The sequence below is a fragment of the Lissotriton vulgaris genome, chromosome 10, assembly GCF_964263255.1.
Source record: "Lissotriton vulgaris chromosome 10, aLisVul1.2, whole genome shotgun sequence".
In the NCBI taxonomy this organism is placed as follows: domain Eukaryota; kingdom Metazoa; phylum Chordata; class Amphibia; order Caudata; family Salamandridae; genus Lissotriton; species Lissotriton vulgaris.
This window is the reverse complement of record NC_141698.1, coordinates 980,446,711-980,518,799: the sequence shown is the minus strand read 5'-3', so window position 1 is coordinate 980,518,799 and position 72,089 is coordinate 980,446,711. Positions and strand designations below refer to the sequence as shown.

General features: G+C 44.0%; 3 protein-coding genes and 1 pseudogene across 3 annotated transcripts; 2 read left to right on the top strand and 2 right to left on the bottom strand.

The window, feature by feature from the left end:
- The first annotated feature begins 41,667 nt into the window (after positions 1-41,667).
- Positions 41,668-43,207, top strand: LOC147689104 (uncharacterized). Its single transcript, XM_086939865.1, has 3 exons — positions 41,668-42,153; positions 42,264-42,488; positions 42,584-43,207. The coding sequence occupies exons 1-3, from the start codon at positions 41,668-41,670 to the stop codon at positions 43,205-43,207; spliced, it is 1,335 nt and encodes a 444-aa protein (XP_086795991.1).
- Positions 43,208-45,801: 2,594 nt separating this feature from the next.
- On the top strand, positions 45,802-47,773 carry LOC147689103 (uncharacterized protein F54H12.2-like). Its single transcript, XM_086939864.1, has 2 exons — positions 45,802-46,954; positions 47,736-47,773. The coding sequence occupies exons 1-2, from the start codon at positions 45,802-45,804 to the stop codon at positions 47,771-47,773; spliced, it is 1,191 nt and encodes a 396-aa protein (XP_086795990.1).
- A 4,495-nt stretch (positions 47,774-52,268) lies between these two features.
- Positions 52,269-53,721, bottom strand: LOC147689102 (uncharacterized; annotated as a pseudogene).
- Positions 53,722-54,066: 345 nt separating this feature from the next.
- On the bottom strand, positions 54,067-56,208 carry LOC147689101 (uncharacterized). Its single transcript, XM_086940009.1, has 4 exons — positions 56,163-56,208; positions 55,959-56,057; positions 55,664-55,804; positions 54,067-55,460 (listed from the first exon to the last, which is right to left on the bottom strand). Exons 1-4 carry the CDS (start codon positions 56,179-56,181, stop codon positions 54,067-54,069), a joined length of 1,653 nt encoding a protein of 550 aa, XP_086796135.1. The 5' UTR covers positions 56,182-56,208.
- Between the last annotated feature and the right edge of the window lie 15,881 nt (positions 56,209-72,089).

Below are 72,089 nucleotides of genomic sequence, written 5' to 3'. Positions count from 1 at the left end.
GCACAGTGGGCTCAGGAAAAGAAAATTCCTTGGATGTCTAAAGATTTATAGGAGTATGTCACCACTATAGATGGTAGTAAGCTGAAGTCTGGCCCCATTACACATGCTACTATAGACATAACATTAATCATTCAAGAATACTCTCCCCTCAGTTTCCAGCTATATTAGTGTTACCCTGGTTATGTCAACATAGTTCACTTATTAATTGGAAGGAGATGACTCTTGCTTTTAACTACGATTACTGTAAAGAACATCTTCTTCCTGACACGATCTGTCCTGAGATGGTTGGTGCTATCACCAGTATTGAGGAACCTGAGTTACCTCTCATTTATCAGGATCTCAAGGAAGTATTTGATAGTGAAAAAGCCACTAGCCTCCCACCTCAAAGGTCCTTTGCTTGTAGGATAGACCTATTGCCTGGAGCTTGTATACCCTGCAGTAGGGTGTACTCCTTAATGGAGAAGGAGCATCTATATTTAAGGGGATACTTGGATGAAATGCTACATTTAGGTTTTATCCACTCCTCCAGGTCACCAGCTTCCTCTTCTCTCTTTTTTATACCAAAGAGAGAGAAAGGTCTTAGGGGCTTTATAGATTATAGGACATTAAATGCCGTTACTGTTAAGAATAAGTATGCCCTACCATTGATATCCTCCCTCTTTGATCACATAAAAGAAGTCCAAGTGTTCACCAAGCTGGATTTAAGAGGAGCCTACCATCTCATCAGCGAATCTGCCTTTGGTGTCTCCTAGGTTGAGGTGTTCAAGGCCCTCCTGTAGGTGCAGTCCTGTGCTGGTTTGTTGACCTGACTTACTATTTCCCTGTATTGGTTTGCCCCAGTGTGAAGTTTGGGCAGAGACATCGTCGTCGGAGGAGGAGACTATTAGGTGTAGGTTTAGATCACCAGTTAGGATAATGTCTGCTGTTTCCCCTTCGCTGATGCATGCCTTGAGGTAATCTACCATTTGCCGGGCCTCTTTAATTTTTCTTTTTGGATGTATGTATGCATGGATAAGTATTGTGTCTACAGCTGTATTCTGTGGTTTTGCAGACTGTTTAGGTAAAAGGTAGGAAATGTATTTTTATGTTTTGCACGTCCTTGTAGTAAAAAAAGCACCTACATTTGTTTTTAACTACTGTGAGAATGCCTTATTACACTTATAAGCTGTAATTTCTGATTGAGAAGTAGTAGCTCTGTCATGTTTTCTATGTAAATGTAAATGTACAGGAATTTATATAGCGCAAATCACCAACCGGTCTCTAAGCGCTTGCTTAGGGAACCCGTCCTGGTATTCCCCTGTGAGATAACCCCGGCAGGGTATCCACAAGGTGAAAGCCAGGCATCCCGCCGCGAGGGGCTGTTGTGGAGATTAAGCAAGCTATTGCCCAGAGTCGCAGAGTGTGAACCCGTGAATCGAGTAGGCACCGGAGCGAGAATTGTCGAGTCAATGGACATTTTAGGACTCAAGACCCCGCCGAGCCGGGAATTGAACCCTGGTCCCAGGCTGACCTCTGCTTCCAGGTCTGCCTCCTCTAACCAGTGAGCCACACTTCTCCAATGGCAATGATAAATCCTCTTTACTGGTAAGTTTGATTTATTATTACTATTTTAGAAATGCCACTTTTAGAAAGCTGCCATTTCTCTGCACTTAAAGTTCAGTGTGTCCTAGACTTTCTCCAAAACACATCTGGGGTGGGCGTCAGTTCCATCTAGACAGCAAAACACAAAGGAAGGTTAGGGGTGTCTGAGTGCCCATCTGCATACTGATGGCTCCTCCTGGGCAGAATGGGAGTGAGAAGCTGACACTGATTACCCCCTGTAGATAGTCTGGAGCCAGAGCTGGGAAGAAAGGATCTTTGTGCACTTCAAAGACCCTTCTTTGGAGTCACCCCCACTTCAAAGGCACAACTACTATACTCTCATCTAAGAAACCTAGGGTTCATACCAATTCCCTATGCCGACGACACACAATTGGTTCTCTCTTTTGACAATAATAACACAAATATTCAGGACACCTTCTCTGAGGGCATGAAAACCATCACTGATTGGATGAGTAACAACTTCATTCAGGTAAATGCTGAGAAAACAGAGATTATGTCATTCAAAGAAGCAGTAACTAGGTGGCCACCTAACTGGTAGCCAGGAGGACTGGGCCCATACCCGTCCCTAAAACAAGTGGTAAAGAACCTAGGGGTCCAAATTGACCAGCTTGGAAGAGCATGCCACATCAACCACCAGGGCCTGCTTCCATGTACTCAGCCTTCTTCGCAAAGTTGTCCCTCTACTCCCATTATCCACTTGAAAAACCCTGATACACGTACTGGTCTTAAGCTGTCTAGACTGCTGCAATGTTCTGTTAATCTCAGCCAAGGAATCTTCCTTAAACAGACTGCAGGTAGTCCAGAATACGACAGCCCGCTTAGTGACCAATGACCCCGCCCCCCAGAACAGCTTCACTTTACCTTACTCAGGAAACTGCACTGGCCCCCCATTCGCAAAAGAATAGACTTCAAGATTTGCTGCATGGTGTTCAAATCCCTGAACAATATAGGACCAAGATACACATCGGACAAGCTGGTCAGATATACTCCCTCTAGGACCCTCCGCTCAGGGTCCAAAGATCTCCTCCGCATTCCTCGGATAAAACAAGCAAGACTAGGGGGTAAATCCTTTTCGTATCTGGCTCCATCAATATGGAAACATCTGCCTATCCACCTACGTCTCTGTACCAACTACCTATCCTTCAGGAAGCTGCTAAAAACCTCACTGTTCTGATCTTTCCCACTTGGTTGCCTCAGGATGTTGCAGCGCAGAGATACCCCGGTTGGGGTGATTCATGTGCTCTATAAATGATATAAATAAATAAATAAATAACTAAACTATTTTTAGTACCTGTTGTTATGTTATGTTATTTTAATTTTATATTATGCCTGAATCTCCTCAACAGGGTATCTCTGTGCTGCAGGAGCACACAACAACGGAACCAAAACAGCAGAGTAAAAATAGGAAGGTTTTCAATAATTTCTTATATTTGGTGTATTTAGAGCATATGCAAATATGAAAATGTAAACTATTCCAGTACGCAGGGGTCAAGTAAGAGAAAGATCTGCCTTGACACCTTAAACACTGAATGCAGGAAATAGTAAGTAGCTCTTTGGCCTGGGATCACAGATTCCAGACAAGGAGATATCAGTTAAGCTTCTGGAGCTTCTGGTGTAAGTATCTTTGTCTTTTCCCCACTAGAGCTCTTTGGGCAGGGCAGCAGATCTTCAATATATTTCTCTTTCTGACTGGTAGCCAGTGTAATACTCTCATGTGGTGCTACAAGGACGGTCACTCTGCTGGACTGCTGCTCTGTAAACACTGATTTTCTGCTGTGCTGCCCTGCTGCCTGCTTCCCTCTGTCCCCGCTGAGGAGGAACTCGCCCCTGTTTGAACCTAGCGTAATCTCTAAGGGCTTGTGGGCTTGCCTCCGGTTTCTGAGACTCAGGGATGTCAAAGTCTCATCGCCTGCTCCTGTTCCTGGTCCATTGGAAGTGGACCCAGGTGGTTTCTCCAGTCGAACCGACGCATCTCCTGTCTACGCGTAGCAAAGCAATGCACAGTCGCTGCTGCAGGAGCAGAATCAGCACATCGCACTCAGAACTAATGCATCGCTTTAAAGAACCCACGCATTGCAATAAAACGCATTGCCATCACTGCAGTGTGGGAAGATTGACGTATCTCTCGACTGTGTGGAGAAAGCCAACACATCGTCTATGCAACCAACGCCTTTAGGCTCAGTGTTTCATCTTTGAAACTAATGCATCTCCACCACTACGTGAAGAAAATAGGATCATCACTGCAACTGCAGGTTCGATACTGACACATCGCTCAGCTGCACCCAGCATCGCACTGTTCCTACAAGGATCGGGGAAATTTGTTCAGCAGGCCTTGCGTGGCTCTTGTATCTAGCCCATGCTCTATCAGGGTTGTCCTGAACTCTTGACTTTGCCCCGTCCAGCGTAACCAGATAGCTGACATAGGAGCTTATTTCTTCTATGCGCTATTTTTACATTTAATCTTTAAAAATTCATATCTCGACTTCTACATATTGGATGTTTGTCATTATGGTCTTGTTTATTGGTACACATCATATCTATTTGTCTATTCTGGTGTACAGACTTTCTGTGGTATTTATATTGTGTTACTATGTGTTGTGTTGCACAAATACTTACATATTGCCTCCTAAGTTAAGCCTGCATGCTTTGTGACAAGCTGCCAGAGGGTTAGCACAGGTTAACCTATGTTGAGCAACTGACTTAACCTGAGTAGGATTGTGGTCCCTACTTGGACATGTGCCATATATCTGCCACCTAGAGACTGAATTTCTAACACATAGGATGAATAAAATGTGTTTTAGTGTGGTCTAATGAATGTGGAAATTTCATGGCATGTGGGGATGGAAGTGTGGCTGCAACCAATGGGACAGCTTGTAAAGGTAGGTGAACCCCCACACTTGCATGTGCATGGGAATTCGGAAACCACTTTAGGTTTTTTTAAACTTTTAAATGGAGATACATGCAGTCCTGCTAAAAGGAGGAGTAGGTGTGGTTCCATGGTTGGATACTGACTGTTTCCTAGCGAGGCTCCTCAGCTACATATAGGAGGGTGCTAGGTATCTGGGAGGTGCAGAGTGCTAATCCAAAACACACAGAAAGTTGCTCATATACAATTAAATTGACCATTTTACCATTTACACAACATCTGCGGACCACTCCTGAAAACCTACATCAGTAGTAGATTTACTGGAGTACTATCATGTGTAACATTTTCCATCAAGTGGGTAATTCTGTACGTGTCATGTGTAGTAAATGTGTATTTAACAGTGCAACTGTCAAAATATTTCCCCTATAGAGATGCTCCTTCTCATACATTCCTATGTCATCATCTGATCATCCAAAACATCCTCATTTAAGGGAAGGCACTGCTCTGCGGTCTCATATACCAAGTCCCTTCAACACCCTTTACTGGCACCGAAAGTTGCACAGTTTCGCAGTCCCTCCAGAGTCTTCATCACAATGCCGGTAATAAGCATTTGATTTTACCATTATCCCTCGGTTTAGTGTACTAAAGTATGTTGCATTAGCACATTTAGAGTCAGACAAATGGGAGTGACTGGTAGGACTAGACAGAGAAGCCTATTTTTGTAAGGTAGTCCACCCCCGCAGTTTAATGCAAGCACTCATGTGCTAACAGAAGTGTTCAATGACACAACCAATGGCATTACGTGAGAGATACATATTCCACTGAGTTTAGCCAAGACATGAAGGGCAAAGTCTCAAGCCAATGGCTGAACAAAGCTGATTATAGATAGCCAATGATTTAAAGGAAAGGACCTAGAGCCCACTCAATGTATATTTTTAGCAATAGGTTTGGTTTTCGAGTTAGAACCCTGACCTAAAAAGCATGTTTAGGTGCCTGGGAAGTGAAGCAAAGTGTCTCAATTGGCAGAGGGACCAATATGTATTTATTTATTTTATTTATTTAATGCATTTTTATAAAGCGCAGACTTTACCCGAAGGTGTCAGAGCACTGTACAAGAGAACCAGTTACGTTACATGAGAGAACTGTTACAGGAATAGAACAAACAAAAATAGCATGCCATAGAGTCAAAGCGACGCAGACAAAAGGCACACAATCTCAAGCACAGCAAGCATAGACTGTACAAGCAAAAATATGAATATAGTTGACACATTTTACAATGACTAAAGAACTTACTGGCAAAAAATAGCAGGCCATAGAATCAAAACAACGCAGGCAAAAAGAAAACAATATCAAACGCAGCAAGCACAGAATGTACAAACAAAAATTTATATATATATATATGACAAATTTACAATGACTAAAGAACTTCCTGGTGGGGTCTGAGAAGAAGGGAATTAGTTCTGAAAGTGTCTTTGGAATAAAAGAGATTTGAGTTCCGCTTTGAAGATCTGGATAGAGGTGATGGCACGGAGCGAAGGAAGAAGCGAGTTCAAGATTCTCACCTCATTACCTGAGAACGATTGTGCCATCAATTTTTCCCTTTTGAAGGAGGGGCACTCAAGAAGGAACTTTTCCGCATTCCGAGAAGGTCTTGAGCCTCCATACAATTTCAGTTTATTCGCCAGATAGCGAGGGGAGAAAGAGTGCAAAGCTTTGTGGGTGATGCACGCCGTTTTGTAGATAGCTCTAGCCTCGATGGGAAGCCATCAGAGAGAAGACAGGATAGGTGTGATGTGGTCACGTCATTTGGACCTTGAAATGAAGCGAGCTGCTGAATGGAAAACGGATTTGGGGGGGGAGAGGTGAGATTTGGGAAGGCCAGTCAGAAGAGAATTACAATATTCCAGTCTAGAGAGAACTAGCGATTAGAGCAAGGTTTTTAGGTCATTCTCCGGGAAGAACCGACGAATCCCCCATATAAGGCACAGCTGATAACGTGCGCTCTTGGCCATGGAATTGATGTGTGAGATTAGGTTGAGTCTTTTGTCGAATATGACACCTAAGGATTTAGCGCAACCCACAATGATGGGTTTACTGTTGAGTAGATCCAACTGATCCATCCAGGATTGAACAGGAGTCGGGGAGAGAGAGCTAGATAAGAGGAGGAATTCCGTTTTGGAGGGAAGACACCTTGAGGTACATTTGGGTGTCATCCGTATAGAGATGTTAAAGGATTCCAGATTTGCTTAGGAGGTCCCTAATGGTTCCAGATAGAGATTAAACAGAGTGGGCGCAAGGATAGAACCTTGAGGGACGCCTTGGCCAACCACCACTGGAGACGAGAGACTGTTCTCAATCTTGATCATTTGGGATCTGAGGAAAGAGGCAAACCATTTGAGTACAATGCCTTCCACGCCCATTCTCTGTTGAAGAATGTTAAGGAGGGTGTTGTGATTAACAGTATCAAAAGCTGCAGAGAGGTCAAGAAGAATCAGAAGGCACGATTCCCCAGAATCGAGAATATGCAGCGCATCATCGATCACTTGCAGCAGTGCTGTTTCAGTGCTGCAATTTTGAATAAAGCCCGACTGGAACATGTTGAGGAGATTATTGTTCATAATGTGTTGGGAAAGTTGTTTTGCAACGCATTTTTCTGTGATCTTTGAAAGAAAAGGGAGATTGCTGATTGGGCGGAAGTTATTAAGGTCTTTTGCATCTGCAGAGGGTTTTTTTAGAAGGGGGGTAACCTGTCCTGTTTTGAGGACAACTGGGAGGGATCCTTGACTGAGGAAGAGATTGACTAGCCTGGTCCAGTAGGAGAGACTGTTAGTATAGAAATCAATGACGATGCCACTGGGTATGGGGTCAGAAGAATGGTTGGAGGGTTTGGTTTCGCGGATGCATTTGAGGAGATCATCCTCCGAGATGGCGGCACAGTTCTGCCAAGTGACAAAGGATTTTCGCTCCTCGATAGGGGTGGGGTGGGTGACCTGTTCCACCAGAGATTTTACCTTTTGATCGAAGAATATAGCAAACTCAGTTGTTTTCTTTGCAGCATCCCCAGGCTTGATGGTTTGGGGAGATCAGATCAGCACAGCTGACATACTTGTAGCAGCTTCACACCCTCTCCCCCTCCCCCAACACTAGATAGCAGATCAACTAAAAAAACGAATGGAACGCTACTACCCTCTAAAATAACATTACAAAACATTTGAACTTTTTTCTTCGTCTTCAGTCTGTGGGGTGGGACCCCCAAAGGGGCCATGGAGGCCTGGAAAGGGGGATGTGCATTCCCCAGCTTCACTTGTGCCTGAAATCAAAAACGATTGATTTTGTTTTGGAGAAAGACAGCAGTCCTGCAACAACTAATTTAGATCCTTATCAGCTGAAGTTTCATCAATTGAGTGTTTTGTGGTGTGAAAAGCTTTTGTACAAGGGCGCCTGCTTGCCTGAATGGAGTGCTAATGTGCCTTTCAGTTAATCGGCAAGTGTAAAGATGGCTTGAGAGCAGGTTCTGGCTCAAATTGTTCTAATAACTCCAAGCTTTGTTATGGCAAAGATCTGCTTTTTTGAGTGGTAGTGCAAAAAGTTAACAAAAGAGTTAACAACTGGGCTGTGAAGTGCTTGCTTTTAATTTTAACTGAATTTACACAGCCCATAGTACACCTAAAGAGATGTTGATGGGACGTTTATGTAAAAAAAATGCATTGTTTATGCACTGGTATTACTAAAATCTACATTTTGGAAGGACTATTTTATTGTAAAACTATTTGCACGTTTTACAGCACTCTAGCTTGCACTGTGTGTAGTGCAAATATAAAATAAAGATTTACATATTCAGAGTGCTGAATCTCATAGGCTGTGACTTCGTAGCACTAAAAATACACGTCACTATTCTCCACTGCACCAATCAAGATTTAATTCTGTGGCTCCCTGGTTACACATAGCACTCTGTAGTGCATTAACTAATAGAGGTTTCATAATGTACTACAGTGCATTTCCCACTGAGTTACAACTTTTTAAATGTATTTTTCATTCCACTGCTCATTATTTTGTATGGAGATACCTGTTGGTGAAAGACCTAAAAAACGTCCAGAATATTTTGGGGCTTATTTATGAGAGGCTTGCCTTGCCAGAGCATCACTTTTTTTGACGCTCCGGTGGTGCAAGCGTCTCAACCATACCTATGAGGCAGTGTAAAGTCACCTTGCATGGCCTCACAGATATGGAGTAAGACACAGCAGCGCAAGTCACTGCATTGCCTTCCTCTGCGTCAAGGAGGTATTCCATGAGCTTTACGTGGGGTTCCCATGCAACACCCATGGAGTTTGATGCTGCTCTATATTTACAAAATCAAGTAAACCCGGGGCAGCTCCAAAAGTAGACGCCTTCCCAGCAGAGGCGTAACAAGGAAGGAGAATTTTTTTCATTCCTCCTCATTCTTTCCTCTTTCCATGTGTGCTGCATTCTGCAGCTCACATGGAAGAAAACACCTCTCGGGATTGTTTTTGTGTAGAAATGTGCCCCCTCCTGTGCAAAAACAATCCTACTTATGTTGGTGCTATGAAGCAATTTGTGCGACAACGCAAGGGATAAGGACAGGAAAGCACCGTATTTCATAAATACAGTGCCTTCCAGTCCTTTCACATTGGCATAGGGCAGAGTAGCAAGAAGACTTTCAGCGCTGCCCTACGCCAATTACTCATAAATGAGGCCCTTTATTTTTAGCTACACCCCCACGCTCACTCACCTTTGGTTTGCTAAACTCAGTTTAATATTATTTCCCCATCGTAAAAATGGTTTGCTGTGGGAATTTGGGGTGTTTATGGTTGTTGATAGTTGTCGAGGATTAAGAGTACCAGGTTCTACAAGGGGGTCCTTATGTCTAAAAATGTTTGAAAAGGGAGTCTCGGTGTCAAAACGTTTGAAGATCTCTGCCCTAGAGTGTCTGGATGATGGTCATTAATTAAATAAGTTTAAAATGAAATCTGAACACTAGTAGATTTGAAGTGACATACAGTTATTTGCAAACAAACACTATCATTTATTAACACCTACCCCAACTTCTAACACCAAACACCGAGCAGTCTGAACAAATCAATAGGAATTCCTAGTTAAATGCACTTTTTAAAAAAATAAAAGATTTTCTGGGTAAGTTCACCATGTCTCATGTGAATAGCCAGACTCATTTGTTACAAGTAACATTATGTAGTGAGGTATGACAAAGGGGAAAACATCCTATATATTCTTTAAAGATATCAAAACCGAGTATTGGCAGTAAATCAATTCCCATACAAGCACATCTCTTAATTTCCCCTTGAAACATATTCATCAGAACTTTGATTGTGCTTTTATGCATGATACGCCTGTGCAATACATCTCAATGGAAATTGTGTTGGCTCTTAGACTTGTCCTCCCAATGAATAGTAAAATCCACTTATGTTTTTGGGCATGTACACAGTGAACATGTATTACTTAGCTTCACATACAATTGTAGATTATTTACATATTTTTTGGTCATTCTCAAATCCTGCATGTGGATCGGAGAGTCTACCTAAAGCAAATCCCCAAAAATTGTATATTGGGAGTACTTAGAAGCCATGCCTGCATGGAAGAGGCATTGGTGATTAGAAGGAAGGGCTTCGTAGAAAAAACACGTAGGCCCTCATTACAAATTAGTCTAAACACTTGAGGTATTTGCCACTGATGGTTTAAATGCCTCTTATTTCGAGGTTTAAACTTGCATATGAGGCATTACATGCGGCATCAGTATTTTGCACAGTTAATTCTGCATGTTTTGTTGTATTTTTACGGGCTATTTTCCCTCAATTCATGGCCTTAGGTTTGACCTGCCGGATTTTATTAGCAGGGAAAAATTGTGAAAGTGTAACTCGAGATTCTGGTCCCTTGAACAGGGAGCTGAATTAAGCCATGTACTTGTAATCAGGGGCTTATAGTATACACATATATGATTGTTTTTCATGTGAACCATACACGTTTCCCTGCTTTAGCACACACACCACCAAATACTTGAAACCCCATCCAGACAAATATATATTAATTTCTTAGCAGATAATTCTAGGTCTGTTCAAATGAAGAAACTTAAAGGATACACCATGCGAGCTGGACATATTATTGTTCAGCTGGGGACCAGAAATGTAGTTTTAAGTGTTAACAAAATCAATCACTCGCGGCAAGCGTGTTCTCAACACAGACCGGGAGCTTGCTTTTTCAGCGATCCTGCTTCATATTCAAGGTCAGAAAGACGTGTCTTTCGAATGCTCTCGTTTTTTGCCAAGCAGGGCTTCTGCTCGCCCAGCACAGTCTCGCGGGGATTGGATTTTTCGCCTGTCATTAATTGTGCAGCTTTTCTACCTGCTGCTGCTATGTCGGGTAAATGTTTGTGAATTCATCCACCCATGATATTTGGTTTTGCAAATGTGTTTTTCTCTGAGCATTTTTGTAGGAATCAAGAGGATTGAGGATGAATGGAGTTGAGATGTGCAGAGCTCTTCGCTTTCACATCTCTGTTGTTTTTTTTTTAATGTGTTGAGTTAGGATAGTGCTCTGCCCGCGCACTATGGCAGCTGAACCTTGTGAGGCTTTCACAAATATTGCATAGCATGGTTTATAAGTGGTGCTGTTGGAAAGACTGGCAATAGCTGCCCAGCAGAGATTAATGCCCGGGTCGAGTTATATGAACTGCCCAGGTGGCACTAATTTGCACCCTTGTGCTTTTAAGCACAGTTTACAGTGTTTAACGGTGTGCTGTTTGCAGCATTTATTTTTGAGACAACAAAAATCAATGGGGCCTGTTTATGAGCGGTTCGTGTGGCCTGTGCACCATATAACGTGGTCCATGTGCGACACAAACCTTAAGTTAGATTTATGAAGCCATCTTTGCATGGCCCTGAGGGGCTCCATAAATCTGCAATAAAGCAATGCAGCGCACATCTCTGCTTTGCCCTATTCTGCACCTGGGAGGCATTCCATGAGTGTTGCATGGGTGTTCCAATGCAATTCCCATGGTTTTTTACCTATTCCCAGATTTACCGGAACTGGTAGACCTGGGAATGCATAAAAAATATACACATTCCCAGAAAAGGCCTAATGAGGAGCAATATCTTTAATTCTCCTCGTTACCTCCTTTTTCTATGTGTGTTGTAATTTGCAGGAAACATGGAAAGAGGAAATAGCCTCTTAGGATTGTTTTGGTGCTGAAAAGTGCCCCTTCCTACTAAAAAACAATCCTGCATGCAACGCAGACACCCTTGCACCCCCTGCGTCGGTGCTAAGCTGCCAAAAGGGCACCGCGGTACAAAAGGGCACCAGCATGGGGAAAAACAGGAGTGATTTTAGCCTTAAAAACAGCACATTCCCTCCCTTTCCCTGTCATGCAGGGCAGCGCAGCAAGGTAACTTGCTGTGTTGCGTGACTTTTTCATAAATAGGCCCCACTGTTTGCTTTTTGTTCAAAAATATAAAGTGTAAACGTTCTTTATTTTCTGCCACAAAAAAGCACTGACCACCATACAAAATGAAGCAAAATAACATACTTTTAGTCAATGCTTAATATTGAAAAAAACGTGCAGATGGCCAAAATTGTTCCTAGCAGCCTGCCCCGCACCTCTCCACTGGTGCCTCATACTTCCACGACTGGTGTTACCCACTCTCTCACAGGGAACCCCCACTGCCTGCATGAACAATGCTCAGAGCTTTATTGTGGCACATGCAGAAAGCAAGTCTGACATTCTTAAGGGGGGTTCAGGTCACCCAAGCCCTGAGAAAATATTTAAAACAATAATGTGAAATGATGCATTTTACAGGCTGAGTAGAGACAGGTAGGAGATTTAAGCAGGTGCAAAGAGAGACTTGAGTGGGAGAAAGGATAGTTTCAAGGAGAGATGAGGACCACTGAACATGGATTGGGCAGAGGGACAATGGTGGTCTGCAGGACATGTAGTGGCAGTACCATAGGTTGGCCCTCACTAACAAAAATAGGATAGCCTTATCAGGCGCAAAAATCAAAGTGTTTTTTATACATTTGCCATACTGTAATGGAATTAAGTGGCTTCTCATAAGATAATTTATTGCTTCACTAGAATTAAAGCTTTAGCAAACATTTTCAATTTTTTATGATTGAATCACAAAACCGACTATCCTGTGAACAATCATATTTTATTTGTTTAAAATAAATACAGTAATGTGTTTGCAAGGGTGGCTGGCAGTGCTTAATTTGTAAAATATTAGGACCAGGTGCTCAATTTTGTTTAGGAGGCCGCACCCACTTCCCCTGGCTCCACCCACTTCCTCCACTGGCCCCACTCACTTACTCTATTGTATCCACCCTCATCCTCAACTGGCACTGCTGAAAGCCTGATGTAATACCCGATCTAAATTTCCTCAATGGAGCCTTCCTCAAGTAAAGTTTTTATAGATGGTGCCCCACCCACTGTCCCTGAGAAAATGTTGAAAACATTGGATGCAGAAGTGCATTTAAAGCACTATTTTGGAATAAATTGGCTTAAAAGACGAATACAACTTCTGCAACGTAACATAGTGATTAGGGTTGACTTTACTAATAACAATGTATTTTTTACCCAAACAAATCCTTTTTAGTAGAATTAGGATAGTCAGAGACTGGGGAAAAATATGACTTTCAAACCTGTACCATGCTGTTTGCATCTAGCGCTTTGATAGTAGTAAATTTTTCACTGTGCTAGATAATGATTGTAACTTATGAAGTGGGAATAACAAAAGGATCTCTGTTACAAAAGCAGCAACCTACTGAGCATTGCACATGAAATACTGTTCTATCATTTGATGGAACACATTCTTTTCAGCAGGCATAATATATATAACACCTGAGAATGAACCATACCTGTAGGGATTAAATGGTGTCAGTAACAAACAAGTGTGTCTCTTGTACTCAGATCCGTTATTTATCACGTGCCTTGAAGCGACATTTACCTGATTTCTATTCCCTTTTTTGGCAAGCACCAGTTAGAAACACAGATATGGTCAGGGCTTTAAGTGAGGGGGAAACTGGGGGTGCTCTAAAAGGGGGGGCAAACCTCTTAAAGGGGTATGGCCTGCACAAGTAGGGGCATGGTCTAAATCAAGATAACTAGCATTGTGTGCCTAAGAAAATCCCCACCAATTATCCTACCTTCGGAAAACACTCTCTTGAAAGGATTTCCCTTCCTCCTTCAACGCCGCTCACCTAGCATGACATTTCCACTTCTCAGTAGTGAGCAAAATGAGCATGCCCACATCAATGTGCATGCTCTCACTGCAGTTCAATGAAATAAAAATGAAAACGGGCTACATTTGCGAGACCCAAAAATAGAGCCCAATAGAGACCCATTTCGAGGCCCCCTAAAATTACTGCTGGAGCTCAGACCCGGCCCACTTAAAGCCCTGCATCCATCCATCCAAAGCACTGCGCTATCCAACCATCTTTCAATCTATCCATACATTCCTACCTACACACATACACACATCTTTCCCTGCACCTATCCTAAGCATCTATCAGCCCACCCACCTATCCTAAGTACTGGTCCATTCATCCATTCATACTTCCATCCATCCATCCATCCACCCATCCATTCCAACCTATATACGTACATACATCTTTCCCTGCACCTTTCCTAAGCATCTATCAGCCCACCCGCCTATCCTAACTACTGGTCCATTCATCCATTCATCCTTCCATCAATCCATCCATCCACCCATCCATTCACGCAGCCATCAATCCATTCATTCATTCATTCATTCATTCATTCATTCATTCACTCATTCATTCATCCATCCATCCATACATACATACATACGTACATGTGCTCCTGGACCTATCCTAAGCATCTATCAGCCCACCGCCTATCCTAAGCACTGTCCATTCAATCCATCCATAAGCCATCCAAACATACATCTATCTGTCCCAGAACCTATCCTAATCATCTATCATCCCACCCACCTATCCTAAGTACTGGTCCATGCAGCCATTTATCCTTCCATCCATCCATCCATACATTCATCCATTCATCCATCTAACTATCCATTTATCCATCTGGCCGTCCATCCACTCGCCCTTTAATCACCTATCCGACCTTCTTTTTGTGCGCCCTCCGCCCCGATCCTAAATACCCCGTATTATACTCATCAAAGAAATTGGCAACAAATACAAATGTGATAATGAGTATGTTCCTTAAACAAGCTACATAAAATCATATGGGATCAAGACAGTGGCATATCATTAGCCCCACATCCCATGCATCCCCCTTGGTGCCCGGGGCCCTAAGCTCTAGGGGGTTCTTTCCGGCACTGCCCTGAGTGATCCTGGCTGGTTCCGGGGGTTGTGGGGTCCCCGTCGATCTGCTTTGCAAGGGGTTCTGTAAAAGGTACTTCAATAAAGAACACCAAGGCTCAAATCAGAGTAAATGAAGGTTTTTTAAGTTCAAAATAAGTTTATTAGGGGGAATATAAATCTCAATACAAAATAACAATACATAGTCACATGAATCAATTGTTGAATACAAAGACAAAATAGTTGTATATATAATTAAAGTTGGTCTATCTAAAAGAGAAGGATTAATGAAAATATATAAATAAATCAGTAAAAAAAAGCTGGGAGATTACAATTTGCATAATACGAAAATTCAAAATGAACTTATATATAAATGCACAATGAAAAGAAAGTCATGGAGGTTTGGAAACTTTTTGTTATTCGGAAGTTAAAATAGAGTAATTTTTAGCACTAGCTTCAATGAAGGTTTAATGAGTAGATCGGTAGCAGAGATCCCATCTACATCAAGACACAAATCCAACTGCTTGTCTTTCCATCCTAGCAACCACCCCACATTCCAACTCCCTTTGTCATTACATGAAAACCAATGCACTGCATCATAACCTAGATACAGAGCACCACATTACCTCCCTCCCAACATCTCATAAATAATGAAAGAAAAGGAACATGACTGTAATCAGTAAGATAAACAAAAGCATGGTCAGAGTGGTATCTTTTTTTAACATTGTGGTCTATAGATGATCCCATGTGCAACACATGTTTCAGGGACCTCCTCTCCACTGGGCTGGTATCTGGCAAAACTATTCAAGTTTCAAACTCTGTGATCACAGGGTTTCACAGCATTTCTAAAAACCTTAACGACCTTGAAAGGTTAACTGAACTTGGAGTATTTTTTCCATCCCTCTTGCGTGACCTAGGTTTACCCTGTCTCCTACATTCACTGCTGACTTGTTTACTGCCATTCTCTCATCATACCTCCTTTTCCTTTTCTTCACTCTCTCTCCACCCCTCCGTACTTCCAACACAGTTAGCCACAACTGACCTTTTAGCAGTAACCCATGTGGGTGTCACCTCAGTATTCGCAACTCTTCCCTTGAATAACTGGAAAGGAACCACACCTGTTGGGGAATGTGGTGTTAGGTGTTAAATCTGTATTTGCACACCTTTTTCCTCATTGCAATCTCCCAGTTCAATCCAGACACTGCAGTCTGCTGTAAGGTTTCCTTCAGTACTTGTACAACTCTCTCAACCACACCATTGATCTCTGGGTGTTACAATGCCACCTTTTATTGTTTAATCCTTCTAGTTCTCAGAAACTCCTCAACAACACCAGAGGTGAATTGCACTCCGTTGTCTCAGAGCAGTGAAGTGGAAAAGCCCTCTCTCTCACAGAGTTCTTTCAAAAAATCAATGACTACACCTGATTAAATTGAATTTACCACCTTGATTTCCAGCCAGTGTAAACATGCAAAAGACATACCAACACATAACAGTGCTGGGACTTCAACCTCACTGGCCCTAAAATGTCCACAGCCATGTCCAAACATTGACCACTAGCTTATTCCCTCACTACCATTGGCTGTATCCTGCACTTTTAACTCTGTCACTACATGAGCACTCTACACAATTCCAAACTTCTCTTTCTATGCTCATGTGCATGGCCCACCATCAATAAACTTCCCAAACTCTACCTTTTGTATCGCAATGCACATATGGCTCGCATGAGCATTGCCCAGTAACTATTCCATAATGTTTATGGAGGAACTAATTTGCTGCCCTGCATAAGAAGATCATCCACCACAGCCAAATAAATTCTAACTTGCCAATACCCTTTAAATTCATCATCACAATCTTTCTTCTTATACCAGTGACTTGAAATCATTGCCATGACCTTTTGTAACACATCATCATTTATCAAACTCTCTCTCCAGTCTTCCTCAGAAATCAACCCTTCGGTGTTCAAACAAACATTGACCTCTTCATCAAAATCTTCATCTCCAAACTAATCGCCTTCCTCAGAAACCTCACGCTCAGCATCCCCTAATCTGGATAGACAGTCAGCCAACATTTTATTGCCCCCAGTCAAATAGAGATCAACAAATCAAATTAATTTAAGGCGACCACCCATTTCCATATCCAGTGTGAAAGTCTAAATCCTTCTTAATAAACATTTCCTTCAGAGGCATTTGATCTGTGAAGATATCAAACCTTATCCCTCAAAGAAATGTTCTTAATTTGCGCACTGCCCAGAAAATGCCCAGAGCTTCCTTCGCCACAACTGAATAGTTACACTCAACACCTCTCATAGGCCTGGCAATAAATAAAATTGTTTTCTCTTTCCCATCCACATTCTGCATTAGTACAGACTCTTACCCCTTTGAGCTGGCATCAGTAATTATGTATGACTTCTTTGTTGGATCAAAACCTCAGACATTAGGTGCCTCACTTATACTTTTATACACACAAAAACTCGGTGTCGCAGCCTTGACACCACACAAATTCTCTACATTTCTTGAGTAGGTCCTTCATACAGCAGGTTTTCTCTGCAACATTTGGGAACATTTATTAGAAAACTCAGCCATTCCAAGACATTCCACCAATACTTCTTTATTTTGAAGGACACGAAGATTACAAATACTTTCTACCAAGACAGCCTTTCGTTTGATTCTAGAAGCAGATGGTCTAGTGATTTCTATTGCACAATCACAACTCTTCCAAGCGACAGCAACCATCACTATTTACAACAACGGTACTATTCTCACTCAGTCCACGGACCCTAGTCTAAACCTATTCGATAACATATTTCCCATTATTAAAGAGCATGTCTCCAATCCACCTATTCCTGCCCAAGTGACCCCCACTCCTAGCACCCAAGACACCACAACGCCAACCCATTATCCCACCCTCCCATCCCCTACCCCCTTGCCTTCTAGGTGCTCAGAGCCTCACACCTCCCTCAAACCTTCTACCCCACCCTACAACAGACGTTTCCTCTCTTCACCTAATCCTTACATACTCCCAACTTACACTACTGTAACAGCAAACTCACTCCTTATTCAATCTGGTAGGTCCCCCGGAACGACCATATCCCCTCCCACCCCTAGTCCCCCCTCCTCCATCACCATCCCTCCCCCTTCCACCCCTAGGCCCCCTCCTCCACCATCATTCCCCCTACCTTGGCACTGCCTCATAGCGACACATCCTTACCCCACCCCAGTATTGTAGTCACTCACACACCCACTATAAAAGTCGCTCTCCCTCCGTTTCCAGTCAGAGGTCACTCCCCTTCTAACAGCCCTCCCACCCTTACTCTCCCTTCCCCTGCGCCTTCCCTATTCCATTTGTCCACCTCGAACTCTGAACCCCCCCATTCCAGCCAACCCCCCTGTGCTCACCAGGTGGCGCATACAATTTGTCCCCACCACGGCCACACTACGAACATCCCACCCCCCTAATCCACCCTTAGAACATATCTCACCTCCTATTACTCCTACTACGCCCCCTCTACTACCATACACTCCCATTACCCAGTTAGGTTCAGCTGCAACTCCCCTACTCACACACACTACACCCTCTTCTACGTTTTCACCAAATCTTACACCAGAGCATACTACACCCATGGACACACCTTTCACACCTCCTCTACCACCACCAACCACTCCAACTACCCATACATCCATGCCAAATACATACCCAACACTCTACTCATCACATCCCCTTACTCTTCCCACACCTTTCTTCAGATCTCACACCGAACCGAGCCAAATCTCCCCAACTCATACCACGGTCTACCACCCCCACCACTACTGTTCCAAACACCACTTTGGACAAGATTATGTCCACCCTTCTCCAAATTAAAGAGGATCTACATACTTTCAAAGAGTTGTTTTCGAATCAACCCAGGCACCCCTCACCCCCAGTACCCTCTCATCTAGCAAGCCCCTCACCCATCCTACAATCTCACACAAACATAACCCTCCTCACTGGACCTCAATTCCTGCCCGCAATTCTGAAACCCGCCCTCTGCAAAGCATCAATCCACTTTCGGGGTACAACATACGCTCCCTCCTACACTCTTATGGTCCCGCTCCCACGACCCACATAGCCACCACACACCTTCCCATCCCTACTATCCACCCCAACCCGCAAAGGTACCCCACACAAAACAATAGAGGTACCGTTTCCAATAATCTTTAAAAAGTCACCCTCACTCTGGACCTCTCCTTATCCCTCGTCACCCCGCGGCTCAAATGTTATGTTATGTTATTTATTCTTTTGTATAGCGCAACGGTTACTCAAAAAGAGTGTCCCGGCGCTTTAGGTAAGGAGAACTGATTCGCAATAACATAACACAATAAAAAAAAGAGTACAGAACAAACAAGTAAAAACAGTTCTCCTTACCTAAAGCGCCGGGACACTCTTTTTGAGTAACCGTTGCGCTATACAAAAGAATAAATAACATAACATAACAAATGCACACTTCTAAACTGTAGATCTGCCCCTAGACACGCATCTGACATAGTCAACCACATTATCGCACTTGACTTTGACCTGACCATATTCACCGAAACCTGTTTAACAGAATCTTCCTCCCCACTCAGTGACATTCTAGTACCCCCATAACTATCACATCATCAGATTGGACAGGACTGGCAAGACAGGGGTGGAATCGCATGTATTCACTGGAGCAACCTCTCAGTAATTAGAGCCATTTCTCCTATATTCTCCTCTTGTGAACACATCTGCCTCGACGTCAACAGCGAGGGCAATCCAGTATGATCTCTGCAAATTATCTACCACCCACCAGGGGACAACCTCACCTTCATTGAACACCTCATGGACATGATCACAATGAACTCTGGTCGACAAAACACACAAATATTCCTTGGTGATTTCAACCTTCATTGGAACGATGACAACAACCCTGAGGTCGATAGTCTCAAAAACTTCCTCAGCGCTCTAGACCTCACCCAAATCTGCAACAGCCATACTCATGTCAAAGGCTCTATCCTGGATCTAATCATCTCCAAAGGAGACTCCACCCAACTCGACTCAATCCAACCCTGTGACTGGTCTGACCACCACATTATCATATTCTTCATCAATGAAAATGTGTAACTCAACCCAGTTCAATCCACCAAATTCAAGGTCTGGAAAAGAGACCTGAAGAAACTCAATCCCAACTCATTACCTTCTCCCACTTCCAATCTTCTCCTACCCCCTACCGGCGCCTCCGACGTTCAGGTTCTCACCGACCACTACCTCAAGTCGATGACCACGATAGTCAACGAAGTTCCCACCCTTCAGTTAAAGATAGTCTCCTCTAAAAACTCAAAACCATTGTACGGCGGGCTGCTTAACGAAGATAGACGAGCTATGAGACTGGCGGAAGGCAATTGGAGACCAGCCCCTTCGGCTATGCACCTTAAAACACTAAAGAAAAAGAGAAATGCTTACTTTAGCAAAATCAAATGCTCGAAAGCAGATTTCTTTAGCCACCAACTTGACCAAGCAAAAAAAAACAGCCAAAAAAATTGTTTGAGTTAATCAAAACTCAATCCAAGCAAGAACCTCAACGACTACGTAACACAACTAGCACTCTACCATCCTGTGAAGAATTCTCTACTTTCTTTAACCTAAAGACAGATAACATCAGGAAAGATCTCCTCACTGATCTAAGCCTATACTCCAGCCCCCTCAGCAAAACACCCATTGAACTAAAAAACAAGGCTACATGGTTGTCCTTTGATACTTACATGGAAGAATCTATAGGCAAAATTCTCAGTACCTTGAAGCCCTCCAATCACCTCACTGACCCTCTACCTGCAAACGCTGTAAAGGACTTTATCCCATTGCTTCTCCTGCTTTAGACCAAAATCATTAACACCTTACTTCAACAAGGATGCATCCCGGACTCCCTCAAAGTGGGACAAGTATCGCCCATACTAAAGAAACCCCCAGCAGACCCTACCGAACTAAACAATTATCGCACTATCTCCAATTTCCTTACCTTGGCCAAATTGTTAGAAAAATGTGTACACCTCCAACTGACAAAACAAATCGAGCACTTTGACCTCCTCAACTCACACCAATCAAGCTTCCGAGCAGGCCACAGCACGGAATCAGCCATGACACACATAATCGATGACTCCCTTCAAATTCTTGATCAGAACAGTACTTGCCTCCTCATCCTACTCGACCTCTCATCAGCCTTCCACACGTCAAACATGAGAACTTACTCGATCTGTTGAATATCAGAATGGGTCTATCAGGGACAGTACTCAAGTGGTTTACCTCATTTCTTCATAACCGAACTCAGAAATTCAAGATTAACAACACTATGCCCACACCCATTCCAGTAACACTAGGTGTCCCACAAGGATCCTCCCTATCCCCAACATTGTTCAATCTAGTCATGGAACCACTCACCACACTACTTCAAGCATCCAATGTGCAATTTCACATGTACGCAGACGATACCCAACTCTACCTTAAAATACAAACCCCTACAAAGACATCAAACTACTCAACACAACGCTTAGGAACACACAGACATGGCTGGCCGAGAATCATCTCAAACTTAACGCTCCAAAAACGTAATTCCTCCTAATAGCACCTCCTGCCAAAGTCCCCATCGCTCAAGTTTGGCTTAAACATCTCACTGCACTCAACGTTCAACCTATCATCGTGGATTCAGCAAAATCTTTAGGCATAACCCTCGACTGCAGTCTCAATATGCAACATCATGTCAACAATGCAACGAAGGGAGCTAATTTCCAAATCAATACCTTGAGGAAGTTGAAACCCTTCCTCCCAGCCAATGACTTCAGGACCGCAGTCCAAGCCCTAGTTATCCCTCCGGTATATTATGGAAGTGTCGCCCTCTGTGGCCTCCCCATATTGACAACCGCACCCCTAAGAGCCTCTATTAATGCTGCAGCGAGACTCATCACTGGATCCAAAAAAACGCTCACACATCTCTCCTGACTTAAAATCCTTGAATTGGCTGCCATACGAAGCTAGAATACACCTGAAAATTGCGTGCATGACACACAAGGCTATACACCACAACTCGCCCAGTTACCTCGCTCAGAAATTGACAATTTCGGGTGGCTCAAGAGCCACAAGAAGCGCAGAAAATCTTCTTTTGAAACCACAAAGATTCCACAAGAAAAAAACATATAAACGCTCCTTCTCAGGGATGGCACCCAGGATATGGAATGCCCTTCCTCCAGAAACCAGACTTATCTCCTCCACGGCATCCTTCAAAAAAGAAGTAAAATCAATCCTCTTGGCTAAATGCACATGAATATAGACTGAGGAAATCCTGAGACTCGTTATTTTTCCTTATAATACAAATGACTGGCCTGACCACCTATGCACCTTTGTTACCTTGCATTGTGCTCTATTGATAACCTTCTGTGCACAAAACACCTTGTTAAGTATTCTTTTGTCTTTATATCCCATATTTGTGTAAAGCACTCTGATATCTGTGGAGATCTTGTTCGCGCTCTATAAAATTTTCAAAATAAAATAAAAATAAATAAATAACTGTTCCCAAATATTCAATCTCTCGAAAAATCGACCTGCATGTATCAGCTCTGAGTGTAAGACCAGCTTCACACAACTTTGATAAAATTCTCCTCAGCCTACCATCATATTCCTGCACATAAACATCAAATATCAGCAATTCATCCTGACAAACTTTGCCACCCTCATCTGTCCTCAGAATGCGCTCCATCGTCCTATGAAACACAGAGGCTACTGAGATGAGACCTAAGGGCATTCTCATAAACGTTAAGGCGCCAAAGGTTGTGATGAATGCTGTCAGATCTTGGGACAGCTAATGCAACTTTACCTGTTGGTAGGGCAAAGTTAAGTCCAAAGACAAAAAGTGCTTCACCACTTCAGAGAACACAACATTTCACTGATGTTATGTAGCAGAACTGTTTTGTTGAGTTGTGTTAAGTCAACACAGAGCCTGGCCTCTCTGTTGGCTTTCTGAGCCATAACAACCGGAGATAAACACTCTGTGGCCTCAGCTTCCTGTATGACACCAATCTCAATAAGTTTATTTAATTCCACTCGTATTCTTTGCTTCACCAGCAGTGGAAGATGACTAACCCTAGCCACTTTGGGTGAGATATTGGGTTACAGCTTTATAAGGTGGACATTGATTTTAAGACAACCCAGTTTGTTGACAAACACTTTGGGACATTCTCTAATCCAAATTTCACTCACTCCACACACAGACCTGACCATTGGCATCTCCTTCAGACAAACAGAGGGACTTTCATTGGGATCTTGATATACATGTAAATCCTGTTGGTGATACCAGCTAATTAGCGAGTCACCATTCATGGAAACATATACCATTCCTTGGACAATTCTTGCTTTGAAATCAACTTTCCCCAGAAATAACCCAACAGATTTATGGGTTCACCCTGTACCTGTTTGGTTTATGACGTCAGGTTTCAATATCGTCACTCTGCTTGAAAGAGGTTGCTCATAAAATGACTTCGGTATTAGAGTTATCTTAGCTCCTGAGTTAAAAAGCATTTTCACTGGTGCGTCATTAATCAGGACTACTTCTAACGGACCCTCACGATTCTTTAATTTGAAGAATGTTAACCTCTTCAACCTGTTCCTCATAAAGATCAACTTCCCTCACCGTCTTCATATCTTAGGTTGATTTGAAGCGCCTGGAAAAGTGACCTTTGAATCCACAGGTGTTACACGTTACTTTCCAGCCTGGATAATCTTTGAAGTTTGCAACATGCCCAGAATTGCCACATCGAAAACATTTATCCTGAAAACCCTTTGAATAGGGGGACTTTACATCTGCGCTTGGAAATGCTTTATTTTTTGTCAATTTATTTTGAACCACCTTCAACACCCCACCATCACTTTTGTCTATAGGAACAGCCTTACGTATAACTTCAACACACGCTTTCAAGTGTTCGTGCATCTCGGCAATGGTGAGAACCTCCTCTAAAGGAGGATAGTCCTTTTGCCACAAGCTCTCTCGAGCTTTGTCCAGCACAATTCCTAACATTAGTTGATCTCTTAGGTGTGCATCTAGAGTTACACCAACATTACATTAGTAGATGCTAACTTGTGTAATACTGTGGTATACTGTTCCACTGATTCATCTTGTTGTTGCATTCTCCTTCCAAAGTGATACTGCTCAAGAACAGTATTAACTTTGGGAAGAAAACAAAAATAAATTCTTTTTATACAAAATTCATACTTATTTGAGCTTGATGAATCACTCTCTGAAGAACAGGAAAGAGCTCAAAAACTTCCTGTCCTGATCCCAAGCAATTCATAAGAAATTACATCTTTCTTTCCTCACTGAGGGAAGTCCCACACATCCGAACATAATGACCAACACCTTTTTCCATTTTAGCCAGGAAAGAGGTGGCTCGCCTGGAGAAGAAAGTAAGAAAGGGGGTGCAGAAACATTTTGCATAATGCTAATTACTGGTAATGGAATAATCCTACTGCTCTCACTACATGCAAGCAAGTAACTACTTAGATAATGATAATTAGAGAAGTCCTTACGGAGATGCAGAGTGAAGGAGGTAAGAAGAGGCAGCTGCTAACTTGGCCTGCTTAGGAAAGTGTTTAATGGGCCTGAACCTGCGGAAGCTGCAAAAAATCCCTGGTCCCCAAAAATAAATGCTGGTGGTGCCTACGGGGAACTACTGGTACAAATTAACCACTGCTTATAATGTTATCTGTCATTAAATGTAACCTTGATACAAATTTCAACCATCTAGCAAGTGTAACTAATGCGAGCGATTACTTCATTCATTAACAAGATTTGGTAATGGCAATAGGTCCACCTTAAGAATGCACTGTCAAGTCAGACCTAAATATCCATGTAGGTTAATGACTGACCTCCTCCATATGAAACGCTGTCAGAAACCCCCCCACTATAAATGATCTAGTTATCTATTTTTTTTTAAATGTTTTTTTTAAAAAAAAAATTATTACATGCACATTGTATTACACGTCATACTTTTATATACTTTGCAAATTACATCCATTGTATGTCTCTGGTTTGAAGTTTTCGAAACAATATAAACAATATAAACGATATAAAAATATAAAAATATCATAAAGCATAGTTCTAAAGTTCACTATTCTTTTACATTATCTTACAATGCCATCCTTTCTTTCCATTTGGTTATTGGTTCCCAAATTTTCAGCCCAAGTCTCCTTCCCTTTTTCCCCTTCCGTGCATATATAGCTTTCTCAAGGTTATAGCTGGCTAGTAGGTTTGCCAACCAAACTTGCATTTCAGGGGGTACCTTGTCTAACCATACTCTTGCTATTGTCAATCTCAAAACTGCAGTAGCTATAAACATAAATTCTTTCTGGTCAAATCCATCTTGATTGTCTATCCCAAACAATATCATCCTAGGTGTTAGTTTAATTCTTATATCCAGAGTGTTACTAAGGAAATCTTCTACGCTTCTAATCAAGGTGTACAGCTGGGGACAGGTAGCAAACATATGAATAATATCTGCATCTCCTGCATTACAGCGTGGACAGGTAGTACCATTGGTGCCTCCCCATTTAGCTATTCTGGCGGGGGTATAATACAGCGAGAATAACATCTTGTAATGTTGTGATTGCAGGGGACCTGAACACAAAATATTACATCCCAAATCCAAGGATTCTTGGAGACTACCGGGATCCCCACCCAATTTTCCAGCCCATTTATTGCTAACTTTCTCCAAGTCGTCCATCTTCTCTTTTACTAGACTTGCATAGAAAGATCTAATTGTACAGTCCCCTCCTACTTTTATCTTTTCCAATACTTCATTACTATTAAACCCCACACTACCACCTTGCTTACGACAAAGAAAGCTCCTTACCTGTAGGTATTTAAAGAAGTCCTTCCTCTCAATCCCATACTTAACAATAAGGTCTGAAAACTGAACTATCCCGTCCCCATCCATTAAATCCCCAATCTGTTCTATCCCTTTCTGTGTCCAACCCAGCATTGTTGAATCTGCAAATACTTCTGCCGGGAAGGATTTGTTCTTGTAGAGCCTAACATACCTGTTATATCTTCCCAATCCCATTTTTTTAAGGAATGCATTCCATATCCTACATGCTGCCACCAAAGTCTTAAATCTAGTTCTTTTATGGTATCCAAACTCAACCCTATTTAAGAAATTATTTTCTGCCTCTGCCCCCAGTATAATAGCATAGACTTCTGTAGACATAGTTGTAACCCCTATATCGCTTCCTCCACCCCGATTAGGCCCTGCATAAACTGCAATGCTGTAGCCATCTGATACAACCTAAAGTCGGGGGCCCCCCACCCCCCTCTCTCTCTTGGTAGGGTCATATATCTATAAGCTCTTCTGGTTTTTCCATGTGCCCAGATGAATCTATTGAGCACCCTTTCTATCAAATTAAACCATCTAACATCAATGATCTAGTTATCTAAGCCACTTTAATAGAATTATAATTTACAATTACAGCTTCTTGGAGGGCAAGACCTCTTTTGAAAAAGCACGCAACTTCTGCCTGATCAAAACATGTACTCTGACTCTCCAACACGTAGGAGGAGCCAAGGCCCCTCTCCTGGTGGTTCTCACATAATTTTCTGGCGAGCATGCGCTGTCAAGCGAGACAAAAACGTCAAGGTATGAAATTAAGTACAGTTCATTCATTTATTTGCATGCTCACGATATTCTTATTATTCCTCTGGACATGATTAACACATGCACTATCCTTCCCCAATGTTTCAATGGATAACATGAGCACAGTTTAATACCATGCAGTCATACCTGAAGTCTGTCCTATTGAAAAGCATTCATTTTGGCAGCATTGATTTAAACGAGGTGGCAATTTCAGTCATGAACAAATTAAAAACATTTCAATTTACATATGTCTTTACAGCACATCCCTAACGGACACTTTACATTTCAGGTAGTTGTGTTTAAAGGTATTTCTTCAGTGATAATTTGGGAGCGCTTTCCAGACAGAAAGCATACGGTGGCCGGTTCGCTGCATGTGCCTTATCAGCGTATTTGACCCATTCTGCTACGTCAGCCTGAGCTCACAAAAACGTTATGTGCAATTTCAAGCATGAGCGGCTTTATGGTGAAATTGGTTAGTTGTGTTTGTATACTACAAACTGCTGCATTTTCTATATTTGTGAGCATGTAGCCAGATGATCAGTACTGGGGCAATAGTGTTAGTTACTTGCGCAGAAATTACTTTTCATAAAACACACATTTGAGGATGGGAGGAGCAGTTAAATGCCTCAGGCTTGGTCGCTTGAGGTGGAGCTGGGGCAGCTTTATTATAGTATCGTTATCAGTAGTGTTTGTTTGTTCTGCATAATACTGGCATGTGCTCCTTTTCCCATGAGCACGTGGTAGAATGTTTGGAAGTCTGGACAACATAGCACAACTAGAAGAACCCCAGAAGACAGTAATACCACACAACAAAGTAACAGAACCGGCATTACCACAAGCTTACAATACCATAACACAAAACAAAATCGAACAGCAACAACACAATAAAAAGCATATACGTAAAAGCACACAACACAAAAAACAACAAAGGGAGACAACAACACACTAAAAACAGCTACAACATATTACAACAACAACCGGCTGGAGTGTGAGCCAGCTTCAGCTCTCACAGCAAATTATTGCCTCGACCAGTATGTGCCCATGGTGTTTGGTATGCTGCATTTGGTTCCTGGTGTTGGTTAATGTTATCTGAAGCTTAAAAGGACTCTCGGGGCTGGTGGGATAAGCAACTAAATATTAGGCAAGGAGGAGAGGGAGATATAGAAGGTGCAGTAGGCAGAGATGCACGGACAATAGTGGAGGGGTGATGTAATTGTTATTGCTTAAGCTGTGATGGGTGGCGGTCTGCCACGGAATGAGACAAGTGAGGTCAGTCGGGATCGTCAATGTTGATTTATAAGTCTTCTGAAGAGGTGACATACTCCGGCATTGTCGAGTTATGGGGCCCTAGGCCCGCATACTCGTAATAACTGCGACACTGACACCAGATGTATGGTTGGTTAGTGAGCCTCGAGCACGTGCGCTCGGCTCTCTTTATTAGCTGTGTCACGTGGTCTCGTGACATCAGTGGTGGGTGGGTGTTAGGTGTATCATTACATGCAGAACAACTAGACTGTGTCTGCTAGGACATTACATAACTCCCAAACTTTAATAAAATTTAAGGAAAGACAAAAGTCCGAACCTGTGGGAGGAAATACACAAATGTACAATAATTACAAATTTACACTGAGTCTCTTCAGCTGCTTGCTTGATGACGACAGTGGAAATTGCTGCTGAAACCTTAGTTCTTCTTGGCGTGACGTCTTGGTTCTTGGTGGGCGTGCGCTTGTGAACTTGCGCCGTGGAAGTGTGTTGGTCAGTCCACTGAGATGTTGTATTTGAGGATGACGTCAACAGGATTACCAGATGTTAGACCGGGATGATGTTGTCTTCCGCTGGTCCGTCGGTTTCTTCACTGTCAGCAGCTTGGCTTCACATTACAAAGTATGGAGTCTTTGAAGGACATTCTTCTCACTAAGATGCCCCTCTCGCGGGTATTCTCCTGCCACGAGATGTACCGGAGGCCATTTGCATCAGGTTTCCACTAGGCCGGGTATTATTCCACAGCGTTGCTCCAACTCCACAGTCTGCGTGTGAATGGAGGAGACGATGAGGGTACTACCTCACAAAGTCCGTAGCTCTACCCGAAGGGTAGTTGTTGACTCCTTTTTTTGCGCACAAGTTCCTCTTCTTCCCGGGACGTGCAGGTGAAACGGCGATGGATCCAACTCGTGTCGGGACCCTCTGCCACCGGTGCCCTGAGGCCTTTGCCCCTTGGATCTCCACGGGCTGGTGGGGATTGGTCAGTTCTCCTTGTTCAGGCCATCTGAGCTCCCTCCGCTTCCAGACTTCCGTTCAATCCCAAAGGTGGGTGTTGCCAATGGTCCGGCCTGTGCTCTCCTACCGTCCACGGGTCGTCGGGATCTTGTGAATGGGTAGCTGGTCTGTTCTTGGTGCTCTCAGTGTTCTCCTGGACATGTGGGTCACTGTACACGGTGTTGTGGTGTGTGTCACCGCTTCTTCTTCTTGTAGGTGTGTGGACTTGTTACACCTCTCTTCACCTTTTCCAGAGGTTGTTCTTGGCGTCGTGCCACATGACTTCTTCCTTCATTCTTTTCTCCATGGCGTTGTGCCACTCATTCTCCCTTCTCCTTTTTGCAACACGGTGCGGTCACCTTTCTTCCTTTGTCTTGCTGACCAGGCTTCTTCAAGCAGCGTTCACTCTGCCTGTTTCCGTCTGGTCTTGTCCTGTCATTAGGACACGGTCTTCTCTCCACTCTTCGGTGACTGGACCGGTCATTACGATCTTCTCTCTTGCCTCCTATTACTTCTTTTCTTGTAAGTGTTGCGTCCGTCTCTCCGGGTCTTCTTTCGGACATTCTCCTGATCTCTCAGTTCACGGACGTCTTACGGCAGGACATCTTCATCCTGATTTCTTGGCAGAACACTTTCGCTGCGCCTTTGCGGCGGTCAGTATTCCGGCGACCTGTTGGCAGGTCGGTTAACTTCTTTTTCCTTCACGGGCGATCATCTTGGTGATCGGCTTTTGTTTGGGCGCCCCTCTGGCTTGTCGGATCATCCTTTTCTTCTTGGGCGATCTTCTTTGCTACCAGATGGGGTGGACAGCTTTCTCTTTGTGAGTCTTCTCGCTATCCGCGATCGTTGGGATCGCTATTTGTTCTGCTGCAGTGCTTTTACGTTTGCGCAGTTTCGCCTGCGCTCTTCGTGTGCTCTGCTGTTTCCGGAGGGTTACTTCACCGCTCCATGGACCTTCTCCGGTGGGTGCACTTCTCATGCGCACTTCCGGTGAGGCTCTTTAGCTTCTTGGGGCGTTGACCGTGCTTGGTTGCTTCGCCTCCTTTTGGCTGCGGGGTAACTTTGTGTTACTCTTCCATTGCACGTCAGTGTGCATTGCAGTGGCAAGTTCTGGCTTCACTTGGTACCGTCATGATACATCTTCAGTGTAGCTTTGTTCCTTGTGGTTCATTAGATTCTTTGGCGTCGTCGCTCTTTCACTTGCGTGTCGCACTTTTCCTCTTCACACTTGGGTACTTGCCTCGCACGTCTTCTGATGCTTTGGGTGCGGCTTCCTGTCTGTTAGGCACTGTCCTTGTGCTTGTTTCCTTCTTTGTGCTTCTTCTGGGTGCAGTTCTCTCTAGTGTTCACTAGATGGCAGTGTAGGCTGCTGGTCTTCCTTCAGCAGCAGCCTTCTCTTCTTGGTGACTCCTTCTTTCCTGTTGTTGGTGCTTGGAGTCCCAGGCTTGCAGGGCCTGCTGTTGTCCAGGAGTGTGCAGAACAGGAGGGGGCTGGAGTCACTGCTACTGACAGGTGAGTCCCATTCCTTTTCTTTGTTTATCCAGCATGGGCGGCAGTGGGGCACCAGCATTTCAGGGCTCATGGTGCGAATGGGGGGGGAAGAGAGACTCCGGTCTCCAGTAGCGTGTGCAGACATTTGTTCCTTTCGCCGGCGGCCCTCACGCATTCTCTTCGCCCTCCCTGCCCGCCAGCCTCACAGTCTACGCTCGGGCAGGGGGGGGCTAATTCTCATTTGCGCTGTGTGCACCCGCCGGCTCAACTCTCTTCACTTCTTCCCGCTCCCTGCATCGCACAGCAGGCAAAGTGTTCACGGGCTGCCGGGGGTCGTGTCCGGTCCTGCGGTGCTGGTGTGCGGGTGGGCTCCGCTGATTGTTCCCAGCGCCGGCAGCTCTTCACACACTGCCGGTCACTCACCACTTTATTTGGGCAGGCCGGGCAGCATCCCTCATCGTAGCAGGTGGGCTCTGCTTCTTTACTTTCACTCTCCCCACCCGCGGCACTTCACACACGCAGAGCGGTGGGAGAGACGCTGCAGGCAGGCCGCGGGTGGGCTCCGCTGGCCTTGCTGTAATTATTGTTCGTAGAGGGGTAAGTCACCTCAGGCAGGCCGCGGGTGGGCTCCGCTGGCGCTGCTTTATTTAAAGTTTATTTTGGCAAGGCGCCATGTCATGCGGGTGGGCTCTGCTTCTGTGCAACCGATGAGGGGGGTCGCTTCTGGCATGCGTGACCCCTCCGGGCCATTCACATCACCCGGGCTCACCTCAGGCCTACGGGCCACTTCTTCCGCTGCGGCCGTGGCGAGTGGGCTCCGCCCGGTCAGCACTCCGCTCCGGTGAGGATCCCTGCTGCTGCGGCCGGCTCGGGTGGGCTCCGGTCGGTCCGCTTGGGGCACAGTTGCGGCTGGTGCAGGTGGGCACTGCCCGGTCTGCTTCTTCTCCTGCGCTGGGGTCTAGGTGCGGGGTGAGCTCCCGGTCACCTCGATGTGGACCTCTGGGCCCGGGGCAAAGCACACGCCCCGCGGGCCACTCGGCAGTCTGGCGCCGATCCTGGGGGAAGAGGCACGATGTCACCCTGCTGGCCTCTCCCCCTTTCACCCACGACGAAAATGGCTGTGGCACGCGTGTACACAGCCACCAGTCCTCATCACCATTGTCGAGTCGTGGGGCCCTAGGCCCGCATACTCGTAATAACTGCGACACTGACACCAGATGTATGGTTGGTTAGAGAGCCTCGAGCACGTGCGCTCGGCTCTCTTTATTAGCTGTGTCACGTGGTCTTGTGACATCAGTGGTGGGTGGGTGTTAGGTGTATCATTACATGCAGAACAACTAGACTGTGTCTGCTAGGACACTACAGGCATCTCATATTTATCTCTCTCTTTCTCTCTCCTACCCGGCTAGTCTACCTGCTCAACATAACTCTTCCTCCAATTGCCCAAATCTAATGGTGTTGTGTGATTTCCGTGAAGTGCCATACCTTTTCCTGCAAAGCTGCTATTTGCTGCATAATCCTGAACCCACAGAAAGTCTGCATCCCCATAACATGCTCTGGCCCTATTTCCAGTTGTGCATTAGTTTAAGTTCACATGTGTACTCCCGCTCCGCCATATTAGGTGAATTTCAAGATGTCTAGCCAATGATCCAGATTGAGCAGATGAGCCAGTGCAAAGCTGGCACCACTGTAAAGCTACGCAGCTCTTGTAGGAATGAGATCTGTGGCACAGGATTCATAGTTCAAGTTCAAGTTGAAGTTTTTTCAAGAGTTCAGTCTATAAAACCATTACACCAAGACACCATACATAAAGAACTTTAGTCACTATTTTTATAGAGAAAAATCATTTCTAAAGTGAACATGTAATCGTAGCCAAAAAGTGCAATCTTTTTTTTTAAAGTGCTTATTGTCCCGGAGGATCACGTTTACCCATATGAAATATCATAGTAAAATCCATTTGTAAACCTGTTATAAAAATTTAAAACAATGAATCAGTTTTGAACATTTGATAAAAAAAGGATTCCGTTCTATTGTCCAGGATTCGTAGAACAGGATTTATAGAACAAGCATGGAGTGTACAGCTAGTTCTTCATTATTGTTTTTATATCCGGTAAATAGAACATGCTGATTTACATATGAATTTAGGACTAAACTCCAACACATTTTCTTTTTTGCATATTTTTTATGCAATACGATTTAAAATTTAAAAAGATTTCCTCTCGTTTAAGGTTTGGTTTTAAGTCTGTCTACAAAAAGCATTACCTTTGTGCTGTCTGCCTGAGCTCATGTCATTCATGCCAAAAAAATACAGAGGGTAGAGATTTGGGTCAGCCCCCTTCAGTTATATGGTAATTTTGTTCTTCACCTTCGTATATTTCTTAAACAAAGCGCCATTAAGATTTTGGGTTAGTCCTTTCTTTTTTTTTTATTTACATTTTTATTAAAATATAGAAAAAATATACATGTCAGCGTTTGTATATACAGTACATAATGTGATGAGCTTCGCCGTTATGACTCCATCAATCTCACTATTTGCTTTTCGCTATTATTAAGCCGAAAGAGTTGCTTTCATTGCAGTGCGCTGAAGAAGAAGCGCCGCATCACGCACTGCAGTGGTGGTGCATTTGTCCACCTAAAATTATTCCGCTTTCCTTTTGAAGTTTCATCCAGTCATTTTACATCGCAATATGTTTTTGCCGCAGGTGTGATCTTGATCCTAAAACTCCTGCTCACTTTGGACCAATGGCGAGTACATTCTTAAAAGTGATTTTGTTTTTTAAAATGATTATACATCTAAATTTGACTTCTGCTTCTACGTTTTTTCCACATTCATGCTGATGTTGTACTAAGGGTGATTTTGCACCCAACTGTCTCAATACACCTAAATATGATGTTTGATTCTAAACATGGTTTTACACTTGCAGCTGTTTTTGTACTTCTGCTGTAGTTCCATCAGGGGTATTTTTGTACTTATATGTGTTTTTGATTCTATATGCTTCGAAAAATCCAATCATTTGAGGATGTTTTCCGATCCTATATACCTTTACCATAAGATATTATCTCCTTGTTACTCTTTTTACATTACACTAACTTGCATCCTTCAATTTTTTTAAACTTCTTTCTTGATTTGTTCTAATTGATCAATATGAATCGTCTTTTCACTAGTACTTTCAGTTGTAAAATCCATCCTACCCCTCCCTCACCCCTTGATCTGCCTTGTCCATATTTTGCATCTCTTATGACTGCACTAACCTTTGTTATGTTCTTAACTTTCATCATGCATGATTTCCAGCATTTTGTAAGATGGAATCCAACTTCACTGTGCACTGATATCCTCTGGTTTATATAAGAATACATAAATAAAAAGGAAGAATTTTCAACTAGGAGGACGGTGTGGCGTAACGGCTAGAGCCGAGTCTCGGCATTGAGTCAACATTCTGTGATTCTGGACCAATCACTTAATATACTGGCGCCTAGAGTCCCTCACCGGTCTACCCAGAGTGACTCCAAAATGTCATTTGGCTGATCCTTTGTGTGAGCTACAGGGACACAGCAAGCTTCCAGAAGTCTTCCCTGCAACTGTCAGCTCACCAGCACCAATTGGATGAATCTGGGCCTGCCAGAGGCTGCTTTCCTGTGCTTGAGTGAGTTCTGATCCCTAAGAGGTGCCTCCTGGTGCTGGACCCTTGGCTGGCATCAGTATGAACACCTTATGAAGAAAAGGGTACGATTCAGAAGTTTTGGCTTCCTTGCAACCACAAATGGCTTCTTCATGAGGATAATTGACCATCCACAATGACCATCAGTTCAAAGCTCCTGTGAGATTTGCTTTTAGTGCCAACAGCCCACCAATGCAAACCTCCAGCGATACCTGGCTCTTGCTACTGCAGCATCAACATCACGCTTACAATCTACCACCAATGCAACCTGCACCATTTGTGCAGGACTTGAGAAGGTAACTCTTCAGCATGAGTAATGGGGCTCCGGTAGCTGGCCCGCCCTCAATAGTAGTTAGCCTGAACTTGCTACTTTTCCCGGTCCAGTATGACCAGATAACTGTGAGTGGCACTTTATTTTTATTTTAAATGTTCAATTTTACTGATATTGCAATGGGTTTAATTAAATACACAATAAATTATTGTTATTATTATTTAAAAATACATACCTTCGGTTCTACTTATTGGATTTTTGTTCTTTTGGTGTCATTTTATGTTTTCAAAATGTACTCAATTTTTACAAAATCATTTGGGATTTTTCTGGTTTTATATTTTCACTTTATCGCTGTCTGTGTGCTGCATAAATACTTTACACATTGCCTCTTAGTTAAGCTTTTGTGTTATGCTACCCCAGAGTTAAGTACATGTTAATTTAGTGACTTTTGTGGTGCACCTCTACAAGGGTTGTGTTCATTATTTGAGAGGAGCTTCCACTGCTCTCAACTAATAACATAATTTCTTAGAAAAGAGTTTTCAAATGTTTGTGAGACTTGAACCAAGGGTCATTTTGATAATAAATAGGTGTGTGCAACTGAACATGATTTTTCTCCTAAATGTGGTTTGCTCTTAAAACGGTCTCCGCATTCCCATTGGTGTGGCACCAATCACAATTGTGCACTTATATGTGACTTTGCACATAACTGCATTTTTTTCCTGCTTTGATTTTGAATCTGCACCTCATTAACCCTCAGGTTTCACAGCGCTGATGGCTAAATGAATCCTGAAATTGTAAAAAAAGGGAAGTAAATTAGCAAAAAAGTATTGTTTACCACCTTCCAAGTGAGAGACAATTTCTCCCAGTTTAAGTGATATGTTGTTCTATGACTTTGAGTCCAACAGTTTAAATGGCGCACTACATATTCGTTCCTGTTTATCTCTGGATGTTGCAAAGTCATCCTGTGCCCTGGGCACCCCCCCATTTTTTGCTGGCTGGTACTGGTGGTAACTGACTCTGACTGACCCTAGGCTCTGCCTAACCAGGCCCAGGGCCAGTGCTCTGCTGAAAACAATTAGAATACAGTGAAACACCTACATACACTAGGGTACACTAAGGGTTGGGGTACCCCGGGGGTTGGCATGACCTACCCATGGGGCCTTAGTACATAATAGGGCAGGGGGATTGAAACTACCTATCAGACCCTAGTATATAATAGGGCATGATAGTTTAGAGACCAGCAGCCATTTTCTGCACTTGCATGTGTTCACTGCTGAGCCTGAGGTCAGTTTAACCCCTTCGCTGTGGGAGTAATTTCCCCACGGAGCGGTGGGGGGGGAGAGGGGGGTCCGCGGCACCGCAGTGTTCGTGACGAGCCCAGCTCGTCATGAGTCACAGTGGTGCTGTGCTCATGACGAGCTGGGCTTGTCACAACCCCGCCCACTGAATATTTATCCTGCACAGGCGGATAATCAATTGCACGTAAGCAGACCGCGGCTGTTATGACGAGCTGGGCTTGTCATGAGCAGGGAAGGAGTTAAAAGTAGCCCTGTGCTGCAGGACATCTTTTAAAAAGTAAATTATGCCCAACATTGTGTTTGGAGCACTTACAAACAGTTAATCTACAATGTTTGGGCATATTACCTACCGCCAGTTTCTCCCCTAGGTGTCCCAGGGGTGGTGGGCCAGGTATCTATAAGGTAAACCCTTATAAAATGAGTTTTATATGCCCTGGGTAAAGTGAGATTGCACATTTCACTTCCCACATTGTGATAAAGTGCTACCCAAAATCGACTTTGGTGGTAGGAGCACTGTGGAGAGAGGATCTGCAATATTTCTGTATATTCAGAACCCCTAAACTCTCCCCTAGGTTTACCAGGGGTGGGGGTCCTGTAGATATAGACATAGTACTTATAAAATGTTTTTATACGCCCTGGTGCTGGAAAAAATGCCCAACTAATTTTTTCCCATTGCAAACCCCCTGCCACATAAGTTGGCCTGGGAAAAAGTTATTAACTGATAACTCTATATAAGAGACGGCTAAAAGTACCATTCAAAGGCTACCCCGGATGGTATTAAGAAATCAACAATATGATATTGTTGAACCTCTTGTAAAATGTACACACAAGAAGTTACAAGACTTTCTTGTTTGTAAGTCCAAAGTCAGCCTTCCAGAGGTCTGTCCTGATTGGTCAGAGTTAAGGGGATTAGCCAGGCTTCTTAGAAGGGGTGATAAAGAGCCCCTGGGGTTGAACAGCTCTGCTGGAAGGTCAGTGTCCTGTTACACAGGAATGCCAGAACAGGGGAAGTAGTCGTAAACAATGGACTTCAAGGGACAGGGAGGACCTCATTGTCATTTACCACTATACCATTGTGAACCACAGCCAGATGCTAGGATTAAGGAAGGAATAACCACGTGCAAGGGGGAGACCCTATGAAAATTAGCCATCCTAGGGGTGTGTTTAGCCAGCTCTTCTCTCCCTACATGAACATCAGCCATTATGAGTTTGGAAGAATTGATCCACTCTGGAACAAAATAGTGCCACACTCAGCAGGAAGTGGTCAGACCTTTGGGTGGTACCCTGCAGCCCACTGGACAGGAGTGACCGCTTGCTTTACCCAGAGATGTTGGAATAAGTATCTGAGAGGGGCTGGGCCCCTCAGATCTGCTGTTGAAACCTTAGAAAGCAAGACAGCCATGCTGGGAGTTTGATGTGCATTTCTAAAGGCCTGCACTCTGAAGATTGCACCTTCTGCACCATATGCAACTACAGCCTGTGGATTACTTTGCTGTAAAAGGACTAAAGAGTGGACTCCCTGCAAGCTCCAGATTAACAAGAGATCACCTGGAACATCACCACCAAGAATCCTCAACCTGGAGAGCTTCCCTTGTTGGCCTGGATCCTTGGTTTGCCCCGCTGGAACGCTCCGGAGATCGGACTTCCATACATTTGACCGGGAGCTTGGCTGAGAGCTTCGAGAGACCCCGGGATGTCAGAAGGTAGAATCTTTGACCCAGACCTACCACAAGGGGTAGCCCCCCAGGGCTCCATCACGGTCAGCCTGAAACTTTGACTTTGACCCTGTCTATCATGACCAGATGTCCTGATAAGGCGCTAAAGATTTCTGTGTGCTCGAAATTGCTAAATCTTTGGCAATGTATATCTCTCGTTCCTTACATTGGATGTTTGTCATTTTAGTGTCATTTTTAAAGATAAACATATTTCCAATCCTATAAATTAGTGTGGGATTTTTATTTTGAATTGTGTCTTAATTATTTACAGAAATTGTGTTTTTAAATGCTTTACATACCTGTATTTGAAGTTAAGCATGGCTGCTCACAACCAAGCTACCAAAGGGTTGAGCATAGGAATACTTTTCTAAGACCTATTCTGAGCCCTATAATGTGTAAGTGGCCTTATTGCCATCGGCAGAACTACACTTGCCCCTACCAATAATCCACTTTCCAACACTGGTAACCAGCAAAAGAAGTAAATTGCCTGGGTAAATGGACACACTTGGAACATAGGAACACAACAACACACTAGACACACTAGTCACAGTGGTTTCATGTTTATAAAAGGCTTATGTGTCAAGAAGATAATTTCAAAGGAATCCTTCGCTTAAGGGTAAACAAAAAACCCTAATACACTCACATGGAAATTGATTCTTGTTTCTCATTTAGTAAATAAGGATCAGGGTTACATTTTGATTTTACTGCAAAATTAAACACTATAAAATTCTAATAGCCTACATAAAGCCCAATGGAGTAATCAGTTCTTGATTGCCCATTGCTGTCACAACTAGAGTCTGCTCTCCTGGGTACTGAGACAGTAGGGCACATTTCAAGATTTGTAATTTATAAAAGCAAACACTGTAATCAGTGCTCAAAAGTGGCTCTGTACTTTTCTTGTTTCACCAGGGGTGATTTTGCACCTAAATGTGATTTTGCGCTCAAATGTGTTTTCTCTCCTTAGTATGATGTTTGTGCCTAAACTTGTCTACACAGTCCTGCTGAATGTAGTATGTAAACCTGATGTTGAATATATAAGTTATATGCAGCTCAATGTTTTTCTCCTCTTAAACTTAGTACCACACTCCAGCTATATTAAACATGAGTAGTCACTAGCACACCTATTTTTAGGAAAATAGTCTACTATAATCGAATTATTAACAATTATTCTTTTCTATAGCGTGCAGCTTGGTGTGATAGGGCTGCCTGTCCCTAGGTGATCTGTATCTAAGAATAGAGGTGCGTGACACTCTATCACGACCAAACCAAGCGCACAGCTTTGGTCTATTTATTACCCACTTCTTATCCCTAACATCAGTTATACTTTTATTGTGATCATCAAATATACACTTCACAACTCTTCTTTGAATTCTCAAATATTGTATTTATCATTCATTGTTTTTAGATTTTACTTCAAATCTTCAATTTTTTCTGTGCATTTTAATGTTGTTATTAATCCATAACAAAAATTCATAATGCATCTCTATGATTCATGAACATATTTTCACAGCATTACACTTTTTTTAAACACAGATATCAATACAACATGAACGACGATGGTTGATTATTTGGCCCGATGCATTTTGGGACCGACGTCCCTTCCTCAGGGGCCGCTGTAGATGAAACAATATTGTATCATGTTCCTGGGGGTGCCAAGGTCAACCAAATAGGTAACCTCACCCTTCTTTTCTAAGATTGGATAGGGCCCACTCCACTTGTCATGGAGGGCCCTGGGAGCCACAGGCTCCAACACCCACACCAACTGTCCTGGAGTATACTCGGGCATAGTAGCCTTTTGATAATAACAGTGCTTCATGAGCTCCTGGCTGGCCTCCAGTTTCCTGTTTGCCTGGTACATGTACTCCGCCATTCTAGATCTCAGGCCTAGCACATAATCAAGCACATTGTCCTTAGCTTCTTTAAGAGGCTTCTCTAAAGACTCTCTAAGCAGGCTCAATGGCCCCCTCACAGGGTGTCCAAACACCAGCTCAAAAGGACTGAAACCAACCCCTTTCTGTGGCACCTCCCTGTAGGGAAACAGTAAGCATGGGAGGAGAACATCCCATCTCCTCCTGAGTTTCTCTGACAAACCATTTATCATGCCCTTCAGGGTTTTGTTGAATCTCTCAACAAGACCATTTCCTTGTGGGTGATAGTGAGTGGTGAACTTGTAGTTGACACCACACTCATCCCACATAGCAGTCAGATAGCTGGACAGGAAGTTCGTGCCCCTGCCTGACACTGTCTGACACCACCTCTTTTGGAAAACCCACTCTGGTGAACACCCCAAGCAGTGCAGGTGCATCAATGGTTCTAAGAGGTATGGCTTCAGGGTATCTAGTAGCATGGTCAACTACCACTAAGATATACCTATTCCCTGATGCAGTAGGTGGGTCCAGGGGACCAACAGTGTCCATCCCACCCTTTAAAAAGGAACACCAACCACGGGCAGTGGTATTAGGGGAGCCTTTGTCTTGCCCCCTGCCTTGCCACTGGCCTGACAGGTGACACAGGAGCTGCAAAACTCCTTTACCTTTTCAGACATATTGGGCCAGTAGAAATGGTTCACCAACCGGTTCCATGTCTTTGTCCGTCCCAAATGTCCTGCCAAGGGGATATTGTGACTCAAAGTCAGGATGAACTCTCTGTACTTCTGGGGCACCACCAATCTCCTGGTTGCCCCCTCCAGGAGGTTTCTGGCCTCAGTATAAAGCAGTCCATCTTCCCAGTAGAGTTTGTGAAACCCACTGTCATCCCCCTCCTCTTGCTTAGAAGCAATCTGCCTTAAGCTCTCAAGGGTGGGACAGTCACACTGTCCCTGACTGAACTCCTCTCTGGAGGGTCCACCTGCTCCTGTCAGTTCTGCAAAATCTGACAGCTCTGGCAGGGATGGAGTGCCCCCCTCAGAGGCCAGATCCTCCCCATCAGGGTTAGATTCTTCCTGCACCTCTGGAGTTCCCTGGGCTGGCTCACCAGGCCCAGTGCCCTTGTCCTTGGATGCTTGGCCCTTTGTTCCAGGGTCCAAGTGTCCAGCCCCTCCCTTCTGGCTAGTCTGTGACCTAGTCACAGCACATACCCACTCAGGGAGCTCCAATATTTTCATATGGAGTCCTTTTGCCACCTCTGACCACGCAGAGGTTTCAAGATCATTGCCCAGTAAACACTGGACTGGGAGCACCTTTGACACAGCTACCTTCATAGGACCTGTCACACCTCCCCATTCCAGCCATGGGATGGAGTTTGGTAGTGCTGTCTGCATATGTCACCTGGTGAAACTCCCCAGGTAACAACCTCTCTGGCGGCACCAGTTTATCCAGGACCATAGTTATACTAGCCCCAGTGTCTCTGAAAGCCTCAATCTCAGTCCCATTCACTTTAGGCCTCTGCCTGTACTTCTCCATGTTTGGAGGTAAGGCAGCAAGGGTGGCAATACTCACCCCACCCAGGTACACTAAGGTTGCTTCCATCACCTGCCTGTTCTGTACACCACCCTCCACCCCTATACTGACACTGGCAATCCCTGTGGATGGCCCCTTAGGGGGGAGCTTCTTGGCACAGACAGCATCTCCCTGCTTATGCCCTGGCTGGTTACAGTCAAAGCACTTACCCACCTTTGAGGGATCAAAGAACCTTCCAGGCTTTCCCTGAAACCCCCTCCCTTTGAATTTGGGTTGGCTCGGGCCCCCCTCCTTGTGCAGGTTTTTGTGGGTCTTTGGAGGACTCCTTAGGATTTTGACCTTCATTTCCCTGGGCTTTCCCCTGGGGAGGGACCTGTCCTCCTTTCTTCTGGTCACCCCCCTGATGCTGAATGGAAACCCGGGTTCTCACCCACTCATCAGCTGATTCCCCGAGCTCTCTGGGGTCTGTCAGCTTAGAGTCCACTAGATACTGGCGTAACTTCTCTTCTGCACAATGAGTCAAAATGTGTTCTTTCAAAAACAAATTATACAATCCCTCATATGTGAGTAGAAAGTAGGGATACCTTTCCTCGTCATGCGTGTCCCCAAAAGTGACAGGTCAGTGTGTGTCCTTAAAAGTGACAGATCTGTGATTGTCACCAAATGTGACATGTCTGTGATTGTCACCAAATGTGACATGTCTGTGATTGTCACCAAATGTGACAGGTCGGGGTCCCTAAAAGTGACATGCCTGTGTGTGTGTGTGTCCTTAAAACTGACAGGGTGTTCCTGTCCTTAAAAGTGACATGGTGTTCCTGTCCTTAAAAGTGACATGGTGTTCCTGTCCTTAAAAGTGACATGTGCCATGCCCCCATAGATGTGTCCTTAAAAAAGTGACGGGTCTCAACCCTCTATGATGACTGTAGGTGTCCATTTGTCCCAAGGGGGCGGTCTTCCAAAGGGCGGGGTTTGTTTTGGAGCCATCAGCGAACCAGAGGCCTATGACGTTTGTATGCCATTGTTATGGTGTAGAGGTGTACGCCCCTTTTAGGGGCTGCTTAGGATACATATACGACTTCCTTAAGAACCTCTTACAGCAAGCAGAAGCCTGAATACGAAAAGGTGCCCGCACCCCACATCAGAATGAAGAGATACAACCCAATCGTGAAAAGGCCAGTGTTGGGTGGCTCCCAACCCACTATCAATAGATATTACCGCAGTTTAACACCCCTGGTAATGGACGAGGATGCTCGACAAGAAACTCCTAGGGATATGGACTGCGACGTTACTGGCTTTGGCAATGGCATATGTAGGCCTATGAAAGCACGCCGTCTCAAGGATTGCGTATGTCGGATGTCCCCGATTAAGGGCGACAGCAGCGACAGTGAGGGCTCATGTAGCGGCAGCCTGCTTGCTGGTCTCAGTTCAATGGATCTGGAGGAATCTGAAGAAGCTGTAGCACCTCCTAATACACCCGTCTATGAAGACATGGACCTTCAGGAGGATAAGGCTGCTGAGAAGGTCGTTCTGCACCAGCCTGCTACAAGCGTCGAAGATGATGGGGCATCACAGGACATTAGCGACTCTCAAGATTTCAGAGCAGCCGCCGAAGACGATGAAAATGCGAAGGTTAGTAAAAAATTTTGAAAAAGAGAATGTTATGAGCCGGCAATTACATAATGGTTTATTTTATTTCTTCAACTAACGAACTGTCAATATTTTCTTCTTTTTGACCCTAGAGAGCAAACCCCGTCGAATACACCTACTTAATAAACTATGTTAAAAAAGATGTAGCACCTCCTAGCACATCCAGCTATGATGACAGGGACCTTCAGGAGGATACGGGTGTTGAGAAGGGTATTCTGCAACAACCTGGTACAAGCGTCGAAGATGATGGGGCATCGCAGGACATTAGTGACTCTCAAGATTTCAGAGCCGCCGCAGAGAGCGGTGAATATGCAGAGGTTAGTAAGAAAATGTTATGCGCGGTCACCTACATAGCGTTGTATTTTATTTCTTCAGCTTACGGATTGTAATTCTTTCTTCTTTTGAACCCTAGAGAGAAACCCCAAAAAGGCCTGCGCCAGAATGGCGGTCTACAAAAATGAACAATGTAATTTTCAATTGTCTGTGGTGCTCAAAACAGGCTGAAAGTTCCACATGCCAAAACCGTGATGGCTGCGACAAGTGTGTATGCGACTCTGACATGTGTGAAAAGGAAGATGAAGGCTTGTCCTACTACGCAAGGCAGGAAGTTAAGGCTTTCGCCGCACAGGTGGTCCTAAACTGTGTCCGGCGTGACTATTACAGCCTTTGTAACGGTCATCAAATCAACGATCCGCAGGAGGAGGCTCACGAATGTTTGTGTGAATCATACAGATCAAGAACAATACGCTATATTTGTAGTTTGATAGATCCATACAAGGTGTATAAACTGCTAAGGGTGGTGTATGGGTTGTACGCTGAAAAGAAGCTTGTCCACCCTGATATGTTGAGAATTTTGACGGCGGCAATCAATGAGATCCGATATGCCTATGACCCAAGCTTAAAATTACCGGGTATGAAGGGTATGGGCACCACTTTCAACAGAAAAATGATAGAAAAACTCGTAGCAAGGCGTATGTGTAATCTGTATAAAAAAAATAGAAAAATAGGGTCTTTGGCCCCTCGAAAACTGTTTTAAACAGGTGCTTATTTAACATTACATGATAGCGTGTATTTAGAACAAAGTAATAGAATGTTACAGCTCAAGGTGACTCTGTGTTAATACGTCCTTACGACACTTACTGTGAAAAGTGTAAAGTATACTCTGTTTATGATTTGTTAAATTTTTTCTTTACTTTTTTAATAAAAGGCACTTATGCAAAACACGTGGCATTCATTGTCTGGTGTGTAGCGGATGATAACATGTCGGGGTCCGTGTTAAGAAAACTTTATTATGATACACGGGGAGTTGGCAGCTTGGGAAGCGCCGAAGCTCTATATAGAAGGGCTGTAGATGAAAACGAACCTGTAAGCAGAGATCTGGTGAAGAACTGGTTATCAGGAGAGGAGGCATATTCACTACATAAACCCGCCAGAAGACGTTTTAAGAGACGGCCTACAATCGTTAATGCACAATTAGATTATCAATGGCAGGCGGATATCATCAGCCTTCAAGATTTAGCAAAACATAACAACGGAGCTCACTATATATTAACTGTTATAGATGTGCTGTCCAAGTATGCCTACGCAGAAGCGTTACGCGATAAAACTGGGGCTAGCGTCACAGCCGCTTTTAAAGCCATCTTCGAGAAAGGGCGAATTCCTCAAAAACTACAAACAGATGCCGGTAAAGAATTCTTAAACAACACATTTCAGAAACTATTAAAGCACCACGGCGTTCAACATTTTGTAACACACACAGAGGTAAAAGCAGCGGTTGTAGAGCGGTTTAACAGAACTTTAAAGTCTAAGATGTGGAGGTATTTTACGGCCCACAACACCTACAGATACGTTGATGTTCTACAGGCCTTTTTAGATGTATATAATGCCAGTTACCACAGGACCATCAAAACAGCACCCGTAGAGGTAACGCATACTAATTCGTTAGCTGTTTGGAGAACTGTGTACGGTCAAAATTTCGCTACAAAGGTGAAGAAGCCTATTTTTAAAAAAGGTGATCACGTAAGAATTTCAAAATTGAAAGGGGTCTTTACGAAGGGTTACCAACAGACTTTTAGCGATGAAATATTTATAGTGGAAAGTGTGGAGCTTAAAGAGGGTTTGTATATCTACAGGTTAAAGGACTATGATGGGGAAATGGTGTCTGGGGTATTTTACAAGGAAGAATTACAAAGGATACCCGCCGATCCGCACCGGGTGTATAAGGTGGAAAAGATTCTGAAAAGGAAAGGTAGAGGCGCTAATAGTCAGGCATATGTCAAATGGAGGGGGTGGCCGGAGAAATTTAACAGTTGGGTGCTGGACAGCTCCCTGAAGGGTGTGTGAGCTGAGGAGCGTCTAAAAGCTGATGTTAAGATGGAGACAGCGCCCTTTTATATCACCCTGCCGTCCAACGCTTCTAAAGACATGTTCCCCGACAACCAAATTTCTAATTATACAGTGAAATTGGCTAAGCCTGTGGACCTGAAAGGTGATTGGGAGGTAGGCCTAACTGAGATCCAATACCCTAGAACCTGGAACACATTTACACAGACCGAGGCTAAGTTTTACCTAAAACGTGAGCAGGACCCGATGAGCATGCACGAGAGCATCCCATACGGCTACTACCCCACAGTTTTAAGTGTTGTCGATGCCATCAACAAAGCCATAGGTACCATCGAAACATATCCGAATACCCATCTGTCACTAGATAACGTCAGAAGGAAGGTGTTTCTTAAAACATCGAGTCGCACCACAACGTTTAACTGTACCGGTAAATTAAGCCGTGTTTTAGGAACAGTACAGAATGCTAAAAGTCCGATCGAGCCGGATCACACGTGCCCGGATATTAACGGAGGGTTCTACACACTCTATGTGTATAGCGATATTGTAGAGGCACAGAGGATCGGAGACAGTTACTCGCCCTTGTTAAGATGTGTCCATGTACAGGGCGAAAATAATACGATGGTCAATATTCAATTCAACAAACCCGACTACATAGCAGTTTCTAAAAACCATTTTGACACTAATTCAATTATGATCTTCGATGATCAGTCGCAGCCTGTGTCCTTTAAATATGGGAAAGTTATTGTAAAGCTTCATTTAAGACCGAGACGCGACAGAGGTTATTAAGCAGACGACATGGTGGTGGTGAAAACATACGGGGACCCTTCAATGTACAGGGACTATTACCGAAACCAGGCCGGCTATGGAGGCCCACCGTACTTTCAAGGGTCACCTGTTATGTATGGGGCTGGTCTAGGAGGTTTCTTCCGCAGTCTTTTTAGAAGAGCTATGCCATTCTTGAGAAAAGGCTATGAAATTGTAAAACCGCATGTTAAGGCGGCGGCTTCGAACATTGCCCATGATGTTGTTGGCTCTGTTACTTCGGCGGTTGCCGAACGTATGAACAAACAGCCGCAAGAAGGCGCTGGCTTAGTGTACAAGCCGCGCACGAGCGTTAAAAGGAAGCGCCGTGCATCAAGACGCAGAGGACCGCCGGCCCCCTATAAAAAAAAGAGGAGTTCTTCAAAGCGTGCTCAGAAAAGAAAAACCCCACGGAGGAAGAGAGCTACGAAGAAGAAGAGATCCTCCTCTAAAGTAAATATTTTTTAAAGCGGCACAACCTAAAGCATGGCCTTCGTACACTGTGCATCGGGCGAGTGCGCCAAATCCGAGTTAGACTTGTTTACTCTAAAGCCTACACAGACAAGCATCGAAAACAGCTTCTTCATGGAGGTATCGCCTTTAGCCGCTTTGACACCCTTGGCCCCTATAGAGTTTTATGTATCAGGGTCCACGGATATGTATCTGGATCTCAACAACACGCTACTACACCTTATGTGTAAAATTGTAAAAGCTGATGGTTCCGACATAGCAGCAGACGCTAAAGTGGCTACGATAGCTTATCCCCTCGCAACCCTGTTTAATCAGGTGGACATCACCCTGGGCGACCGGCTCATCACACAGAACGATAACATGTACGCATACAGAGCCTACCTCGAGAGCATTCTAAATTACAGTAGCGACGCCCTCGACACGCAGCTTTCATCGGGGCTCTTCTACAAGGACACATGTGAACATTTTGAAGTCAAGGAGTTGGACGGTGAAAATCAGGGATTTGTAAAAAGAGCAAGTTTTGCATCTGCCAGTCGCCAGTTTGACCTTCTGGGTCGCATAAATTCAGACCTATTCTTCCAAGATAAACTGCTCATCAACGGAATCGATCTTAAGATCAAGCTCACGCGTAACAAGGATTCATTCTGTCTCATAAGCGGGGATGCAGAACAGTACAAGTTGGACATACGGTCAGCGAGTCTGTTTGTAAAGAGGGTAAAAGTGTCCCCGAGCGTCAGACTAGCTCACGCCGACGCTTTGCAAATATCAAACGCCAAGTACGCTGTGGAAAGAGTGACTCTGAAGGTATTCAGCATCCCAGCAGGTACACGGCTAACGCAGCAACAGAATTTATTTCTGGGACAACTACCTAAGCTTATCATCATCGGATTTGTGGACAATACAGCTTTTAGCGGCTCCTACGCCGCAAATCCCTTCAATTTTAAGCACTACAACATCAACTACGCAGCTCTGGTCCACGAGGGCACCGTGATTCCTGCAAAACCCTACACACCCAGTTTTATAAGCTCCAACTACATCAGGGAATACCAGGGGCTGGTTTCGATAACAGGGAAACATCTACGGGACTGTGGTGTAGCCGTGACAAGAGAAGGCTATGGGACCGGATACACACTGTTCGCATTCGACCTGACCCCTGACATGGAAGACGGTGATCACTACAACCTGGTCAAAAACGGAAATCTAAAAGCTGAAATACGATTCAGTAATCCGCTACCTACGAATGTGAACATGATCGTATTCTCGGTATTTGACAGCATCATTCAGATCAACCACGCCAGACAGATTTTGTTTGACTATCTTTAAACGTTTGTGAAATGGACACTATGCAGATACGGGACTTCTTAAGCAGGCACAAATACGCTAGGAAATATTTTTAGGTGTTTTCCCTAGCGATGGGCTGCCTACCGAAATTGGGTCAGAAAGACCATGCACCCTAGTCTTTAACACCGATCCTCATTACAAGGGTGGAACACACTGGGTCGGCATGTTTATAGATAGTGACAAGGTTACGGTGTTTGACAGTACATCTGAGTTCCCCGAACACAGTATCTATACAAAACCCATATTCAAGTTTGTGAAAAAAGCTGCGGCGAGGGTTGAGTATAATAAGCTGCGGGTCCAGGATTCGCTTGCCATCGCATGCGGGGAACACTGTATTTATTTTATCAGTAAAATGTCTGAGGGTACATCGTTTAGAAATTTCTTAAATCTATATTCGAGTGACCTTGTTAACAATGACAGCATAGTTGTGAAATATGTCAGAGAAAACACAAGGGTCTCGGTCCGGCCTGTGAAAACCGAATATAGCGTCTGTCAAAATTGTAAGGGCTTGTAACACATGTATGTTTAATGATGAACGTTTAAAATAAAGAAATTTTTTTAAAAGCACACATTCAGACTCTGTGTTTCTATGCTGTCTCATACACCAGAATTAAAATGTTTTAAAAAGACGAGTGAGAAGGGTTGAAAATTTATAAAAGTGTTTATTACAAACAGTCATGTAGGTTACACATTACATTGACAGTCATTACTAAAGAAATATATGAAGAAAAATCACTGTTATACACGTAGAAGGCCCAGTTATTCAATAAGTCTGTAGAAACATTAAGGATTAATCCACGTGCGGGTCTTGGGCATGTGTCTTTTTCGCCGTGCTGAAGGCCCCATGGGGTTGCTCCAAGAGGGGGATAGTAGGGGCCCATCAGAGGCGGCAGGCGATGGCGGGAGGGGTGTCTTTAAACTTTCAAGCATACGGCGGTGTTCGTTATTACCCACGAGTGTGGAAGGGATGTTGAGTTCAGCGGCCGCTTGTAGAAACTGCTCCCAGCCTCTAGGAGCATTTTGATGCGTTAGGATCTTGGGGTGAGTGAGACCTTTTACCAGATCGTACATGTGTGAACCAACAACAGGCTGTCCCTTGTAAAGAAATTCACCCCGGTCATTCCACGCTGTTAGGTCTTTAGAAGCGGCTAGTTTACTCATCAACATTTGTGCGCCCCCCCTATGCCTCTGGCTTATATTTTTTAGGAGGTCGTCAACAAAACTAACCGATGGAGGGGTCTGGGAAGGCTGCGGCGGCGGCTGTTGGGGCGGCGTAGCATGCGCAGACGCTGCTGGCTGTTCAGAGTCCGCGGCATATAAAGTTAACTTGTTTTTTTCGGTATCCCACTGCTTGTAGTAGCTTAGAAAATTTTTAAGGGTGCTGGTGTAAAGGGTAGCTTTGTCGTAGGGGTTTAGATCCGTCCGGTTCAAAATGTCTTTAATTTCAGCATCCAGGCGTAGAGTCTCATTACGACGTATATCCCAGGCATTGTCAGCAGTAGAGCCCAGTTTCTCCAACTGATGTTTAGGAACCAAATACATCTTTGAGGCATGCTCCATCACAGTCCTGAGAGGAGGCTTGTAATTACGGGTATAGCTATGCCCAACAATGAGCCTATAAAACCCCCAGACTGTTTCACCAGTTTCTTCTTGGTGATGAGTGAGGCCCTTTTATTACTGAGCTTCCTGATAAGATGTCGCTTCTTCTTCAACACTTGTAACTGGCTCTTTGATATAGGGACATTGCCTTTTAGGGTGTTTAGAGCTATTTCTGAAATGGCTGCCACTAAATCGTCAGAAGCTGCGCAGAGGAGGGCCTTTCGCTGTTGGGGACTGGCTGTTACCAACATTTTCAGGAGGGCCAAATTGCGACGTAGGCGTTCAGACATGGTCAGCACCTGGGGTGGGGTATAAGGCCTGGCTACAAATGTCTCTAAAGGTCTTCAGCGCTGCTTTTTATAGGTTCGGGACTTAGTCTTTGGGGTGTAAGCGACTGAGAGATCAGGGGGAAAAATATCAGCCCTTAGTCTGTAGTCTTCTAGAGTATTATTTTTTAAGTCGACCAGCAGGTATCCGTGGGGTTTTGATGTAGCGTCGTTAAAGGCCTCCATGAAGAAGTGTGTGTTTCCAGGGTACATCTGCTTAGCTATGACGGATATTTGCTGTTTGTCACGGGGATTTTTAAATAAAACAAGGTATGAGGCATTGAGTGCTATAGAGCGACTGTTCTTACCCTTGTAAAACAAGTTCTGCACAATGTAGCATATGCTTAGATTACGGTGATGTGAATATTGAGTAAAAGCTCGCTCTAGCTCAGGATGGTCACCACCTTCACGCATAAGGTCATCGACAATAACCATGTTTACAAGGGTCGGAGGTAGCAGCTCATCATCGTTGAGATTCTCAGGTATACCTTCTATAAATCTGATATGGGGGAAGCTGCGGGACAGTTCGGTATAAAGATCTTGCCAGCACGAATAAAGCCACACAATGTTGTTAGGTGCTCGGGATAATGCACCTGCGGCATTTTCTAAGAGTTTTTTTATAAAGTAGCTTTTACCGCAGTTTGAGGGCCCTGCTAACACACAGGAGAACGGGTGCTGTAAACGGGTGTCCATTGTGCTGGGGGTGTCCTCTCTAATGCTCCTAATATCCGTACGGCAGTGTTTTATAGTCAGCAGTCAGGACCCTCTTGTCAAAAACAACGCGTAAGGTTTTATGTAGGGGCTGGGTTGTAATTTCCCACTTCTTTTTGGATCTGACTATGCATGGCTGGTTAACAACTATAGTTTTATCATTTTCATGATCGGCCGCTGCAGAATATTCATGCACCAGATCCTTCAGACTTTCAAAATTAATTTTTAGGGTGTTGCTGACGTTTAATGTTATACCTTTGACCTTCATACACACTTTGTTGGTGTTTGTTTTGTACGAGTATGTCTTAGGCCCAGCTGGGGTATATTCTATTATGTGCTCATCCTTATCAAGTTCGCTGGTCAAATTACCTAGATAATCCCCAAGAGGAGGATCTTCATCCCCTGGTTTACTCAGAAAAATCACTGAGTCGGTATCATGATACAGACAGCGGTCCTGGAGTTTATCCATAACACCGTAAAGCTCTAGACGGGCGTGTGCAGTCGTGAAGCAGGCTATGAATATGTTAATGTTGTTACACGTTGTGGGGTACTCTTTTGTGTATTTCCAGCATACCGCCGCGGTCTCGTCATCGATAAACTCGCAGCTGGACACCTCGTAACAAGGGGCAAAAAGGTACTTAAACAGTTCGTCAGGATCTGTTATTATGGTCGTATTTGACATGTTTGTACGCTGTGCGAATTTTCCCCATAAGGAGTTGAGACAGAGTTTGGCTAACTGCCGGCGGGCAGGGTTGACCTCTATCAAATGTGGCCGTAAGCGTATACCCTCATGCGTGTGGTAGTCATCGATGTATTTCTGCTTTGCAGCTTGACTAGTACACCAATCAGGATATCCGGAGGCCTCCTGTTTGTCTCTGAGAAACAAATTAATGTAGCGTGAAAAGAGACGTGTCGTGGTCCTCTTAAAATGCCACACCTCGTGTACTCTGCCGAGTCTGTAGCCTTTGTCTAAGGCAGCTTGTACCTCGATGGTGCACCAAGTCCCTGTGAGCATCCTTTGTTCTTCGGTGTGACTGCAACCACCGACCTCTTTAAACACAGCGCATGTTCGACAGAGGGGGAACATCAGCTTACCATCGACTCTGTATGGTAACACGGGAAAGTAAAGCTGCCTTGGAGGATAGATTTCACATTTTACTAGGCCAAAGTATTCGGAAAGGGGCTTAAAGTCTCTATATATGATGGTAGGGTGTCCTAAGGGGTACACCTTCATTTTGTTTACAAAAGGGTAAAGACTGGTGAAATCATAATAGTGTATTTTCTCACCCTCCCCAGCGGCCCTGTACAACTGTATGGCGTTAGTACGCCCCCCGAATAAGGCATCGCGGGGTTCCAGAGGTTGTGGTAAATCACGACTCTGAAGGAAAGAACGTAGCTCGGTGTTGGTTGCTGTCATCTCTAACCACTCGTGCTCCCATAGGACCCTCAGAGCAAAGCCACATTTTTCAACATACTGGGCCCTTATCAGAGTACGTCTGTGTAAGTGTCCAAATTTGGCCCCCATCAGTCTGTTAAACTCGTGGGGTTTGTAACACTGAGGACAGCCGTGGTAAAAACAGCCATTGTATTCAAAGGCCGTCGGCACGCCCTTAATTACAGCATACCCATCCAGGTAATAGGGACCCAGGCGGTATTCACCACCCTGTAAGGCATGCCGAATATCTAGGTCTTCCTTCTCAGAGACGTACATGAGCCATTGGATAGAAGGGGTTGAATAACGTTTCTGTTTACCGTTATAGAGGTCTGGCGGCACTAGAGCTATACTTTCTGGTCTTAAAAACATGTGTTTGTAGATGGACATACACATGGAGGCCAAGGTGATGTTTTGAAAAGGGTCTATGTATTCAACCGACTTTGTCATTTGAGGCGTCTTGGGTTTCAAGGCCCTGACTTTCTTAGTCATGTGAGGGGTTTTGTGTTTCATGACCCTGACTTTCTTAGTCATAGACACCACAACATCTCTGAAGAGGTTGCAGGCCTGTCGCAGGATCATTACATCGGCCTTGCAATAGGTTTTCAATTCGGATTGAAAATGAAATTCCTTTTCACGGTTTTCAGCGTACCACTGTAGAAAGCTCTCTTTCTCAGCAGGCATCATATAATCAACCCCGTAGCTGTCCGGAGGCGGCATGGGCCCCACATAATTCTGGTTCGCCCAGGTGTTAAAGAAGTGTGGAAAATAACCTTTACACCCAGGGAAACCAAAAGCTTTTGGCAGCTTGCTCAATTTCATGGGTAGGAAATTCAGGGTGTCTATGAATCTTATTTGTAACTGACCAGCCATTAACAACATCAACTTGGAACCTTGAGTGATGAGTTCTACTTGCACCTTTTCACGAATCATATTCTGTAAAATAAAGAATGAGTCGTATGCTTTTGAGTTGTGGGCCAGCATGGTGTACCCTTTGAATTTGGACTGAATGAATGTGTTAAGGAAATCACCAACGCATGTGCGCCCCTCAAACTCCCAGCAGTCATCAGAAGTTAGATGGTGGGCGTAAATATAGTTAGGTTGGTGTACCCCCGTCTCTTGTGTGCACTCTATATCAAAAACGATGTAATCCTCGGTTTTGGGCTGGTGTTTGCCTTTAACCATGTAACACTGGTGTACAAATCCCACCCTGCATGGAATCTGACACCGGGGACATTTCATGCCTTTGCATTTGTGATCTGTCGACACATACCGGCCGCACTCTTGACAGTCCATTTTAGGGCTGCATTTAACAGCTTTGCGGTGTATGCGCCAGCAGTCTTGCGAGCGACAAAACATCTTACAGGTTTGACACAGCACCTTCAGGGCATCGTCTACAATGCAACCATCCCTCTGACACATCTTACAATGTATTTCACACTGATGATGTGCCTTAGTGTTGTATATATGGTCGCAATGTGTGCACACGTATTTGACTCCCAGAAAACTTTTAAGGTTCAATATACCGTAAAAGTGATTCTCATGGTGCAGGACATATACAGTCTTGTTTTTCACACGATCCCCGGTTGTAAAGTACTTCCAAGAACCGTTGTGATAAAGAACTTTCACCGTAACGGCGAAATAGTTCTCAAAAAGACCTATGTCGCCAAAGCCGACCATGCGGTCTGGAGGTATTTCAAGAACCTCATGGGCTTCAGCCGCTCTAGACATGATGACAGCGTCGGTGGTGTTGCGACCCATCAGCAATCCCACGATGCTGGCCGCCAGACAGGTGTTGGCTGCTCCATTGTTAAAGTTGAGCAGCCAACGTTGTTTCTTACCAATGATCTTACTGTACAGGACGCTCTTTAAAGGCCTGGAAACACCCCCCTCACGACCCCGGACAATGAGGGCTATGACTCTGAAAGTGCCATAGGCGACCAGTTCAGCCTTGCTCTGTAAAAGCTTTGACAGGTTTTCTAAAAATTCCACAGCATCAAACACATCAAGGGCCCGTCGTTTGGTGAAGAGCGGACTGTCAAGGCCCTGCCCCTGGAAGCGTAGCTGGAAAAAATCATTAGGACCCACATCACGTATCAACCTATCTATGAGTGATTGCACAGCCTGCTGTATGACTAAATGCCCTTGCACGGGGGACCTTATACGGTGTAGGTTAATAAACCTAAACTCCTCGTAGTGCTCAGTAGCGTTAAATCTCTCGACAGTACGACTGTAGGTTCTGACACTCTCTAAAAACACTGTCTCTGAATCTTCATCTAGAGGAATCTGACTGGAGGGGGAGCTTACTGATGCATCATTTTGGGGATTCTGGTTTAGGCAGGGCTCTGGGGTCCTTTTAAGACGCCGTGTAGCGCATATTTTGGCTTTCTTTAATTTAGTTATTAAAAGCCGGCGTTGCTTAGTGCTATTAGCCCACTTATGTTTTCTGCGGGCCCATACTTTTCTAGGTATCCGACCCCCGCCTACCTGAACTGTATGGTTTGTGTAGGTGGATGATGTGCTCATAGAGGCCTCAGCTACAGCCCCCACCCCCAGACCTTCTGTGTGTTCATGGTATTGGCGTGTTGGTGCTCCACCCTGAGATCCATCCAATTGCACCGCCCAAGGTCTGTCCTCACCTGAACTTATGTAATGACTGGGGCATTGTACCGGTGCATGTGATTCAGGCGCTGCTTGTGAAAATGTATGATCCTGCTTGTGGGGTTCCATGTCCTTTTTACGGTTGAGGAAGCGTAAGAAGCGCAGGGACTTTGTCAGAACTGTGTGGACCCTGCTGCTGTATTTAGATTTACGCTTACTTTTATTAACACTCAGGGCGTGTTGGGTCTTTAAGGGCCTACATCGGCATAGTCAAGAGGGGATACTCCAAATGTCGGACACTGTTGTTTGACATGTTTGTATGATCACCCTTTTACACTGCTCAACCATTTGTAGTATCTTTCGCTGCGCCTCCAGCCCCGATCTGTCAACGCTACCGCATACCCCTAGTTTTAAGGTGGCTGTGTTCACTTGTCGTTTTAACTTTCTGACCGCCAATTGTATGTCTTTCACAAGGGCCCCTAGTACCTCTTTTGGGTTTACAGAATCGTATTGCGGCGGATTAGGGATGAATACCGTGCCCGGTTGTACACCAGTCGGCAACACCCCTGGCCCACCACTCGCTCCATCCGCAGCAACACCATTCTGTAATTGAGGCACCGGAGGGTTCATAGAAAGAGGGTCCCAGTGCGAACACCCCGGGGCTGCCATGGAAGGGTCCTCACTAGATACAGCTTCTAAACCCTGATTTGACCAGTCGTCCCAACAGATACTATTATCGCTACATATTGCTGATGGTGATGGGTGGCTTACACTGGGTGCGGGGCTGGTTGGGTCGTATGCTCCCTGCGGGGGTATAGGTGACATAAGGGTTGGGGAGTGTAAATGCCCATCAAAGCAATTGTGGTCCCTATCGGCTAAGGAATTGTCGTGGTTGTGGTCGGGTGAATGTCTAACATCCGTATACAAATACCCATTGTGCGTGCTGGAAGGGTCCTTGTGCGCTGCTTCTGAGGGCCTATCAAGTTTGGCAACCATACCTATCAATGCTTTGAGACCACCCCTGCTACCGTTGTAAGGGGTTTCTGGGGGCGGCGCATTATCAGCCTCTGAGCTTCTAAGCACAGCAGGCCTGGGTATAGCAGGATTTAGGGTTTGGTCTTGGGGGAACCCCTCTACAGAAGCCGCTAGTTTATTTAAAACTATGGGTGACTTCAAGGTATGCGTAGGAGACGGCGCCGTAAGGGGTTTGATTAAGGGATCTGTCTGCACCCCACAGTTCTTCTTGAGCCCGGATCTTGAGAGGCGTCTCGCTTTAGGAGTTTGGGGATGTACCATATCTTCAGCGAATGCCGTTGAGGCTTTGAGAGGGTTCAGAGACGCCGCACCGCTTTTACACTGAACAGACCTAACTTTGTCTGGGGTTGGAAGAACGTCTTTGCCGGTGTCCCCCTCCCTGTGTAGAATAGACATTCCTGTAGGATTGTTCAACATGATGGAAGAGGGCTTGATCTGACATTTCGCAGCGGTGCCGGTTCTCTGCTGTATGTGCGTGTAGTATGTGCAGAGCTTGTCCTGGCGCCCACGTCTACTCACAGCTTTTGCTGCAGGCTCTGCATTCTGAATGGTCGCTGTTATGTCCCTTAACGGTTTCGCAGACCTCTTGACCTCCCCCGTATTTTCAGCGGTGTTCTTTTGAACAGCTCCTAGAATGTAAGATAAAAAAATATATATATTAGAAAAAATAAAGAACCTGTATAAAGGTGTTTACACTACCCATAGACACCCACCACAATAATTTCTACAGGGCCCCTTTATACAATCCCTACAACACGACGGCTGCCCCCTTCTACCTGCTAGAATAAAACACAGAGAGCTCGTTTTTTTCGCCCCTTTTGTAAAAACACACCTTTTAGAGGTCTTTTCCCAGATCCTTTCTTCGTCATCGGTTCCTTTCCAGATGTTGAGGCTTTCCTCTTTAACGGTCTTTCTTTTGACGGCGGTGCCGCCTCTTGCAAAGCGGCGTCGGTCGTGGTTGCCTCTGAGGAACCTGCAAAGAAAAAATAATCACATTTGTGGTATAAACAAGTCCTTAGCAGTCCCTTCTGAGGAGCCCTCCTACAGTACACCCCTGGGGTTTTTGGGCTAACACAGTCTAAGTCTTAGACAGTTTAAAGAACCCTGGCCTTTCTTTTTAAATTTACCTGAAAGAACCACATTATCCTGAATACGTTGCGACACGTCTTGAGCCCCCAGGTATAGCTCTAGATCATCAGAATCTAGTTGTAGAGCGGCATCATAATCTATAAAAGCATACACAAATGAGAAGACCATTAGAAAAAAGCAGAACTTCTGAGACAATGGTGTATAAAAACTACACAGAACTATGCAACTCTAAATACATATACCTGCTTGTATGGTTAGCATTTCAGCGTCGGTGATGTCTATTACAGGGATAGCCTGTTTAGGGTTAGATTACAAAAAATAAAAAATAGAGGTTTAAAACTACACATCATAAACAAGGCCTTACAGTTTGTTACATACACCTTAGAAAATGCCACTGATAAATTCAAAATTGAAAATAGACTTGTCTGGAAATTTAATTTTTAATAAGATCATCTCATACCTACACACAAGCCCAACATAGGTACACCCCTAACATTTTGCACATATCCATAGTATATAAACCTCAAGTTGTTCTTTACAACCCTTTAATAAACATAGCGCCATGTTAGAATTTTTACTTATAAACGACAGTAACACCAGGATATCTCCTAGGGAAAAAAGCAGTCACAATCTACCCCATAAATACATTATACGCAGCACTGTGTACATTATATACACTCTCAGGGTTGCATTTTGAAAGGGCTGTCTGGGTAGAGAAAAAGCACGCATTTTAAAACGGGGCTGTCTGGGTTGAGCAAAAACATGAGAAAAAACCCTGCGCCATAGCCTATGCTTCTGGGCAAATCACTTAATTTATTTATTTAGGCATTTATGTATGCGTTTTTATACAGCACAGGCTTTACCCTAAGGGGGGCAGAGCGCTTCATAATAGGAGCAGTACTGATGCATGCGGCGCAAATTACATGGCAACAAATTACAGAAGCAAGCGTTCAGTTACATGCTGCAATAGTGACACTTGTGAGCAAACAAAATGCCATAGGTAGCAAAGGTACAGTACCGGAGGAAAAAAAAAGTGACGTGTGCAAGTTACAAAAGCGAACAAGTATAATACTGCAATAAACGGTAGACACTCCAGCACAAGAACAAACATTGCGTCGGCATTGGTGGCACTTTTGCAAGTATCTAAAGCAAACAAAATGTAAGAGATAGCAAACGGTGTGTTACACGGGAAAAGTGACGTTTGCATGTTACAAAAGAGTACCAAACGCCGTTGAAAGGGTAATACTGCATTAATGGGCAGCCCTTCAGATAGTGTATGAGCTAAATAAAATGACCCCAACGCAAGAAATCTTGAAAGCCGCAGGAACGCTGCTAATCAGAGCCCTGCTGCTGCAAACACCTATATATATATTTTTAATTTATTGAATGCCCCCTTTGGGGCCCCCGTCAGCATGTTGGAAGCTCTGCCTGGAGCTTCCTCGGCACTTGTACGGGGCAGCCCCCACCCCTTCATGCTGCCGTGGGTGTCCCCGGTGACATCACTGAGGGTTGAGCCATCCCTGGCATACGCGAAGAGGCAGCTGCCTGCTGCCCTGCCACCGTTTTTTTTATTTATTTGCTTTAAACATTTATGTTTTATTTATAGCAGTCCCCATGGGGCGGCAATCTCCAAAGCTGTCCAGCAGCCCCATCGGCTTTCCCTCTCTTGGCTGCTGCGATAGGCCCCGCCCCGGCCATGACGTCTGGGGAGTCCCGGTGACATCACTGAAGGGGCTGGGGCCTACCGTAGCAGCCACGACGAAGAAGCTCTTTCATGCCCCCATCGGGACCCCACGTGTGGCCCTAGGAAATGCCGCCTTCTGCCCACACAGCATCACGAGGGGCTTCAATTTTAAAACAATGCCTCAAGCATTGCGCCCTGTACACATCGGACTCTGGGAGCCACCCCAGCAACACAGGCCCCCCGGAGCTCCACAGGGCGCTCAGCGGGTGTGATGTTCCTTCTTTCCCTTGTTATCCCTTCCTTCCCCTTTAAGTTATGTCATTCTCCTTTGCATTCTAGTTCTGAGAATGTACCTGTTAACATGATTCTCTATTTGTCAGTTACCTGTGGCTGTTTATGGATGAGGTTTTATTAAACCCACTCTGCCTTACTGAAACGACTTCTTACTCATTTTATTATTTATTTGAACCACATTATACTGGCGACGATCGGAAAAGAAAGAAACAACCTCAACATAGCAACACATCGAAGTTCCTGACCTGCCTCTCCTCCAGCGGCTGATTTTCAAGATCAAAAGAGAAGCAAAGACTTCCCAGCGGCAGCTTTGAATGTGTCATAATGGTGAGGAGAGCGGGAGGTTTCGTTTATAAAATAAGGGACTCGAAGATTTTATACTAAAAGACTTTGCGCGTAAAAAAAAGAAAGACGTTTAGTGCTCGCGCTTTGCTTTTCTATTGTGTGACGTCGGCTTGCGTTTCAAGCGCATGCGTTCCAGACGCGCTGACGATTTCTTTTTAAGAAAAAAAAAAAGCCTACGCACACGCTGCGTTTCAGGAGAGCCGCGCTGCGTTCCATTAGAACGCGATGACAGAGAGCTGCTCTCCATTTCAATAGAACGCGCTGACGATATAAAGAGCTAAGAGGAGAACAGTGTAAAATAGAATGGACATTGTTCCTCAGTAAAAGAAAACGCGTTCAAATAGAATATACATTGTTGGTAACTAACGCTGCATCTCAAAGGGACTTCTCTGCATTCCTGAGGATTGTCCTTTGTTGTAGCACGTTCTTTTCAACTAAACAAGCATTGGAAAGTGGAACATTCAATCTTACTTTCTACTCTGCATTCCTGAAGTTTGTTCTTTGTTGTAACACGTTCTTTTAAATTGAACAAGCATTGGAAAGTGGAACATTCAATCGTACTGCCTTGTTTCTACAATTGCCCTGGAAAAAATATTAAGCACAATAAATTCGACACTTATTTTTTTTGCTACTAAAATACTTTGAAACAAAAGAAGAGATTGTTCTATATATATAAGTAAATTACTAATAATTAAGGAAAATTAACCTTAATAACTGAATATAAAAAAAAAAAAATGCAAAATGTAACACAACCTGCATTCTTTCTTACAAGTCCAGGGGAGCCAAATGTGAAATGGAAAAAATTGAAAAAAATATTCGCAAATTATGCTAGGGTTTGCGGAACCAACTTGAGTGCTGAAAGAAAACACTCACTTCTTCTACATTGTCTAGGAGGTGAAGAACAAGATGTTCTTGAACATTTGCCAGACCTATCAGCTGCGGAACAGAGAAACTTAAATGAATACGAAATAGCCATTCTACAACTTGATAGGCATTATCTGCCTAGACTTAGCACCATCATGGAAAGGTATCATTTTGGCTTACGTGAACAAAAAAAAGATGAAACTGTAGAAGAGTATGTATCTTCTTTGAGAAAACTTGCTTCCTCTTGCAACTTTGGTCAAACACTTGATGAACGCATACGTGATCAGTTCGTCTTGAGGTGCGCACATGACGACATAAGAAAAGAACTGTGGCTGAAGGATGAGCCTCCGTTAGAAGAAGTTTTGACTATTGCTAAGCAAGTAGAGCATATGACAAGATGTGTCGGAGAACTAAAAAAGGAAAAAGAAAAGCCATCCACTTCTGAGTCTAAGGACGAAGTAAAAATTGATGAGACTGTCTGTCAAGTAAAGAAAGTAGAGAATGTCACAAATGATGAGAGGAATGTTAGGTCAACTAATCCTTCTTTTTCTTCCTCTAATAACAGATTTTCTTGTTTTAGATGTGGTCAAATTGGTCATTTGGCTAACTCACCTATGTGTCCTGCGTTAAAGGTGACTTGTAATGTATGTAATAAGAAGGGTCATTTTGCAAAATTGTGCAGGAGCAAAACAAACTATGGTGACAACTCACGTAAAAGATGGTCTCAACCGCAAGTAAGATCGATTTGTTTTGAGATTAATGATGACAAATCTGATCATCCCTCTCATTTAGTTAAGGTGGAAGGCTCTATGATTAATTTAAAATTTGATTCTTGCTCAAAAATAACCATAATTGATGAAAAATTGTACAATGATCTGTTTAAAAGTAAGGTAAAACTGTTCAAATGTGACATTTTTCCCTTAGGGTATAGCGAAAAACCTATTGGGATGGTTGGTTACTTCATGGCTGAGATTGAACTTGGTTCAAGGATCACTGTTGGTAAAGTTTACGTGTCAAAGAAAGGTGATGCACTATTAGGTTGGTTGCATCAACGCTATCTTGGTGTGACACTTGATCCTAATGCTTCTCCTCAAGTCCAAATTCACGAAGTTTCTAATCCAATACGTGATAATATGGGTGATGAAAGCCTGTCTTTGTCTTTAGCAAAACAATTTCCTGATGTTTTTAAAGAGGAATTAGGGTGTTTGCGTGGTTACAAGCACCATATCAAATTAAAAGTCAATGCCCTCCCTGTTGTGGCAAAAGTAAGGAGGATTCCTCTTGTGGAACAAGTGAAAGTTCAAGAAGAACTTGACAAACTAGAGCGAAATGATATTATTGAACCTGTGGAGGCAACTGAGTGGCTTGCTCCTGTGGTTATCGCAAAGAAACCTACTGGTGAAATTCGTCTTTGCATTGACTTAAGGGCACTAAATAAGGAGGTGGTTGTTGACAGGTTTCCCCTTCCTAATATAGATGAGATAGTTAGCACTTTAGAAGGTGCAAAGTACTTTACCACTCTCGATTTAGCTTCCGCGTACCATCAGGTAGAACTTGACTCTTATTCACAAGACTTGCCTGCCTTTATCACACCAATGGGTACGTTTAAATTTAAGAGGATGCCTTTTGGCCTCGTCTCTGCCGCCTCTGTTTTCCAACGTATCATGTCAAAGATCTTAAGAGGTTTGTCCGGTGTAAAGTGCTATCAAGATGACTTGCTGATTTATGGAGGTAGTGTTCTTGAGCATGATTGTCGTGTGTCTGAGGTATTAAAAAGGTTGGATGGTGCAGGTATGACCTTAAAAAGATCCAAATGCAAGTTTAGAGTTCAGGAAGTTAACTACCTAGGTCATTGTATTACTGGTGATGGTGTCTTTCCGAAGAAAGAACTTGTTGATTCTATAGACAAAGTTAAGAATCCAACGTGTAAAGAAGAACTTCTCTCATTCCTTGGCATGGTCGAATTTTATGGAAAATTCATTCCCAATTTCGCAGATAAAACCCATAATTTGAGGAAACTTACTGCAAAAAATGTTGTGTTCGATTGGTCTAGTGAATGCAAGGTTGAATTTGAGTGTATCAAGAAGGAGTTGAAAAAGGCTCCTTCTCTTCATGCGTTTGTTCCTGGACTGCCCACTGTCTTGTTTACTGACGCTAGTGATAAAGGGCTGGGTGCAGTTTTAGTCCAGAAGAGAAATGGTAGGGATTTTCTAATTCAGAGGTTCAGAGTTTAATTACTCGGTTATTGAGAAGGAAGCTCTCGCTATCTTCTGGGCATTGAGAAAGTTTAGAAATTTGGTTTGGGGAACCAAAGTGTGTGTATTGTCTGATCATAAGCCTTTGAGAGAGGTCTTTTCAAAGAAGGGTCTTGATGCCATTTCCTCAAGAATCAGGAAGTGGATTGTTTCTTTGCAGGAATTTGAGTTTGAAGTAGAGTATATTCCTGGAATTGCTAACAGGTCGGCTGATTGTTTATCTAGATTGGTTGACAGTGAGAATGCCGATCTTGATGATTTCTGTGAACTTGATGGGTGTACCAATGTGTGTGAAATAACTGATGGTGCAATTGATGAAACTGAATGGAGGTTGGAGTTGGGAAAAGATGAAGAGATTTCTCAAGTTATACTGTCTTTAATGAATAAATCTCGTCTGTCTAAACCTTGGTCTTTAGTTTCAGATGAACTCTCTGTATTTGATGGTCTGTTGACTCGTGGTACTAAACTTGTTCCTCCCTCCTCTCTTAGAAATAAGTTGTTAGCTCATGCCCATTGTGGTCATTTGGGTATTGTAAAAACCAAAGAGTTTCTACGTATGCAATACTGGTGGCCAGGTATGGATCTTGAAATTGAAAGAATGGTTAGAGAATGTCCTGAGTGTTGTTCAAGTGATAAAATCCTGAAGACTAGACAAATGCCAATGGTTAAGAGGGCCTTGCCTGGTCATCCTTGGGATGAGGTGGCTATTGACATTGTGGGTCCTTTAACTGGCATTGCTGATACTCCCTATCTCATCGTTTTAATTGATCTTTACTCGAGGTGGATTGAAGTTTCTGCTGTCAGAGAAATTACCTCTGATTCCATCATTAAGTTCTTGGAACCTTTGTTTTGTAAAGAAGGTTTTCCAAATAGTCTTCTGTCTGACAATGGCCCTCAGTTCTGTTCCTCAGTTTTTGTTGATTTTCTTAAAAAATGTGGGGTTGCCCATAAGAAATGTTCTCTATATCACCCAGAGACTAACGGTGCTGTAGAGAGAGTCAATAAAACACTGAAGGAGTCAATTCAACTTGCCCGTGCCTCTGGTTTGAATTGGAAATCCACTCTCCAAGACAGGATAAATACCTATCGCTTTGTCCCTCATTCTTCTACTGGGAGGTCTCCTTTCGAACTATTTAAAGGTAGAATTCCTAATACCTTGTTGTGTCCTGGGTGGATGTGTCTAAACAAAGGTCTAGTGGATAATGACATAGGTGAATGGAGGGCAAGAGAATTGTTTAAGCAGGATGCACGTAAATCATATTTTGACAAAAAGAAATGTGTAAGTTCTCAGGAGATCAAGGTTGGTGATCTTGTAAAAATAAAGACTCCAGTTGGACGCAAACCGTGGTCCAAATATACCGATGTTAGAGCTGTTGTCAAGGTTTTCAGAAATGCTGTAAAGACTGAAGATGGAAGAATCTGGAACAAGAGTCATGTTGTGCTTGTTAATCCTAATTTATTTGTTGATTCTCCTCGTTGTGATACTGGCTTGTGCAATAATTTTCTTTTTCCTTCCAATTCTCAATCTGACAGGTTATCCTCTCCCCCTACAAGGAGTCAAAGGGTTCGTAGTGCTCCATACCACTTGAAAGATTATGTTTAGCCTGCGTTACTTTTCTTGCTTATACTGTCTAACTTAGTTTACTTCTCTTTTTGTAAAGAAGGGAGATGTGTGATGTTCCTTCTTTCCCTTGTTATCCCTTCCTTCCCCTTTAAGTTATGTCATTCTCCTTTGCATTCTAGTTCTGAGAATGTACCTGTTAACATGATTCTCTATTTGTCAGTTACCTGTGGCTGTTTATGGATGAGGTTTTATTAAACCCACTCTGCCTTACTGAAACGACTTCTTACTCATTTTATTATTTAATTGAACCACATTATAGCGGGCTCCGGGGATTCCTTCACAAAAATTGGAGCCTCGAGCCCCAGCACAGCCTTACAAGCCCCCAGAGTAGCACGCATGACAGCGGGCTCTGGGGCCTTTATTTTTTATTACAAAAGGGCCTCGAGCCCCACCGGCCATGCCTCAGCACAAGTCCCAGAGCCCCTCACATAGCCAGAGGGTTCTGGGACCTTTATTGTATGAATAACGGTGCATGGAGCCCCACACAAATGCTGCCTTTATTTGTGTAAAGCTGCGTGGGGCATGCGGATCCCATACAGAGGACCCTGAAACCACCTTACCACACATCGGAGCATCGCAAGGACCGCCGAGTGCTCCGGAGGTTTATGTTGGACACTGTGACCCCCACAGATAAGGTCACGCACACCACGAGGCCTCCGAGGGCTCCTGGATACCCTGGCTGCCCCACTCAGAGGTTCACGCTGAACACCCCCAGAGAGCCCTTAATTAAACGGCCTTAAATGCAAATGGTGTCTGTAACACCCTCACCCTGACAACGCTGATGACCATGCCTTAACATGGAGCCCCGTGGACACTCCCAGCGCCCCAGGCCCTCCTTGAAAACCCTCCTTGCATACTACTGAGGCCCTGCCAGACCAGCATTCATCTTGTGAACCAGCTGTTGACCCCTGCCTATGCAGTGTCTCTACACATGTTGGTGAGTACTGAGTTGCATTATTTATTTATCTAGTTTGACCTGTATACAATGTTTATTATTTAGGATGCTCTGACACCCATAGCCCCAACATCGAATTGTTATAGGTCCGTAGGCAGTGTAAAAGCCTTACGTTACAGGATTGTTGCACCTCTAATACCCTAAGCATTACTCTCCTTAAATACAGGCCCACAGTTTTGTTAAAATACCTTTACCAGGGCCCCACACCACAAAAGCAGCATCCATAGATATCATAGATACAGCCCGGCCTCGCATAAAATTACCCTTAAAAGCGTAACACAACAGTCATGTACAAACCCTAAAACAAACACCTTTAAGCGCCTTACAGTCCCTTAGCGCCTTTAAAAAACTTAAAATGACAGCTCTCCTTTATACCTCAGCACATCCTGCATTATACACCTTAGACAGCCGCCCCCAACCCCCATTACATATTATTTAAAACATTATGAACCCAGTCCTACATTGCGCTAGGTACCCTTTGTAAAATACAACCTCCTTCACCTTAAAAGGCCTGCTACCGATACTTTTAAATAAAACCTTAAACATGCAACATTGCACCAGCCCCCTGTTTTACTTACATCCATAAATGTGTAGCACGCTGCATCAATCTGTGATAAGTTGTTCTGCTCCATTATTCCCTTTTAAACTCCTGAGATGGGCCTGTGCAGCAAAACAATCCAAGTATGTCGTTCCACCAGGGTTTTTAAAAATGGCTATTTCTGCTGATCCACCCAGAGTAGGCTTTTATACATGGCCTGACCTGCTAATTACGTCAACATCCTTTATGGAGGTGGGGTTTAGAACCTTGTAGTGGGGGTCTTGGGAGGGAACATTTGCTGACCAATGTACATCTTCTGTTAGCCCCCCTTTAACAGCTGTTAATTAAACTTACGGTCTATAGTGGGGATAGCGGTGTAACCAGTTGTGCTCGTGACTGAATCTCTGGGGAAGATAAGCTCCTTCCGTAGTTTAGGGACATGGCGGATGCCCATGTTTTTCTACTCGGGGCTTTGTTTGTTAGATAGACTCTTAGGATTATGACAGCTTTTAAACCTATTGTTTGCTGAGGGGAGGGATGTGTAATTAGCAGTGCTTGGGACTCGTGACTCCTTCTCCTGGGAAAGTGGAGCCTGGTTGAATAGTTTTTCTTTCCTCTTCTCAGCTTTACTCTGCAAACATTTAAACATGCCTGGACATCCCCCCCTCTTACACGAAGCCATTTAAACATGCCCAGACATCCCCCCTCTTACACGACGCCACTTTTTGCGCACACATTTACCTTAACCTAAATGCCCTGCTAGGCTAGCATAACATTTAACATTGTCTCGTGCTCTGGCACACCCCCTAAGCTACATCCCCCACAGCCCAGCTCCAGTTAGGGAGACCACAAATTCCTCATGGCACCAAACTTTTTGCTCACCAGCTGTCACTTTTAAGGACAGGAACACCCTGTCAGTTTTAAGGACACACACACACACAGGCATGTCACTTTTAGGGACCCAGACCTGTCACATTTGGTGACAATCACAGACATGTCACATTTGGTGACAATCACAGACATGTCACATTTGGTGACAATCACAGATCTGTCACTTTTAAGGACACACACTGACCTGTCACTTTTGGGGACACGCATGACGAGGAAAGGTATCCCTACTTTCTACTTATGTGTCAACTTTGTTACCAACAATCCAGCCTTCCAGTGCCTTTACTGAAACGTCCACAAAGTCTACCCAAGACTTTGAACTCAATTTCTGCGTGCCTCTAAACTTCACCCTGTACTGTTCTGGAGTCAGACCAAATCTCTTGACTAAGCATGCCTTCATCTGCTGGTATGATTCTGCATCCTCTCCCTTCAGGGTCAGGAGCCTATCCCTCCCAGCTACTGGAATCAACTCCCACAGGAGTGCGCCCCAATACCTAGAGTGAACCCTACTCATTTTAAGGGCCCTCTCAAAAGCTGCTAGCCACTTGTCAATGTCATCCCCCTCAGTGTACTTGGGTACTATGCCTTTGGGAAGTTTAGGTTCAAATCTACCACCCCTAGACTTTTCAGCATCTCCTTCACTTTCGCTGCCACCATTCCTTTTCTCCTCCCTCTCCCATTTTCTCTTAGCCATTTCAAATTTCTCTTTCTCCAAGGCAATCAACTCTAATTGAGCCTGAAGCTGTCTCTCTGCAAGGGACTGTAGTGGAACATGAGTAAGGGACCCTTCCCCACTCCCACCACCACCTTGATTCACCTGGCGAACACTAGTCACAATGGGAAAGGTCTCATCCTCACCCCACTCTCGGGTGAGGTTGGGGGGAACATCTTCCCACCCCCTTGGGTTCTCCTCTGCTGCCCTGGCCCAGGCCTTTAGGGACTCAAGCAACCCTGCCTTCCTCGTCTTCTTTGCAGGACGCAGCCCCCTAAGCCTACACTGTTCCCTAAGCTCCACCATCTTAAACTGGGACAGTTTAGCCAGATCCAGCTCCATGGTTCCCTAGTTTTGGGCCACAAAAACTAGGCACAATAGACTTAGAACAATTTGGAAAAATCAAAACAATGGATTAAAAACAGTTTAGTCCAAATTCGAAAAATCAAACTCAAAAGTTTTGTTCTAAGTCAATTTAGAGGATTTTTATAATCTTAAAACATTCACTGAAAGGTGTACTTTTTAAACTCAAGTCCTCATCCACACCGCTGAATACCAAATGTTGGAAAGTGGGTTATTGTTGTAGGTCTGCCACTGGCAATAAGGCCACTAACACATGATAGGACTCAGCATAGGTCTTAGAAAAGTATTCCTTTGCTCAACCCTTGGTAACGTGACTGCGAGCAGACAGGCTTAACTTCAAAGACAGGTATGTAAAGCATTTAAAAACACCATTTCAGTAAATAATTAAGACACCACACAAAATAAAAATCCAACTCTAATTTATAAAAATAGGTAATATTTTTATCTTTTAAATGACACCAAAACGAAAATAATCCACTGTAGGGAACTAGAGATATGCATTTTTAAAGATTAGTCACTTTCTAGTGCTTAGAAACCAACAGTGCCCCTTTAAGTCATTTCGTTTTCTCTGTCAGGGACACACCTTGATAAATTGTTCTGAAGAATTCTCACCACTGTAGTGGGCCGCCTTCTTCAGCAAGCGGGGTCCAGTTAGAACACCTTCCTGGCGTTCTGCTTGCAGGTACCAAAGTATCCAACATACAATCCAAGGTTCTGGAATCTCCAAGAGGGTCCTTGAAAGTGTGAAACTTCAATTCCGCAATCCAGTTGAACAAAACCCTTACAAATCCGCACTGGTACTCCAGGCTTTGAATTCTTTGCGGGGCTGTTCAGGTGAGCTCTGTTAACCTGTAGCTTGCAGGGAGTTTCCACTCTTGAGTCTTTTGGCAGCAAGGTAATCCACAGGGCTGTAGTTTCAGAGGGTGCAGTCTTCATAGGTCATGCCTTAGAGTTCCTTGCACACAGCAAAACCTTCAGCAGGGCACTTCTTGCTTCATTCAGTTTCAAGCAGCAGATCTAGAGGGCTCTGCCCCTCTCAGATACTTATTCAAAATTCTCTGGGTCAAGCACCAGGTCACTGCTGACCAATGAGAGCAGGGCAACTCCTCCTAGTTATGACCACATCCGGTGAAGTGTGGTATTTAGTTTGTCCCAGAGTGCATCATCCTTCCAAATCCATAATGGCTGATTTTCCAGCAAGGAGGTAAGAGCTGGCTAAACACACCCCCTGGGATATCTCATTTCCATGGTCCATCACAGTAACATCTGCAAATTCCTTTCTTAAGCCTAGTCCTGACTCTGGGTCACTACTGTCAAAGTGGACTAAAACCCAGGCCTCCCCTCTTGCCTTTGAAGAGCGTAGTTTACGACGCCACCTCCTGGCCTGGAATTCCTATAGAACAGATCACTGCCCTCCCAGCAGCCTGGCTAATCCACTTAACTCTGATCAATCAGGGCAGACCACTGAAAGGCTGAATTTGGACATACAAACAAGAAAGTCTCATAAGTTATGGTATGTACACTTTAGGAGAAATTCAACAATATAATATCGTTGGATTTAATACAACCATTCTGGGAAGTCTTTGAATGGTCCGGCTAGTCCTCTCCTATTAATATTTATTAATCAATCACTTACTACCATGTTAACCTATGGGCCATGGGGTTTGCAATGGGGAAAATGACTTGCCCCACTTTTGTAGCACCAGGGCTTATGAAACCACATTTTATAAGTATTTCCCTAATTTCAACCGCACCCCCACCCCCTGTGCAACTAGGGGAGACTTCAGGGGTTCTGAATCTGCAGAAATATTGCAGATCACCCTTACCCAATTCTTCCAGCATCAAAGTCGAATTTGAGCACCTCTTTAAGACAATGTGGGGAGTGAAATGTAAAATTTCACTTTACCCAGGCTTCTAAAAACTCATTTTATAAGGGCGCTGCTTATAGATAACTGACCCCCACCCCTGGAATACCTAGGGGTGACCCTGGGGGTCCCTTATATGCAAAAACATGGTAGGTTCAAAAATATTAAGGGCCCCTACCCCCAAAGTCGAGTTTGGGCACAATTTAAGGTTTAAAAACTGTCCAGGCCACCAGTGCAGCTTTTAAACTGACCTCAGGCTTTAGCACTGCACACATGCTGGTGCAGAGAATCTGCTGACCTCTAAACTGCCAGGCCCCAGGATACTGGAGACTTCTAGGTAGTTTCAATCCCCTGCCCTATTACATACTAGGGGCGTAGGTGGTAGGTCATGCCAACTACAGTGGTACCCCACCATACTAAAGTGTACCCTAGTGTAGGTTGGGTGTCTTAACTGTGTTCTAATGTGTTCCTTTTGGCTTGGCACTGGCCCTGGGCCTGGTTAAACAGAGTCCAGGGTCAGTCAGAGTCAGTTACCACCAGTTCCAGTCAGCAAAAAGGGCATAGGATGACTTTGCAACACTTCACTTTATATTTATCAGGATAATTAGGAGGGAAGTTCTACATCACATGGGATGGAATGTAGCCAGCCTAGATGAAAAATCTTTGTTGGTTTCTTTGATATAATCTTGATTCAGGCGATTGGGCTGAATTTCATTGGTAGGTAGGCTGGGGGCGATGACCTAATGATCCTTTTGGTGCACAGATATGACCTTTCACTTCTTGTGGAAATTTTAGACACCAGAATTAAATCCACACACCAGGTACTACCCCTTTAACAACTACTTTGAAGAAAAAAATATTGACAACAGCAAATAAAAAACTTTTAAGGGACAGGAAAAAAGATGTGGATGGACGAATGACAACTGACTGAGAAATGGAACCGGACAAGAGGCGTTCAGGAAGTGAAGGAAAGGTATCCCAAAACCGGAAACATGACTGAGAAACTCACAAGAAAAGTTGCAATGCCTCAAGGATCTATTTTGATCTCCTTATATACTCAACTTTAATAACAGGAACGGTTTCCTCCAACACACAGAAAGTAGCTTCCATCATGATACCTTCAGCTATAGAAAGGTAAGAAATAGAACAAGCATTGGTAAATACGGTAAACATCGTTTACCACGAGGTTTTAACAATGCGGTACCTTTAGCACGCATCCCTTACAACGCAAGTCGTTACCACGACTTGAGCTGGAGGGCGCTAAAGGATTACAAATAGTAAATTTACTATCCCAACACCTTCCCTAGGGTCCATGGGGCTGGTGTTAGAATAGTAAATTATACTATTCGAAATCAGCACCCCCAACGCAAGTTGTGGTAACGACTTGGGTTGTAAGGGATGCGTGGTAAAGGGATGCGTTGTGACGGTACGCGTTGTACCGTCATACATCCATAAATAAATTAGGTTTCACTTATGGGATTAATATTACGTATTAGAGCAGTGTATGAGTGCAGGGTGAGTGGTGCATGAATGAAGGTTGATAAGTGTCTGAGTGCAGGGTGAAAGGGCCTCAATGCATGGAGATTGATTTGTGGTCAGTGCAGAATGAGAATTGTGTTAGTGTACAGGGTGAAAGATGTTACCCTGTACAAGCTAAGAGGTGTGTGAGTATAGGTTGAGCGGTATGTCAACAGTATTAGTGCAGGAAGAGCAGTTTGAGGTCAGGGTGAGAGGTGTGAGTGGTATGTAAATGCTGGGTGAGTGCAGAGTCAGCACTGTGTGAGTGGTGGGTGGACAGTAGGACTGTATACACACCGTAGAAGCTACCCTGAAATAATGGTCACCTATGTTATTTGTGGACAGTATGACTGCCAGGGCAATTTCAGGGTGACTATGCAGATTAAATGGTTGGTGAGTGTGCAAGGTGAGCGGTCTCTGAGAATAGGTGAAAGGCATGTAAGTGTTGTGAAAAGTTGCAAAATGAGGCAAGCCATGCTGTGTCCTAATATGCCAGAGACAGCTGCCTGCTAAGTAAATACCAACAATGGCAACCAATGCCATTTTTTCTATTTCCTCCTCGAGCTACGCTGTGCTTTAGAATTACTACACACTCTGCCTCCACTGTGCCTGCATCTCTGTCTGTTCGAAGCCAGCAGCTGTTGAACGCACATACAGACACTGGCACACTGACCACTCACTAACGCTTGTTAAGGTAAAAAGATAGGGTCTGAAACTTTTAAAAGTCATTTATTGTGGGAGAGAACAGAATAAAAGCAAACATTGAACACGCAAACAGCAAGCCTTGTCGCCCCAGATGAATAGCATTGACAAACCCACCACTCCAGGCAAAACCTTTTAAAAATAGAATGTTTTATTTCGGTTTGATTAATTCATGTACGGTGATGACATCCACCTACTGCTATCCACTTTGTAAGAGCTTCTTTTGAATGGGCTCCATTGGACAAAAGTAGCTGTGGGATTGGCAATAGCCTTCCCGGATATTCTAAGGGTGAAAATATAGGGGCATAATATCAACAACTAGCGATATTTATCGCTAAATGAGCTTAGCGATATTTTTTTATCGCCGCGCATCACCGGATTTTAACGCAGAGATAACGTGCTATTAGCAACGTTTATCTCAAATGCAATAAAATATCTGCCGATAGCGGCTCAATGCATGAATATCGCTGGAAATCCAGTGATATTCAGGCATTAACGCCAATCGGGTCTTAACCTGAATATCCAACTCCCATTGGATATACAGGTTAAGAAGTGGTCTGAGCAGGCGTTAGTTTTTGGCGATATTCGCGCTTAGCGATTTTTTTTTTATCGCTGTGCCTTCGTTGATAATAGTCAATAGCGATGTTAGCGACTGCTTTCAGTCGCTAACAGGTTGGTTACGCCCACTTTGCATGTCATTCGCGATAAATATCGCTGACATGCAAAGCGGGACCCAAACCGCTCGCTATCGCCTACAAACTGTCGCTAACTGCTGTTAGCGACAGCTTGCTAATAAGGCAATGAAATTATCTCTGCTTTAGCAGGAAAAAGTCCTGCTAAAGCAGCGATAAGGCCCTTGATAATATGCCCCATAGTTCCTTTATTTAACGTTGATTGGATGCACCAGGGATATGCCCTCTGATCTTGGGTGTGAGGCAAAACTTATATCAGGTGCATTCCCCTGGTAGGGAGTAACGTCCCCTGTGTGCACAATCAAAATAAGCCTTTCCGCATTATTTTCACTATGAGCCCGATTACGATGAGGGTCGGAAAGCTTTCCGAGCCTCATCGTGATTTCAGTTTCGACCGCTGTATGAAAATCAACAGGAAACCCAAAAAACCTCTGCTCCTCATATGAGTTTCATTAACGAATGTGGGTGATTTCTACAATCATGTCATAATTAGGGCTGTGTGAAATTTGCGTAATTTGCCTTTGCATAATTACATGAAAATTCCGGAAAATTATTTAAACAATGTGCCATTACACAAAATGTAAGACCAGCATTTATTGCTATATTTTAGCACAAAATGCATCCTCATGCCAATTTTGGCCTTGAAGACGAATTTCATTTCCAAAAGAAATAGCATCCACTCACAATCTGGCAGTTAGCATTTATCCGGGTACTTGCGTTAAATGTGAGCTTGTTTCCGGTCCAGGGAAGGCATGGCTTGGAAGTTCCGGCTGGACTGTTCCCATGAGGCACAGGGTCAGACTGATTTGCATATGGCCATGTCTGAACTGGGGTGGTGTGGAGTGCAAAAAAACGATGGATTTAGGCCCA

Coding starts and splice junctions, on each gene's coding strand:
- LOC147689101 (XM_086940009.1), bottom strand. Junction 55,805..55,958: donor GGATAATGTGGTTCTTTCAG/GTAAATTTAAAA, acceptor TTTTCTTTGCAG/GTTCCTCAGAGGCAACCACG. Junction 55,461..55,663: donor TGGGAAAAGACCTCTAAAAG/GTGTGTTTTTAC, acceptor CTTACATTCTAG/GAGCTGTTCAAAAGAACACC.
- LOC147689104 (XM_086939865.1), top strand. CDS start 41,668: ATGAAGAGATACAACCCAATCGTGAAAAGGCCAGTGTTGGGTGGCTCC. Junction 42,154..42,263: donor AAGACGATGAAAATGCGAAG/GTTAGTAAAAAA, acceptor TTTTGACCCTAG/AGAGCAAACCCCGTCGAATA. Junction 42,489..42,583: donor AGAGCGGTGAATATGCAGAG/GTTAGTAAGAAA, acceptor TTTGAACCCTAG/AGAGAAACCCCAAAAAGGCC.
- LOC147689103 (XM_086939864.1), top strand. CDS start 45,802: ATGGCCTTCGTACACTGTGCATCGGGCGAGTGCGCCAAATCCGAGTTA. Junction 46,955..47,735: donor GACCCCTGACATGGAAGACG/GTGATCACTACA, acceptor CTCATACACCAG/AATTAAAATGTTTTAAAAAG.